Source organism: Arachis ipaensis, chromosome B9 (assembly GCF_059453495.1).
Source record: "Arachis ipaensis isolate K30076 ecotype BB chromosome B9, ASM5945349v1, whole genome shotgun sequence".
NCBI classification, from domain to species: Eukaryota; Viridiplantae; Streptophyta; class Magnoliopsida; order Fabales; family Fabaceae; genus Arachis; species Arachis ipaensis.
In genome coordinates this window covers 82,955,740-83,027,828 of record NC_142444.1, presented here as the reverse complement: position 1 = coordinate 83,027,828, position 72,089 = coordinate 82,955,740, and the positions used below count along the sequence as shown (strand labels likewise).

The 72,089-nt window shown below is 37.8% G+C and overlaps 2 protein-coding genes and 2 non-coding genes across 4 annotated transcripts; all 4 read right to left on the bottom strand.

Moving 5' to 3' along the window:
• Nucleotides 1–10,779: 10,779 nt before the first annotated feature.
• LOC107617110 (pro-hevein-like) lies at nucleotides 10,780–11,662 on the bottom strand. The gene is made up of 2 exons (XM_016318904.3): nucleotides 11,483–11,662; nucleotides 10,780–10,959 (listed from the first exon to the last, which is right to left on the bottom strand). The coding sequence occupies exons 1-2, from the start codon at nucleotides 11,660–11,662 to the stop codon at nucleotides 10,780–10,782; spliced, it is 360 nt and encodes a 119-aa protein (XP_016174390.2).
• A 30,438-nt stretch (nucleotides 11,663–42,100) lies between these two features.
• LOC148545243 (pathogenesis-related protein PR-4-like) lies at nucleotides 42,101–43,034 on the bottom strand. Its single transcript, XM_088499050.1, has 2 exons — nucleotides 42,804–43,034; nucleotides 42,101–42,280 (listed from the first exon to the last, which is right to left on the bottom strand). The coding sequence occupies exons 1-2, from the start codon at nucleotides 43,023–43,025 to the stop codon at nucleotides 42,101–42,103; spliced, it is 402 nt and encodes a 133-aa protein (XP_088355176.1). The 5' UTR covers nucleotides 43,026–43,034.
• A 5,500-nt stretch (nucleotides 43,035–48,534) lies between these two features.
• Nucleotides 48,535–48,638, bottom strand: LOC148545242 (small nucleolar RNA R71). The gene has a single exon (XR_015901183.1). It is a non-coding gene; the product is annotated as a small nucleolar RNA R71 (small nucleolar RNA).
• Nucleotides 48,639–58,214: 9,576 nt separating this feature from the next.
• On the bottom strand, nucleotides 58,215–58,318 carry LOC148545241 (small nucleolar RNA R71). The gene has a single exon (XR_015900609.1). It is a non-coding gene; the product is annotated as a small nucleolar RNA R71 (small nucleolar RNA).
• Nucleotides 58,319–72,089: the final 13,771 nt, after the last annotated feature.

Here is a 72,089-nt window from a genome sequence, read left to right as displayed (position 1 = left end):
TTCTGTAAAATTTTTTATGTTTGGGGCATAGACTTCATGGGTCCATTCCCAAATTCTAATGGTTATTTTTATATATTGTTAGCTGTGGATTACGTTTCCAAATGGGCGGAAGCAATTCCTACCCACACTGATGATGCTAACACTATTGTTTTCTTTGTGAGAAACCACATTATTTGTCGCTTTGGATCACCATGAGCAATCGTGAGCGATCAAGGCACCCATTTTTGTAACAGGAGACTAACAGGATTAATGAAGAAGAATGGGATAATTCATAAGGTTGCAACAGCCTACTATCCTCAAACTAATGGACAAGCCGAGGTGTCAAACAGAGAGATAAAGCGTATCTTGTAGAAGATAATCAAACCTCATAGAAGAGACTGGAGCACCAGGCTACAAGATGCACTCTGGGCATACAGAACAGCATACAAAACACCCATTGGGATGAGTCCTTTCCAGTTACTTTATGGAAAAGCTTGTCATCTCCCTGTTGAAGTAGAGCACAAAGCCTTTTGGGCAGTAAAGGAGTGCAACATGGGAATTGAAAAAGCCGGAGCTGAAAGGAAGTTGCAACTGCAAGAACTGGAAAGCCTTCGCCTAGAAGCTTTTGAGAACTCAAGACTATACAAGGAGAAGATGAAGGCTGTACATGATTAGCACATCAAGAGAAAAGAGTTCCAACCTGGGGATTTAGTCCTCCTTTACAAATCTCGACTGAGGCTCATGCCAAGCAACTTGAGACAAGTTGGGATGGTCCATACAGAGTAGAGAAGGCCGAACCATACGGAGTTTATCACCTAAGCCATCCTTCAAGCTCTGAGCTTATCAAAGTTAATGGACATCGTTTAAAGCTGTACCATGGCGAGAAGCTGAAGAAAAACAAGAAGCTCGAGATCTTCCTCTTGGAAGATCCCCACTAGCCGAAGCCTGAGCTAGTGGAGCGTCCAACTTACGGATGTTAAAGCAAAGTGCTAGGTGGGAGACAACCCACCATGGTATGATCGTTCTTTTCTTTATTCTTAGTTTTCCCTATTCAATAACTCTTCTCTTTATTAGTGCATTTTGTGCATCTGTATTTACATATTTTATTTAAAAAAAATAAAAATTTTCACGCGACGCGACCGCCTCATTGACGCGTCCGCATCGCAGGAGATGGAAGAAAATAATAAAACGAACAGAGAGTCCCGCAAGAGCGTGGCTGGAGGCGTGCCAGTAGCACAAATCGCCCCACGTGACCGCGTCGCCGACGCGTCTGCGTCAAATGGGAACATTGGCCTCCCACGCGACCGCTTCACTCACGCGGCCGCGTGCCTTGGAATTCAACGTAAAAATGGTGCACAACCGAAAGTTGTGCTAGAGTGGTGCTGGATTGGTGCTGAATGCACAATTCTTCCCACGCGGCCACGTGACCGACGCGACCGCGTCATATCCTTCTAATGGCCACTCACGTGATCGCATGCCCCACGTGAACGCGTCACCCCAGATTTGGCAAAAATAAAATTTCGAACTGAGAGTTGTGCGAGCGCGAGGCTGCCATCGCGCCAGTAGCATGAAACGGGTCACGCGACCGCGTGACCGACGCTACTGCGTCAATTATTATAAGCGCAATTTACGCGACCGTGTGCCCTACGCGGCCGCGTCCCCTGCGCCGCACAGCTTCTCTGATTTGCCAATTATCTTATCTTTTTTTTCCCCAAATCCTATTTTCTCTTTTCCCTCCTTATTTCTTCTTTCTCCCTTCTTCCTTCTTTCTCCCTTTCTACTCTCTCTCCCTCTCTCATTCCCATTAACAAGGTTTTCTTTTCTTCTTTCTCCCCCTTACTTTTCTATTATTCTTCTTATTTTCAGATGTCACCTTCTTTTCTTTTCTTTTTACTTTCATTATCCATATTTTCTTTTTTCTTTCTTTTTCCTTTTTACTTGGTGTTGGAAATTTAATTGAGTCATTATTTCTCATTATATGCTTGTGGATCGTTGTAAAATTGTTTGGCAATTATATATTACCTTTTTAAAGGGTTGCTTGCATGTTTACTTTAATACTTTCTATACCTTATTTACCATGCGTGCTATGTGTTTGTGAAAAGGCCAATATAGCATTATGCATTTTTCTACATTATTTTATTCTACTATTAAATGGTTGTTTTTCACAAAACCCCTTTTATATTTTATTCATTGAAAATAATTGTCAATACAAATGTGATGGTTTGTTACAAGTGATGCTTGACCTATGCTACTCATGCCTTTGCCAGCATGCCAAGAAACATCTTGCATCTAATTACCCAAACATGCACTTGCTTTATTCCCTTTGATGAACTTTTCACATGTAGTCATGACCATGTGTTTACTTCATTCATCTTTAATGTGCATTGATTGCCACCCATACCATCATATTCATTGCTTTATCCCTTGACAATTTGACATACTTCCTCTTTTCTCCCTTTCAGGATGGCCACCAAGAAAGGAAAAGAGAAAGCTACTCCCAAACCACCAGTAAGAAGAGGAACAAAAAGAGCATTAGTGGCAGAGCCCTCTTCAACTGCGGTTAAACCCTCAACAAAAAGAACTAATAGGATTATAAAGGTTGATGATAAATAAATAGCCTTCCCAACAAAGGACACTGCGCGATTTCCCAATCGCTACTGTGAGCAGATGTTCTCCATCCTGCAGAAAGGAGTTACAACAACGAATACCTTCTTCTCCTCCCAAACCATATTGCTACCTTTGTTGAGCCGCAAATTGCACAAAGACAATGGGGTTTCCTACAGAGACAGCCGAGGCAGGTCAATCTTTCTTGGGTAATCGAGTTCTACTCCAACTTTCACCTGCCAACCCTGCAGTCTGTCTTTGTCCGTCAGAAGCAAGTCCCCATTACAGAAGAGGCCATTCAAAGAGCTCTAGGTCTTCCCCCTATTCCAGAAGGATTGGACGCCTTTCAAGAAGCCGCACTTAAGCGCCAGATGTACCAATTTGACTGGGATGCCGTTCTCAGAGTTATCGTACTACCTGGCAGCCGTTGGATCTACGGATACCATCGTACCCGTCCTAAGGGAATATTGGCTTCAGTACTTACCTTGGAGGCTCACGTATGGGCACAGATCATGTCCCATTACGTCTTTCCGAGCACTCACGAGTCCTCCTTCACTGCGGACATGGCCGTTCTACTATGGTGCATCCTTACAGACCAACCTCTGAACCTACCAAGACACATCCGGAATTCCATAGGACACGTACAAATTGCGGGCAACTTACCTTTTCCCGCCTTGGTCTCAGATCTTGTCTCCGCAGCCGGAGTCTCCTACAGAGCTGGGGACACCAAAGCCATGCTCCCACGGGATGATCAGTATGTCCCTAACGGGAAATACATCAGACCTCCACCAGCCGCCACAAGCCATCCTACTGAACCGGTTGAAGATATTCCTTCTTCAACACCACAAGCACCTACAACAGACCAACTGCTCCATCAGATACTCGAAAGGTTGGATCGGCAGGAACACAAAGCTAAGATGAGAGAGCGCCGTAACAAGCGCCGATTCACATACCTCAAGGAGTTGATTATGGGAAAATTCAAGGACTCAGACACCCCGGATTCCACTTCCTTTACCAGCACAAGAAGCCATGATGGCCCCGACTGTGGAGATACTGCTACCAGCCCACCTTTGTTTTTGACAGATGGCACCGAGGACGGTGCAAAGCCTTAAGTGTGGGGAGGTCAGTCAGTAACTTACTTTCGGAGGTAATTTTTCTTCCCTAAACACCAATAAATTAGGATATTTAGTTAGTTTTTCTTTTGTAGAATAGGATAAATTGCATAGTAATAGATTAGTTGAATGCATGTTCTACTTGATTGAAAAGACAATAAGTTTCTTCTAAGACTCTATTTTTGGAACAAAATTTTACTAATTTTAATTAAAACTTTTATGTTAAATTTGCTTGAAGTTGTATTTGGAACATGATTTTTGAGCTAAAGAACACACAACCTGTGAGATTTGAGCCTTTATGCATGGTTACACTATTTAACCATAATTATTTTATTCTTGTGTGTTTACTTCTCTATGATTGTAATCTATATTTTGTTCCATCCTATATGTCCAATGTTTATTATATTTGTATGCTTGCATATGATTGAGGTCATTATTTGTTTAAACTCACTTATCCAAATTAAACCTACCCTTTCAATTACCTTTATTAGCCACTTTGAGCCTTTAAATCCCATTTGTTCTATATTTTACCACATTACTAGCCTTAAGCAAAAAAACAATTATATATCCCAAACTGAATCTTTGGTTAGCTTAAGATAGAATTGTGTATGCTAATTAAGTATGGGAAATTGTGGGAACAAAAGATAATAAGGGAATGTGTCATGATAATATAATGGGAATTTGGACACCTACTCATGTGAAACTATAAGAATTAAAAATCTATGTGCATTGATAAGCTATGTTTAATTTTATGTTTATGTTAAAAAAAAACCAAAAATATTCAATAAATAAATAAGGGGACAAAATTACCCCAATGCTAAGTTAAGAATTCAAAGATCAATGCATGTATGATAAAATTAAAATAAAAAGTTGATACACGAGTATGGAATGTAAATGGGAAATTCTGGGTAGCTAGGTATAAATTCTAAAGTTATATAGAATATATATAGGTTATGTTAAAGCTTGGGTTAATTAAAGATTCAGTTTATAAGCTCAGTTAGCCATATATGTATCCTTACCATTACCTTGGCCCCATTACAACTTTGAGAAGACCTCATGATGTTTGCATTGGTATATTAAATATTTTAAAATTACCCATTTTTAACTTTTCACCTTTAAAATTTACTTTTTACCACCCGTAACTTTTAATATTTCTACTTTAACCACCCTAACTTTTGGAAATTACCAAAATAACCCCTCAAACACCAAAATAATTACAACTTGCCCTTTTTAAGATCTAAAAGGTGTTCAATGTTCTTCATCACACTCAAAGTGTTCTTCGTGTTCTTCATAAATTTTTCAGATTCTTTCTCTATTTTTACCCGTTTTTCAATCTTTTCAGCAACCAATTTTTACCATAATTCAAAATAAAATTGCAGCCAACAAAGCCCCTTATTTCCGACTGGACTTCAACACCAATTCAACCCCAATTTGAGTCCTAGGGTTCGAAACTCTAGCAGCTACAAGAACATGCATTCATAGCTTGAATGTCATCAAATTTCATCAAATTTTCACCAAAATTTCAACAAGAATCACTCATATAAACAATAAATTTCAAGCATAACCAAACCATATCATAATCACACAACTCAAACATAATTAATCAAGATTAATTTTACCAAACCCTACCTTGATTTGCTGCCTCAAATCCGGTTACTCTTTGAAGTGTTCTTAAAGTACTTTTTCCTCCTAAAACACATCAAGAACAACTTTGAATCCATAAAACCTCAACTAACCAAACCTTAATCAACATGTTAGGAAGGGATTCCTCACTTTAAACGTGCTGGGAATTAAAGATTCTTGGCTCACAAGTCAAGCTAAGCAAGAGATCTAAGGAAGAACATCAAGAAAACACATGTTTTCAGCATACTTCCTTGAAAACAAAATTCAAAGGGGAAAGGGACAGCCATCTAACCTTATTTATAGCCTTGATAAGTTACATGGTTATGTAGAGGAAGAAGAGAGGATCAATTTGGTGAAATCAGAGTTTTGATTTTAGTTTTAGTTCAGAAGAAATCAAGCTTTGAAGATTTAACTGTCATGAAAGTTTCTCTCTTTTCTCTCGTGTAATTTTTGGCCAAAATGAAGAAATGAGATAGCCTTGGAGGTCTTGGGGTTGTAAGGGGAGTTGTGATTGGTTGTCTTGGAGGTGGATTTAAGTAATATTAAAATATCTCAGGTGTATAACTACTAAAACTAGATGTATCGGAACACTTGTAAAAATATCTCAAAAAATTCTTTCCTGAGCTACTAGAATAAATGACACTAGTAACATATTTAATATCAGAATATAACATGTATGATGAAGCATTAGCATTGCTAAAGTCATCAAAGAGTGCTGGTGCTAAGCTGCACCAGTAAAGTTTGAACCTGGTTAAATCGATTTCCTATTTTTAACTAAAACAGACCAGGTAACCTTATAATATCATTCAAGCATCTTCTAATACTAATATAATGATAGTATTATACTATTATCTCTCTTCTCTCATGAATCGTGTCCGGTTTGTCAAACAGATACTATTTACGAAAACTAGTATCAAAATTCCTAACCGATACGGTTCAAAAGCTAGGTTCTTCGCGACTGTGTTGTCGAACTTGCCCCAAAAGAGGTTCTAGCTTAAAAATGACATAATGCCACAAGGGTTGATGGATTGAGCAACTTCAGTGAGGTGATTTGCCTAGTCAAGCGAATATTGAAAGGTTTTGGTGAAATTTAACGAGCAGAAAGTAAATCCACAATGAAAATAGAACAACAAAATGTAGGGTACTAGAAATGTAAATGCTGAAAAGTAAAGGACAGAAACTTAAATGGCATGAAATGTAAGGAACTGGAATTTAGAGAGAAGAAATTAAAAGCAGGAATGTAAATGACAACGGAAAGTAAATTGCATGAAATGTAAAGGGCTTTGGGTGCTGGGAATTAAAGGAAGCAATAAATTCAAGGCAATTAAATGAACCTCAAGCAAATCAAAGTGAAGAATAACAAAGAGAAAGATTCATTAGGGATTGGAGATATCATAATCCATCATGAATCAATGGGTCTCAACTTCATTCTCAATCATATGAAGTAGATCTATGGCGGATTGAAATTAATTGAGTCCCAATTCCTTGCAACTCAATTTCTCTAATCACAATCAATTTGCTAATTCCTTGATCTAATTGTCATGAGAAGAGGTTAAGTGCATATCTCTTATCCATGAGCCACACAAACTCTCAAGATCTCAATTCCTCTCGAATAGTGATGATCAAGAGAGTTGTCAGAGATAGAGCTTCAATCTAATTTTCATGATTCTCCTTCTGAGGCTCACATAGAAATTCAGGGATCTAAAACCCCCTTCGGGTGTGAATCGATCAAAATGAAAATAGACGTTATCTCTTAGCTACAATAAGCGGATTGAGAAGAAGAAGAATTTCATTTAATCATGTGAATTACAATAGAGCTCCTCCCCCTAATGATGTGGGGTTTAGTTCATCATTGCTCAACAAAATCAAAAGGAAAAGAAAAGTACATGAAAGTAAAAGAAAGTACAAAGAAAATGATTCAGGGTTTCCCAATTAGGGTCCCTGCTTCCCAGCCTTCTTTCTAACTTCAAAATCTATCCTATTTATACACTTTCCAAATCAATCTTCAAGTCTTCAGATGTGGGCTTTGGCCTTAGTTGAAGCAAGTTAGGAGTGGCTCTTTCTGACGTTGACATAGGCGTTAGCTCACTAACGTTCATAAGTTTGCATGGGTGCCATTGAAACTGGAATTGGAATTGGAATTGGCATTGGCATTAGTCACGAACGTTAGTGCACTAACGGTGGCACTAACATTGCATGCATAAGCCCCTTTGGGCATTGCCACTGGTGTTGGTCACCAATGTTGGTGCACCAACGTTCTTCCTTGTGCGTACGCATCATGCCATGTGCGTGCGCACACTTGCAAATTTTCCCTTTGTGCGTGTGCACAATGCCTCATGCGTACGCACACTAGCAATTTTTTCAGCTCCAACTTGAAGATTTGTCGAAGACATTACTGTGCTAACTTTAAGTAACGTTAGCACACTAACATTGGCATCATATCTTGCTAGTAACGTTGGCACCATATATTGCTAGTAACGTGGGTAAGCCATCTTTGGGCCACCAACGTTGCTTCTTATGCTTGGCACGTTAGTGGGCAATGTTAGTGAGCCAACTTAGGCCACTAACATTGCTCACTCTCTTCCTTAGCAACGTTGATAGGCAACATTGGTGAGCCATCTTTGGCAACCAATGTTGCTTCTTATGCTTGGCACGTTAGTGGGCAACGTTAGTGAGCCAACTTAGGCCACTAACGTTGCTCACTATCTTCCTTAACAATGTTGATAGGCAACGTTGGTGAGCCATCTTTGGCCACCAACGTTGCTTCCCCTTCCTAGTGCCAACGTTGATGGGCAACGTTGGTGAGCCAACTTTGGCCACCAACTTTGCCTTCTCTTTCTCTGCTAACATTGATGGGCAACATTGGTTAGCCTACTTTGGCCACCAACATTGCCTCCTCCTTCTTTGCAACGTTAGCTATAGCGTTAGTGCACTAACTTTGGCAACTAACGCTATGGCCTCTGCTTCTTCTCTACCATTCCTTTGCTTCTCCTCACCTATCATCAACCAAGCAAATGCATCAAAACCTTGCCATAATCACAAGATATTGCATCATTCATAGCATCAAGTAAATCTTGCATTAATCTTATGAAAATGCTCATAAATAACAATGTTTAATTGAATAAAGACATGCATACATTTCTCATCCAAATGCTTACTTATTGCCTAAGAAAGTGTATGAAAGCAAGTAAAAACTAATGAAAAAGGCTTGTGAAACTAGCCTAAGATGCCTAGGCATCACCAGACGGGTGTTTAAAAGCTCAACCTAGAGCAAGCGGAATAACCACTACTGCTGCAACTACCCAGGCGTCACAATCACTGACCTGGAGCAAGCGGGACGAACCACAATCCTTGCTACTGCCCAGGATCTCAAACATACATTCATTCAGTCCAAATCAATCATCATTATCATTATCATATACATCATCAATCATCTCTATCAAACACAACATCAACACCATAGCCAATATGGCACAACAATAACCTCAAACTCACTAATCCTTATGCATATCAATCCATCACAATCATCAATAACACAATAATTCAATGCTTATCCTACGGTCAACTAACCTAAGTTCTCACGACATATTATATTTTAGTTACAAGAAACCGAAACCATACATTGGCCGATTCTCTGTTAATCCCGAAACATCGCAATTGACCACCGTTCCACAAAATCCAAGGCTCCAAACCTCTCAAATGAAAATTCAGCTTCCAAGGTTCACTCCCAAGCATTCAATTTCAACAATCCAATCTCCAATTTAACGTACACAATTTTAATCTAATACATACAATTCCATTCATAACCACAAATCAATAACTAAACATTACAAAATCAAAGTATTCACAAGGGATATGAGTTTCTTACCTTACTCACAGATGACATGGGCAAAACCCAGTGATTATCTATCACTAGAGTACTCCTAAACCATTAAAATCACAAAATCTCTCAAATTCTAAAACTCAAATCACGAAACTAAAAAGTGGAGGACTGGACACGAAATCAGAATTTTCTTACTAAATTGTTGGGTGAATTTTGTGGAGAATTTTGAGACAAATGCATGGCCGCTGACGGCTCGTCAATCGGAGCTCCGGATCGAAAGTTATGTGAGTTTGAATAGGAGGTTAGAGTTTGAAGCTTCTTCTTCTCCTCCTCTTTCTGTTCAACGTGTTTTCCCTGATTTGGGAAGGAAGAAGAGCTGTGCTCTTCACTTATATGTTGATTTGGTTGGGCTTTGGGTCCAATACAGGTCCGATTCGCTTGGTTCGGCCGGTTCGACCTAATTTTGGGCCAAATTCTTTAAAGTTAGTGACAAAATTCTTATTTTAATTAACTCTATCTCATTAAACTATGAAATTCTATTTTCTAATTTCTTTGATTAATAATTAATTTATTAAATAATTATTTACTAATTTTACGGATTTTACAGATATATTAGTCATCGTTTTTCCCTCGCTTTTGTCATTATGATTTGTAAGAGGGATAGGAGTTGTAATGAAATGTATGTATATAATATTTGTAAGTTGCTTGTGTAAGAAGTTATATATATATATATGTTTGTAAAGTGAAAAAGAACTTTCGTTTTTTAAAGAAAACAACGATACCGTTTCGAGTTAAAGGTTCATATTTTATTATTAAGTATATAGAAGTCATCGTAATATCTTCGTTATGATCAGAGTGATGCAACCAAAAGCGTAACATTCTGATAGTAAGAATATAACAATTTACCTAAATTTTATCCATTTAAAAAAATCTCATTTTTATTCACTTGTGATATTAGTGAAGGTCTCAATACTTTGTACTTCACTGTACCATCATCTCATATTTTTAGTTCTTGTGTTATTTAATTGCTAATAATAAAAATATTTTTTTTAAAAATTTATCCATCTTTAATCTATTCTCTTAATTTTTTTTACAGAATTTCTTTTCATAAAACTTTACCCGAATCAAAAGCGTATATTTTGAGACAAATAAAAGTATTTTATAGAATATAAAGTCTATTTTTTAGATCCAATCGTTGTAAATCGTTGGATATTCATTGGTTGAAATTTAAGGCTAGTCTTTAATCCTTTCAGAGTTTACCGTTTAATTAGTATGAATCTCGTGCTGATCAAATGCAGGACATGATGCTTAAAGAACCTAGCAACTATACCACTTATATTATACCTCATCACTGTTATTGAACAAAATCTGTTTAAATCCTTTTAGAGAAAAACTCAAAACAACCTCTGACAATTACTTCGAAAGGACAATGAGGTCCCTGTACCAAAAAAAGTTAATATTTTTTTTTGGCACAAGGGCTAATCAGTCCCAAAAAGAAAAAAGATCAGGAGCCAAATTGGATGTTTTTTTTTTTCTTGGGATCCTTGTTGTCCTTTCGAGATAATTGTCAGAGATCGGGTGGAGTATTCACTCAATGTTTTATTGCAGAATAATAATTTCTCCGGGAAAAGGTTGTCCTTAATAGTAGTGATCTCGACAATCGACAAAGTGGTAGTCAACGTTAAGGTGACCCTTCTTGTATCCAACCCCATCGGTGTCGATCTCTCTAAACACATTTACGTCCAAGTTGATGCCTCCATGGCCGCACTTATCCACTATTCTCACTGTTTTTGTATCTCCTGTTGCAGTGTTTGTTACCTGCATAACAATGTTATTAGCAATTATTATATTCTAGTATACGAGTATGTGTGAGTGCGTGGAAATTTAAATGGATGGCATAATATATATGTAAATTTGAAAGTTGGTATTTTCTCCGTACATGCAAATACATAGAGGAATAATGTTATACTTCAATTTCAGGTAGTTAAATACGTCTTGGTTATTAATATTAAAAAAAATGTTATTTGCCTTCATTTTTTTATATAATATTTTCTGTTTTTTCCCGAAAAATGGGTTTCCATATTTTTATTTAAAATATTCAGTTTAGAAAGATAAGAGTACTGCTTAAAAACAAATATTAAAAGAAAATTGATGTGGATTTAGAAAACTTATGTGAAGCTAATGACTCTTAATTTTTGAAGAAATCAATATAATTTGTCTAAGTTAATGTATATTTTATATTATAATACGTATTTTATACGAATAGCGGATTTCGATATCATAATTATATTAAAAAAAGATATGAAATTGTTTAAGTTGGATATATATATTGAAAACATACACAAAGACATTTGCCACAAGAAGGTTTGCCATGAGTGCCAACAGGTCCGCAGAAGGTGGCCCAGCCGTATTTACTGCGCCATGTGAGGGGCATGTTGGCGTACCAAGTAGAGCAGTAGCCCTTTGCAGCCGGCAAGTCCCAACCAATAAGATGAGGGTGGTACATATGGTAGGTTGCCATTACGTTGCGCGTACTTTGTCCGCGCACCACCATTACTGCCACCGCGCACCACAACAATGCAAAAATCAAGTGCCTTTCCATAATTTTTTGATCCATTCTTTGATGTGCCCTATTTTGAAATTTTGTTCTTGTTTTATGTGCTTTGAGTTGAAAATGTTACGTTGTGCTCACGTGCTGCTTCTATTTATAGCCAAAAACACAAAGCAAATTAAAAATACAAGTATGCTAGTAAACTTTAGTTTATAATTTTTAATTTGCCTCTTGGAATATGTGTATGTTAAGTGTGAACGATTCTAACCTTATATATTAAAGTAAACTAGCTATAGGTAGTATTGATCATCACCATGCCCACAAGGTGATATAAAAGCGCAAAAGGCAAAAGAAACTGCAATATAGAAATAATCAAATTGACAATGGACATCTCTTATAATGTGGTAAGTGATAACTTAATGTTACTTTATCATATCATCTTCAATAGCTAGAACAAATTGTTAGTGTTTATATATATATATATATATATATATATATATATATATATATATATCTTCAATTTCACATACATTATTATTATTATTATTATTATTATTATTATTATTATTATTATTATTATTATTATTATTATTATTATTATTATTAGGCGACGTACACTTTTTATCTTCCGGTAATGCTAGGTAAACAAAAAAAAAACAGCGAGAATTTACTTTATTTAGCATTAATTAATTATCGCAACAATTAATGAATGCTAAATAAGGTAAGTTATGGCTGTTTTTGGCTGATTTTCTTTGGTTACCAAACATTTCCGTTATCTAAAACATGAATCATTTAGAAATTAATGACAATGTATGTATAGATTCGATTGTTAGAAGATTATTATAATATAATTTTATTGTGATCTAATCCTAATTACTGATAAATTATTAATGATTTGTATGTAATAATATATTTAATAGTAAAGTATCGTTTTTGTCCCCAACGTTTGGGGTAAATCCTATTTGTGTCTCTAACGTTTAAATCGTCTTATTTGTATCCCTAACGTTTGTAAAAGTGATTCAATGTTATCCTGCCATCAATTACACATCATGAGTGCTTTAGTTTGAGTTTTAAAAATCTCTTCTTGAAGTTAGAATACAAATGTTTGGCATAGAATCGATGATCTACTCCGAAAAATAGCTCATCAAATGTTGAAACTAATTCCTACAATATTTACATAATTCACTTTTCTAGGGACATAATTGAATCTAAACACAAATAGTGGGTATAATATTAAAATCGACCACATTCAAGTGAGACCTAATTGAGAATGATTACATCCAAATGAGAATAATTGAAAAATATGATCTGATTTGTTAGTATAATTGATAGTAGGATAACATTGAATCACTTTTATAAACGTTAAGGATACAAATAGGACGATTTAAATGTTAGGGACACAAATAAGACTTACCCCAAATGTTGGGGATAAAAATGATACTTTACTCTTAAATATATTATTACATATAAATTTTGGATACAAGTATTTGGCTTATTATAATTATTATGATTATAAATTTTGATTACCTAATTAATTAATCATCATATAATATTTTTTATAAATTATAAAAATTACAAGACATCAAAATTTCTTAAAACTCTCTTGATAAATTATAAGGAGAACGGATTACATGTACATATATAATACTATAGAAAAATTGAAGGGGTTAAAAGAAAAAGAAATAGGAGACTATAGTAGTACAAGATTTTCGCTACTTTGTGACATTTTTTTTTCTATTTTGTTGCAATTTAAAATCCAATGAAAATATTTTTGGGAATTTTACAAATCTCCAAAATTTGAAATGTGACAAACTTATTTTTGGCGATTTTATAAAACTTTTAGAATCTTTTTTGGTATCGGTTTAAAACCCCCTAAAATATCATATTCAATTTTAAAAAAAAATGCTACAAACTGAACAACAAACCCGTGTGCTGAATTAGAAAACCATGCCACACAATTCTATCATCATTTAAATTTAAGTTGACACCAATTAAAGCACTAAAATACATAATTAGACAATAGTTATCTGTTTCAAGCAAACCATATTCAAGTGGAAAGATAAAGATAAAAGCTAAGGATTTTACCCACTTGAAGTTTGTATTGGGTGGTAATGGCCTTGGGATAGGTGTTTCCAGTGGTTTTGCAAGCTCTACTCCCTTGTATTCTTCTTTGAATTCTTCCACTTCTTTACAAACTTCTTTGACTTTGTATCCTCTTCGTATTCACTTGGGGAAGATTCTTCAATCTCAAAGAATTCACTTGCGGATGCAAGTTCATTACTAGGAGAGCTTAATTCATGATGATCATTACCAAGGGAACTTGCTTCTTGACCTTTTCCGTCTAGTTCTTCATAAGATATATGCTTCGGGGGTTGCGCACTATCCTCCTTAGCATCAACTGAAAGCTGCTTGGCAGAATTTTCCACAATTCTTAGTTCCCATGGAGGTTCAGCATCTCCTAAATCTTAAACCAATTCTTCTTCTTCGATAATTACGGCTTCCTCCAATTGTTCCAATACAATGTCATGCTCCTCACTGTCCACCGGAGTTTCTAGTGTCTCCTTCATGCTACGTTCTTCATTAAATTCTCCACATGAAGCCATGGGAGTTCCTTGAGTGTCCGAACATCGAAAAGCTAATCGATTGATCGCTTGATCCAATTGGTGAAGGATTGCATGAAATTTATTCACTGTTTCCTTGAGACGTTCCTGTGATTCTCAGGTTGATGGATATGGACATGGTGTATATGGAAGTGGTGGTTCTTGGGGGTAATTGGATTATAATTGGAGTGGGTAAGGGTTAGGGTCATATGGATGTGAATGGTGGTGGTTGGCTTGTGAGTGTGGTGGTTCATAGCTATGTTGAGGAGGTGGGTTATAGGCATATGATGGGGCTTGTTGGTAACCCCAAGGGGGTCTACCATATCTATCATATTGGTACGCACCTTGGAATGGCTCTTGACCATAGTAAACTGGTGGAGGTCGGTTGTCACGAGAAGGTCCACCGTAACTATTGTCTTGGCATGCATTGTAGAATGGTCGTTGTCCATAGTATCTTGGAAGGTGTTGTTCCCGAAAGGGTTGATCAGATCCTCGGGGCTCCTTCCATCTTTGATTGTTTCGACCTTGATGCATGTTCCTGTTATAGCTCCCATTTCTTGCAACAATATTAGAACCAAACTCAAAGCGACGGGGGTGAGAACTCATAGTAACTAATAAAAATTAAAAACAAAAATAAAAAGAAATAAACAAGCAAAATAAAATATTTACAATAACCAATATTAAGGCACACGTTTGCAATTCCCCGGCAACGGCGCCATTTTTTGACGATTAGATTCTTGCTAGTAAAGAAATTCATAAAAATATAATCACGTTGCAAGTATAGTTTCTAAACCAACAGAGAATCCTTTCGTACAAAAGTTTGGTTGTCACTTAAGCGAACACAATCATATTTATAACCGAAGTATTTAAACCTCGGGTCGTCTCTCAAGGAATTGCAGGGAAGTATGATTTATTATTGGTTATGGAAAAAGGTGTATTTTTGGGTTTTTGAAATAAGGAACAAATAATTTAAATGGCAAGAAAAATAAATTAATAATTATAAAAACTCTTGGCAAGGTATAAGAACTGGAAATCCCATCCTAGTTATCCTTATCAGGTGTGATGAGAATTGTTTATCACTCCCACTTAGTTAACCCTTACTAAATAAAGGAAAGTCAAGTGGACCAATCAATTTGATCCTCAAGTCCTAGTCAATTCCTGTGGAAAGACTAGCTTTAGAGCGATCCAAATCAATCAGCGAAAATTCCAATTTTCAATCAATTGCTGAGTTTGATAACTCAAGTGTCACCAATTACTTAACCAGAGCCAAAAGGAGAAAAATATAAATTATTTTGAAAGCATCATAAATAGAATAAAACAATCATAAATCTGAAATACCTCAAATTATATTAAATAGAATATTCAAATCTAACATGAAAAGAATCATAAGCCAATTTGGCAACATAAGTAATTAACAAGTAAAAGCATTAGAGTAACTAAAAGTAGAAAAGAAACATAAAATTAAAGTTGGAAACATTGAACCTAGAATGGAGTAATAACCTTAAAGTAAAAGAAATCCTAATCCTAAATCCTATGAGAGAGGAGAGAGGCTCTCTCTCTCTCTAAAACTACATCTAAAACCTAATAATTGTCTATTCTGAATGTTGTATGAATTGTTGTTATTGATTCCCCCATTCTCTGGCTTCTATTCTGTGTTTCTGGACTTGGATTTGGGCCGAAAAAGGGTCCAGAAATCGCTGGGGGCAACTTCTGCAATTTTCTGCACGTGGCGTCCGTCACGCGTGCGCGAGGGTCATGCGTTCGCGTCATTTGGAGTTTTTCCTTGTCACGCGTACGCGTCAGTCATGCGTACACATCGCTTGCGTTTTTCTCTAGGCACGCGTCCGCGTCGTCCACGCATACGCGTCACTGCCATTTCGCGCTAGGCACGCGTCCGCGTCTTCCACGTGTACGCGTCGCTGCCTTTTTCTTCAAAACTCCATTTTTGTGCTTTCCTTCCATTTTTGTACGTTTCCTTTCTGTCCTCTAAGCTATTCCTGCCCTTTGAAGCCTGAAAATACTTAACTCACAAATCATGGCATCGAATGGTAATAAAGGATAATTAAAATTAATATTTTTAAAGCATAGGAAACATGTTTCGACATATATCATAAAATAAGGAAGAAATAGTAAAACCATGCAATTCATATGAATAAGTGGTTGAAGAATTGATAAAAACACTCAATTGAGCATAAGATGAATCATAAAATAAGGGTTTATCACTTTGGCGTGCCATGCCCAGCTCTTGGCGTGCCACGCCTATGTAAAGGCTTTGGGTGTCCTCTTTTGAAAAACTATGCTGGCGTGCCACGCCCATGTAAAATTTTCAAACATGCTTCTCTGGAAATCATAACTGTCGTGCCATGCCCAGTTTCTGGCGTGCCACGCCCATATAGAGGACTTGAGGATCCTTTCTGGAATTCAATACTGGCATGCCACGCCCAGCTCCTGGTGTGCCACGCCCATTCATTTTTGTGGCATTTGTTCCACGTGGCACGCCAGTTTCTCACGCCCAGCTTGTTTTATTGTTTTCTTCCCTTTTTGTTGCTCTTTTCCACTTGAAATTCAGCACAACCCCATTTCAAAGCAATGTACCATAATATTCATCATTTAACTCATGAATTGAAATGATCAAATGAGATTATGCTCTTTTATGGTCCTTTTTATGCAAGAAAAATGGATAAATGATGCAAGTCATCACAACACCAAACTTAAGCTTTGCTTGTCCCAAGCAAATCAATGTGAGTAGTTCTTAGATAAATTGAGACTTGACCTTGAATGGATGCAAAACATTACTAAGGATGAGGTTAAGTGTTTAACACATGAATATTTTTGTTTCAATGTCACAAGGAACTTCTAGATCCTTGAAGGTTCTTCCATGTATAAGCTTCAGGGGCCCTTTTTATTGATTGTCACCTTGAAGTAGCAAGAGTTATTTCATTCTCTTTTGGTTGTTCTTTCCTTTTCACTTTTTCTTTTTCATTGACCACGACTTTAAATGTTTTGTCTCAAGACAACCCTTTAGGTAGGCTTTCAATTAGCACTCCCAAACCAGTTGGCTTTAGGGTACTAAGTGTTGAAACACCCCTAAGAATTTACTTACCTAGGTCTCTTCTTGACACATCTTCACCATAAGCATATACTAGGTTTTCTAACTCTTTTGAGCTATTTCGTGTTTCTTTCCATCCTAGTAGTTGATGCTCAGAGCCTTGGGTCTTTATTGCTTACTACTTCTTGGTTCTATGGATAGTCAAGAAGCACCCTTTTGCCTCTACTTGTCATACCTTTCAAGCCTAGTTGATTCAGTTCATTCAACGTTCTACACTTAGTTTCTTATCTCTTAGTTTTTGAACAGTCCCACTTAGTCTTAGTCTCTTTTGTTCTCGTTTTTGTAACAACTCACAACAACTCTTATAGAAACAAACTATGCTTTTATTGATGTTGATGAAACTTGAACTAACATTGCAGTTTCTTTCTTGTAATTCAAAGGACTCATAAAAGACTTCAGGACATAAGACTAAGCATTAAAACATAAACTATCCTAACACTGTAACTTATTATTAAGCAGAAATTAAAAAATAAAGAAACTAAACAGAAATTCAGTAATTTGAGAGTGTCAACCATGGAACTCAACAACCTTGAGCAGCTATAGTTCATTGGCCCTTTTCCTTTGTCTTTTTTTTTGGAAGGGGAGGAGTCATCACCATCCTTCTTGGAGGATTCTTCTTGTGCCTTTTTATCCTTGGGCTTCCAAAATCCTAGCCTCCTCATGTAATTTCTTTCATCTTCCTTGTGCTTGGCCAGAATTTCCTCTTGTCTTGCACTCAACTCCTCCGTTCCTTGCATGAATGTTGGGTATCCAAGGTTTAAGGCAGCCACAGCATTACACAAGTGATTCAGCTTCGCTTTTGTGTTGATATCATATTGCCTCCTTGAAATAGTTCTGGCATCATAAAGATTCCTGAACTCAGTAAGGTTCCTCTGCTGCCATTTATTTTTCTCCACTATCTTGTTGAGTACGCTTTGCATCTCTCTCCAGTCGAACTGTTCTTGCTGCACCTTCCTCATGTGCCCCAAACTCCTTTGGAGTTGTTGTATGTTCTCATTCACTTGGTCCCATTTCTTTTGTTGATCCTTAAGTTGGTTGACATCCTCTCTCAAATGGTGTATGTCTCCTTTCATTTGGTGTATATCTTGCTGCAATTGCTCCCAGTTGAGACCTTCAAGAAATTGTTGGTATTATTGGTATAGTGGTGGTTGAAGTTCTAGGTAGTGTGGTTGCTCTTCTTGTTGTGGTTGCCCTTGTGGCACATGAGAATGAGCTCTATACTCCCTTCTTCTCTCAAGTGGGTTGACAGCCACCACTTTGGCCATCTTCTTGGCAGTTATGAGCTTGTCTTGTTCTACCAGCACCTCATCAATAATCTTCTTAACCCCTGCTTCATCACATAGCCTTTGGATAATGCTGGGGAAGGCCAACCTTGTGCTATCCTTAGTGCTTTTTAGCACCCTATTGATGTTGTTGGCAATCATCTCCCCAACATTCATATTTTCCCCTTTCATGATGCGGTATATGAGCACAGTCCTTTCCACTGTCACCTCAGAAGTGTTGGAAGTAGGATTGAGAGATCTTCTCATAAATCCAGCCACCCTCTAGCTTGGGGGCTCAAATCCCTTCTTCTCAGCTGGTTGGGTCTCCCATCTTTGTCATTTATCCATTGCACATTTAACACACAAATCTCATTGAGGATTTCATCAAATCTTGGGTCTTCTTACTTCATTCTTTCTTCATAGCTCCAAGTGGAGCTTGTTTTCTTCACCATGAGCATCCTGTCTATGTTAGAGGGGCTGTAGTCAATGGTTCTCCCCCTAACATAGCTAAGATATTGCCCTAGCTGAGGCACAGCATTGGCGTAGAATTCTCTAACCAAGCTTTCCACCACTGTCCTAGGTGGGTTGCACAAGAGTGCCCACCCTCTGTTGTTGATTTTTCTATTGATCTCAGGGTGTTCATTCCTTCCCAATTGGAAGCCAACCTCTGGAATAATTTGCCTCTCACTTACTTAACCATAAAATTAGTTTTGGTTGAATGAAGAGAGGAACTTGTGTTCATCGTAGCTTGAGGATCCTGAGGTTGGTTCCTTGGTCTTTTTTTTCTTTGATGATGAGGCTCTTGGTGGTGCCATTGGGATGAAGAATGAGTGTTTGAAAGGTTAAAGAGAGTTGAAGAAAGTTGCAAGAGAACAAGCAAAATACAGTTTTGGTCCATCACCAAACTTAGGACATGATTTTCCCTAATCAAGTAGAAGAGGAAAGGTAAGGAAAAAAGGAAGGAGATGAGAAGAAAGAAGGAATTGTGTGGGTTCTTTTCATGTGTGAAGTTGGGGTTTGAAGTGTGAGGAGAGGTGGGAAAGTAGGGGGTTTTTATAGGGGTGGAGAGTGTGGTCTGAATGGTGGGAAGTGAAAGCAATTCAATGTTTTCCCACTTAGGGAGTGGCGCCTAGCGTGGGAAGAGGCGCCAATCCTTATCCTTCTTTGCTTCCTACATGTGTTGAGTTCTAAAGTGCAAGTACACTTTGACTTCTTGCTTTATGAGCTATCAATCATGTGGGCCCGATTCTCTCTCTTGAAAATAAAACCGAAACCCCATCAGTAATGACAAAAGAACCCCTCACATTCCTTGTAGTGTTAATGAAATTGCAACTGATGAGTGTCCCTTGAGACACCAAACTTTAATTCCATTGCATCTAATAAATTGTGTTCATCATTGGGTTTTTAATGTGTTCATAAGGATGAATTAACTTTAATCCTTTCACATTCTTTTGCTTCTAACCCCTTCCGAACTCATTTAGAACCAAATTTCATGCATTTACCAATTTATTAAATGCTTTCAACTTGAATGGTATTAGGCTTGCTAGGTGATCTTCGTATGGTGGTGGCCACATCAAACTTAATCTCTGGGCTTACTTTCAACTTTAATTTGTTCAAATGGTTGTAAGCCTAGATTAAGTGGATTGGTGGCCACACCAAACTTAGCTTTTTAGCTAGTTCTTAGCCCGATTACTCATCATCAGTGAATCTATTCATAAAATTGCACTTTTAGAGAAAAAGAAAATAAATTGAAGATTTCCTAACTACCAAAACTGATATTTAAACTTCATAATCTACCACCTTCAATCTACCTTTAGGAAGCAATGAAACAATAATATTAAACTGAAACTTAAACTACCTAAGTTGACAATTTTAAGCTATTTCTAAGAAAGCAATAAATCAAAAGGACATAAAGTGTTGGGGTGCCTCCCAACTAGCGCTTCTTTATCGTCACTAGCTTGACGTTCTTCCTTCCTTAGCTGAGGTTGTAGCTCACTCTCTTCTCATCCAGTGAGTCTCCCAAGTAATGCTTGAGTCTATGGCCATTCACAGTGAAAGTTCTTTGTGTTTTGTCCTCCATGAGCTCTATATGACCATAAGGTGATACCTTGAGGATGGTGAAGGGTCCAGACCATTGAGACTTAAGCTTCCCTGGAAAGAACATGAGTCTTGAATTATACTGCAGCACTCTCTAACCTTCTATGAACTTTCTCCTTGCTATCCTTTGATCATGCCACCTCTTTGTGTTTTCCTTGTAAATCTTTGCATTCTCATATGCTTGATTCCTAAACTCTTCCAACTTATTGAGTTGCATTAGCCTCCTTTCTCCAGCAGCTTGATCATCAAAATTCAGCATTTTTAGAGCCCAGAATGTTTTATGTTCAAGCTCAACTGGTAAGTGACAAGCCTTACCAAACACCAATTGGTATGGAGACATCCCAATGGGTGTTTTGAAGGCTATCCTATAGGCCCATAAGGCATCATCCAGCTTTTTAGACCAATCCTTTCTTGAACTTTCAACAATTTTTTCAAGAATTCTTTTGAGCTCCCTGTTTGAAATCTCAGCTTGCCCGTTGGTCTGTGGACGGTGTGGAGTTGCCACTTTGTGCTTCACTCCATATTTAGAGAGGAGTGCTTCAAGTTGCTTGTTGCAGAAGTGTGTTCCTCCATCACTAATGAGGGCTCTAGGAACTCCAAATCGGCTAAAGATATTCTTTCTCAAGAAGTTCATCACAACCTTGTTGTCATTTGTTGCTGTGGCTATGGCTTCTACCCACTTAGACACATAATCTACAGCCACCAATATATAATTGTTTGAGTAGGAAGATAGGAAAGGTCCCATAAAATCAATTCCCCACACATCAAACAATTCTAATTCCAGTATAAACCTCTGTGGCATCTCATTTTTCTTGGGTAGATTGCCAGCCACTTGGCATTCATCACACCTTGATACTAATTCCTTTGCATCCTTGAACATGGTTGGCCAATAGAACCCACATTGTAGCACCTTGGCTGCAGTTCTTTCCCCATTAAAATGGCCTCCATATGCAGATCCATGGCACTGCTAAAGCACTTCCTGCCCTTCATCTTGTGAAATATACCTTCTCAAGATACCATCAGCATACTTTTTAAACAAATAGGGCTCATCCCAAGTATAGTGTTTATCATCTTTGATTAGATTTCTCCTCATGTGTCTGTTGATGTTAGTTGGTAGTTCCCCAATAGCCTTGAAATTGGCTATGTCTACAAACCAAGGGGCTTCTTGTATCATCATCAACTGCTCATTAAGGAAGCTTCCATTCACTGCAAATTGATGTGCATCATCTTCTTTTTGTGGAATCCTTGAAATGTGGTCAGCCACTTTCTTTTCTGCTCTACTCCTATATTTAATTTCAATGTCGAACTCTTGGAGTAGCAGGATCCACCTTATTAGTCTTGACTTGGACACTTGTTTGGTAAGCAAATATTTGAGTGCTGCATGATTAGTGAATACAATTACTTTAGAGCCAATAAGATATGATCTAAACTTATCAAAAGCAAAGACAATGGCAAGTAATTCCTTCTCTGTAGTGGTAGAGTTCCTTTGATTCTCATTGAGGACTTTGCTGGCATAATAAATAACATGCACCAACTTGTCTCTCCTCTATCCTAAAACAGCACCAACAGCAAAGTCAGATGCATCACACATCAGCTCAAAGGGGAGATCCCAGTAGGGTGGTGCCATGATAGGTGCAGAGGAGAGTTTGTTTTTAAGTTCTTCAAAGGCTAGAATGCACTCTTTATCAAAAACAAAAGGTACATTAGAGACAAGCAGGTTGCTCAAAGGTTTGGCAACCTTTGAGAAATCTCTAATGAACCGCCTATAGAAGCCAGCATGTCCTACAAAACTTCTAACTGCTTTGATTGCAAGGTGAGGGTAACTTTTCAATCACCTCCACCTTAGCCTTATCCACCTCTATGCCTCTTTTTGAGATCTTGTGGCTAAGAACCCCCCCTCTGTAACCATAAAGTGGCCAAGAACCATAAGGTTGGTTTCTTGGCATCTCTTTAGCACCATGGCTAAGTGGTGCACGCAGTTAGAATATGAATCACCAAACACAGAGAAGTCATCTATAAACACTTCAATAAATCTTTCAATTATGTATGAAAATATGGAGAGCATGCACCTTTGGAATGTTACAGGTGCATTGCACAATCCAAAGGACATTCTCCTATAAGCAAAAACACCATAGGGACAGGTAAATGAGGTATTTTCTTGATCCTTAGGGATATGAATTTTACCCACTTGAATGTTGTTAAGGATGATGGTGACTTAGGCGGAGAGGTCTCCAACACCTTTGGCAAGCTGATTTCAAGCTCCACTCCATTGTGCTCTTCTTTGATAACTTCTACCTCTTTGCAAGCTTCTTCAGTTTTAACCTCGTCCTCTTGGTAGCTTTCCTCCAATTCAATCTCTTCTTTATTGCTCACCAAGGGCATGGGAGGTTGTGCTTCTTCTTCTTTAATCTCCATCTCTTGATCAACCTCTTCCAAGTCTTCAACCACTTCTTCCTCTTTAATAATTGCTGCTTTGTCCAGTTGTTTTAGTATAAAATCATACTCATCCTTGATGATTTCCTTTCCATGACAGCTCCTTTCAACTATTCCTTCATCTTCAAGGGTCTCTCTTACCTTCACCCTTTGGTCCTCCTCTTGCTCTAAGACAAGATCAGGCTCCTCCTTGTTGTTTTCCTTCACTAATTCTTCAACCACTCCTTCGACTTCAAGGGTTTCTACTACCTTCATCTGTATGGCCTCCTCTAGCTTCTTATGAAGTATGGATTCGCGAAGATGATTCCGTCTTTCTTGTTCCATATCACTAGCATAACTGGGATCATCTTGCTCTTGGATTGATGGATGTGGGTGCTCTTCCATGGAGGGTGGTGATGGGATGGGAAGATTATTATGTGGTTGAAAAGGAAGCGCACCGAAGCTTGAGGGTTGAATATTGGAGGTAGAGGGTTGATCCATGCGGGATATAAGATTTTGGAGTGTAGAGGTGAGACCAATGATATTAGAGATGAGTGTGTTGTTATCCAATGGAGATGGTGAATATTGAGGTGGTGGTTTTGGGTGTGGTTCATATGGTGGTTGGTGTGGTTGATGTGGGTTAGGGTCACGTGGGGTGTTTGGTGGTAAGGTGCTTGTGAGTATGGTGGTTCAAAGGTATGTTGGGGAGGCGGTTCATAAGCATAAGGCAGGGCTTGTTGGTAAGGGGTCCACCATAACTATTATCTTGGTATGCATCACAGAATGGTTGTTGGTTGTAGCTCATTGGAGGGGGTTGTTGCCAAGAAGGTTGATCAAATCCTTGTGGCTCCTCCCATCTTTGATTCTTCCAACATTGATGCCTATTTTCATTATAGTTTCCATTCCTTACAACAACATTAGAACCAAACTCAAAGCGACGGGGGTGAGAACTCATAGTAATTAATAAAAATTAAAAACAAAAACAAATAAACAAGGAAAAGAAAATAAAATAAAATAAAATAAAATAAGAGAAAATGTTTGAAAAAGATTTGATTTTAAGATTAGAAAAGATAAGATAAGTTAGGTAAAAGAAGATAAGTTTTTAAATTAAAAGGTTTTGAAATTTAAATTTTTGAATTTGAAAATTAAATTTTGAATTTTAACTTTTGAAATTCGAATTTTTGAAAAAGTCAACAATATAAGATAAAGATTTGAAAAAGATTTAAATTTTGAAAATGTTTGATTTTTAAAATTTAAAATTTAAATTTTGAATTTTGAATTTTGAATTTTGGAATTTAAATATTGAAATTTGAAATTTGATTTTTAAAATAAGATAAGATAAGATTTTGAAAAAGATATGATTTTTGAAAAAGATTTGAATTTTGAAATTTAAAACTAAGATAAGATAAGATAAAAAATTTTAAAATAAAAATCTGAATTTTTTTTTTCGAAAAAATCAATTTAGAAGTAAATATTTACAATAACCAATAATAAGGCACACGTTTGCAATTCCCCGGCAACGGCGCCATTTTGAAGAACGAAACTCTCGCGCGATCTAGAATTTTCACAAATAAATTCCTGTTGTAAGTATAGCTTCTAAATCGACAAGAATTCCTTTCTTACAAAAGTTTGGTTGTCACAAGTAACAAAACCCAATAAAAATAATAACCAAAGTATTTAAACCTCGGGTCGGTCTTCTCAAGGAATTGCAGGGAGGTATGATTTATTATTGGTTATGCAAAAATGATATGTTTTTGGGTTTTTTAAAATAAGGAACAAGTAATTTAAATGACAAGAAAAATAAATTAATAATAATAAAATCTCTTGGCAAGGTATAAGAATTTGAAGTCCTATCCTAGTTATCTTTATCAGGTGTGAAGAAAATTGGATTTTGCTCCCACTTTTAATTAACCCTTACTAAATAAAGGAAAGTCAAGTGGACAAATTAATTTGATCCTCAGGTCCTAGTCAACTCCTATGGAGAGACTAGAGTTATTGGAGTGCAAATTAACCAGTAAAGAATTCCAATTTTATTCAATAGCTGAGTTGATAACTCAAGTGTTATAAATTACTTAACCAAGGCCAAAAGGGGAAAATAAATCTAATTTGAATTGAAATCATTCATAAATAAATTAAAGCAAAACAAAATATGAAATACCTCAAAATATATTAATTAAGAAAATCATAACAGGAATGGTTCATAAGCCAAATTGAAAAGTTAAATGACAATTAAAGTAGTGGAATAAAAAAAAGTAGAAAATAAATTAAAGGAATATTGAACCTGTGACTGAAGAGATCATAGCTTAAACATAATAAAAATCCTAAATCCTAATCCTAAGAGAGAGGAGAGAACATCTCTCTAAAACTACATCTAAAACCTAAAATTATGAATTATGAATGTTGTATCAATGAATGGATGCATTCTCCCACTTTATAGCCTCTAATCTGTATTTTTTGGGCCGAAAACGGGGCCAGAAACAGCCCAAAAATCGCTGGAGAAGAAATCTGCCACGCTGGTTTTTCGTCACTGTGACGTGTCCGCGTGGAGCACGCGTTCGCGTCGCCTATATGTACGGCCACTATAGTAAATTATATATCAAATCGAAGCCCCGGACGTTAGCTTTCCAACGCAACTAGAACCGCATCATTTGGACCTCTGTAGCTCAAGTTATGACCATTTGAATGCAAGGAGGTCAGGCTGGACAGCTTTGCAATTCCTTCAACTTCTTGTATTCCTTCCACTTTTGCATGCTTCCTTTCCATCCTCTAAGCCGTTCCTGCCCTATAATCTCTGAAAAAACTTAACACACATATCAAGGCATCGAATGGTAATAAGAGAGGATTAATAATAAGTAATTTAAAGGCCAAAGAAGCATGTTTTCAATCATAGCACAAAATCAGGAAGGAAAACGTAAAACATGCGAATAGTATGAATAAGTGGGTAAAGAGTTGATGATAAAAACCACTCAATTAAGCACAAGATAAACCATGAAATAGTGGTTTATCAAACATCATTAAAAGGTGGAACATCATCTACTACTCCTCTGCACGATTAGACATTACCATATGACGTCTTTCTGGTACCTCATCAAGTAGCCACATAACAGGAGTCTAGTACACAGGATTTAGGTTAAAGTTTGCATACAAATGGGGAGCAAACGTTGGCTGGTCTCACAGTATATACATATAAACAAAAAATGAATCTCGCTCTAGACTCAGAAGACTACCCAGAGCAGAACCCTTTTGCAGAACGATCATCAATGGTCTACAGAAGGATACTCTTGCTTCCATCAGGAGGGGGAAGGGGGAGAGAAGGGGTAAGAACTGAGGAGTTCTTAGTAGGGCCGGGGTTATTAGTTAAGTTCATTAATTATGTGTTGTTTCACAGATGAATAGCAGAATACAGTGAAGTAGTAAATAGAAGATACAGATAAATAGAGAAAATAGAGAAAATAGAAAGCATAACACAAACAAAAGAATACAAGAAAATAAAACACAAATATAAAGAATAGAATAAAAAACAAAGAAAACATACATTCATACAACAGTCATAACAGAGGAAATGCACAACCAAGAGTGAGACATGTCTAGCCCTAGTGCAGGTAATGAGCTCATTTGCCGGTTATAACCCGCTCCCGACATTACCCAGCAACTTTTATCTGGATAAGGCTTTTCTGTTGGCAATATCCATTGCAAGCACCTTTTCTCTTGCGGGGTACCATTACAAGCACCCTTTTTGTTGCAGGGTGGCATTTTTTAGCCTTTATATGCCCAACATACTCACTATAAGCAACCTTTGTCTTACAGGAGTACAACACACTCACTGTAAGCAACCTCTGTCTTACATGAGTACAGAACACTCACTGTAAGCACCCTTTGTCTTACAGCAAAGTATTATAGCAAGGTATCCCAAGAAAGCATTCTCAGTGGTCATACCACCGTCTATTTGACTACCTCAATACAGCAGATGAGCACACAAATATCCCTGGAGTTGTTTTAATGCAACGAATGACCTTTCAACAGGCCCTCTACTTGTTCTCTAATCTCTTTATCATATTACTTTGTTCTCTTTCAATCTTTACACTGCTCTGATTACTCTTTTCTATTTTTTATCTTTTTACCCTTCTCTGGTTTCTCTGTTTAACATATGTATTTATAGCTTATGTAAATTTCAGTATGAATAGTTAGCCTGTCCCAAGTATATGTTCATTAAGTCTATACTAAAATAGTTTAACTTTTCATATTATACCTGACCCTAGGCGCAACTCAAGAACTCACTATGTTGCTCCTAGTTCATTCACTAATCTCTGTTTGTTTCTGTCATAAAAACTTTACAGACTTTTTATTCGATTTTCATTTCTTATTTAACTTTTTATCTTTCCTTTGTCTTTGCCTTGCTAATATGTTATTACCACTCCCTTTTTTAAGAAGGTAATCATGAGATTCTGAGCTTAAAGTTGTCTTTCTAAAGTTTTTATGAAAAATTGTCTTTTCTGTATAATTTTATTATTTTATCATTAAATATTTTAAAATTACCCATTTTTAACTTTTCACCTTTAAAATTTACTTTTTACCACCCGTAACTTTTAATATTTCTACTTTAACCATCCTAACTTTTGGAAATTACCAAAATAACCCCTCAAACACCAAAATAATTACAACTTGCCCTTTTAAGATCTAAAAGGTGTTCAATGTTCTTCATCACACTCAAAGTGTTCTTCGTGTTCTTCATAAATTTTTCAGATTCTTTCTCTGTTTTTACCCGTTTTTCAATCTTTTCAGCAACCAATTTTTACCATAATTCAAACTAAAATTGCAGCCAACAAAGCCCCTTATTTCCTACTAGACTTCAACACCAATTCAACCCCAATTTGAGTCCTAGGGTTCGAAACTCTAGCAGCTACAAGAACATGCATTCATAGCTTGAATGTCATCAAATTTCATCAAATTTTCACCAAAATTTCAACAAGAATCACTCATATAAACAATAAATTTCAAGCATAACCAAACCATATCATAATCACACAACTCAAACATAATTAATCAAGATTAATTTTACCAAACCCTACCTTGATTTGCTGCCTCAAATCCGGTTACTCTTTGAAGTGTTCTTAAAGTACTTTTTCCTCCTAAAACACATCAAGAACAACTTTGAATCCATAAAACCTCGACTGACCAAACCTTAATCAACATGTTAGAAAGGGATTCCTCACCTTAAACGTGCTGGGAATTAAAGATTCTTGGCTCACAAGTCAAGCTAAGCAAGAGATCTAAGGAAGAACATCAAGAAAACACATGTTTTAAGCATACTTCCTTGAAAACAAAATTCAAAGGGGAAAGGGACAGCCATCTAACCTTATTTATAGCCTTGATAAGTTACATGGTTATGTAGAGGAAGAAGAGAGGATCAATTTGGTGAAATCAGAGTTTTGATTTTAGTTTTAGTTCAGTAGAAATCAAGCTTTGAAGATTTAACTGTCATGAAAGTTTCTCTCTTTTCTCTCGTGTAATTTTTGGCCAAAATGAAGAAATGAGATAGCCTTGGAGGTGATGACAAGTCATCTTAGCCTAGTTTCACTAGTCTTTTTTACTTGTTTTCAATTGATTTTATGCACTTTCTTAAGCCATAAGTAAGCCAATTGGGTGAAATTTCATATTTCCTTTGATTCAATCAACCATGGATGAATTAATGCAATTTCATGAGATTTTATGCTATAATTGTCATATATTATGAAAGAATAACAAACTCATGATTTTGAACATAGCTTTGATGTGTTTGGTTGATTGATGATAGGTGAAAAGAGTTTTGAAGAAGGTTGAAGAAAAAAGGAATGGCTAGGAGCAAGAGAGAACAAAAAGCTTGAGCCAAAGTTTGCCTCAAACTTTAGCTCAAACTTTTGGAAGAATTGAAAACACCCCAGAGGAAAAAAGCTTGAGCCAAAGTTTGCCTCAAACTTTAGCTCAAACTTTTGGGAAAAAAGCTTGAGCCAACGTTTGCCTCAAACTTTTTGGCAAACGTTGGCATCACAAAACCTACACCCTGGAGGAGAAAAGCTTGTGCCAACGTTTGCCTCAAACTTTTTGGCAAACGTTGGCGCCACACTTGCACACCCTGGAGGAGAAAAGCTTGCGCCAACGTTTGCCTCAAGCTTTTTGGCAAACGTTGGCGTCACACATATACACAAGGGGACCAACGTTTGAGCAAAAGTTTGACCTCAAACTTTAGCCCAAACGTTGGTAGCAGCAAGTAAAGCCATCTGGTATAAAAAGTTTGAGTAAAAATTTGCCTCAAACTTTTACTCAAACTTTTATGATTCTTGACCCGGTTCACAATGGGTTTCTCTCCAACTCTAAGAGCAATCAACAGAGACTCTTATCAACCCAATTCCATCAAGAGCAAAGGCCCAATTCAAGACTTGAAGACCATTTGAAGAAAGTGTATAAATAGCTTAGGATTTAAGTTTTAAAGAGAGCTTTTTCGGAGAGAATTTGGAGAACACTTACAGTGGAGAGCACCTTGACATTTTTGCATTGTTGTTTTTAGAATTCAAGAGAATTAGGGAGGAGAATTGATCTCTCTTCTTCCTTGTTCTTGTTTGAGCACTTTTTACTTTTCTTGTTTCGGATCTTGGGTGGAGAATTGAAGAACTTCTGTTTCAATCTCACCTTGAGATCTCGTTTAAATTTTTGCATAATTGAATTTCCATTTCAGTTAACTGCTTCGGCTTCTACTCTTCTGCAATTTACATTTCTTTATTTCCTTTGCAATTGTTCTTGCTGGATCTAGGAAGGCAGTGAGATCTAGACTTGGCTATCTAGTCTCTTGAGTCCTGAGATCTATAGCTTTCAATTTCAATTTCCCTGTTTCGTTGTCACACCAAGCTTATTCTCATTTTCATTTAAGATCCGGTTTAATTGAATCCATCTTTTACATTCCTGTTTGTTGAATTTTTCTTTTCTTTGTTTAATTTCTGCAAATCCAATTCCCAATTCCCTTTACAATTCAAGCCATTTACATTTCTTTCACTTTAAGATTCTGCAATTTACATTTCTTGCGTTCTAAGTTTCTGCCATTTAATTTCTTGTTCTTTAAGATTCAGCACTTTATTTCCTGTTCTCTTTAATTTCATGCAATTTACCCATTCCCTTTACTTTCCATGCAATTTAAATTCTGTTAATTACAAATCACTCAACCAAATCTTGATTCGCTTGACTAAATCAACCACTAAACTGAAATTGCTCAATCCTTCAATCTCTGTGGGATCGACCTCACTCACGTGAGTTATTATTACTTGATACGACCCGGTGCACTTGCCGGTTAGTTTTGTGTGTTTGGAATTCGTTTTCCGAAAATACACATCAAGTTTTTGGTGCCGTTGCCGTGGATTGAAATAGATTGACAATGATTAAGTGAAGTGGAGATCTAGATCAAGCACTTTTTCTTTTCTGTTTCTTTAACTTTTGACTAACACGCTAACTGTTTGAATTTTTGTCTAAGCTAACTAATATTTCACTTCAGCCATGGATTGAAGTGTTATTGCTTTTCTGGTATTGTGTGATTCTTGTGTTTTGCTTGTATGTCAGATGCAAGAAGAGAGATCCCTACCTTTCATGAAACTGACGAAAGAATCCTCCGAAGGCTAAGAAGAGAAGCAAGAGAAAAAATGTTGCTGGAGAGGAAGAATCAGATGAAGAATATCATAAATTGGAGGAACACTCAACAAATCCAACAAATCCACCAGTGAGAATGGCCAACAACAATGGTCAACCCCAGAGGAGAGTCTTGGCTTCATATACATTTGCTAATCCAAGGCATTGTGGGAGTAGCATCCTTACCCCAAATGTCGATGCAAATAACTTTGAATTGAAGCCCCAACTCATCACCTTGGTGCAGAACAACTGTTCTTATGGAGGAGGCCCCTTGGAAGATCCAAACCAGCACCTATCCACCTTCCTGAGGATATGTAACACAGTGAAGACCAATGGTGTACATCCTGACAGTTACAAATTGTTGTTGTTTCCATTTTCCCTGAGGGACAAAGCTACTCAATGGTTGGAGTCATTTCCAAGAGAAAGCATCAACAATTGGGAGGATCTAGTGAGCAAGTTCTTAGCAAAGTTTTATCCTCCTCAAAGGATCATCAGGCTCAAAACAGAGGTTCAAACATTTACTCAAATGGATGGAGAGTCATTGTATGAAGCATGGGAGAGATACAAAGCTTTACTCAGGAAGTGTTCACCAGAGATGTTTAATGAATGGGATAAACTCCAAAATTTCTATGAAGGACTGACAATGAAAGCTCAAGAGGCACTTGACTATTCAGCAGGAGGCTCAATGCAACTCATGAAGACAGCTGAAGAGGCCCAAAACCTCATTGATATGGTGGCAAACAATCAATATTTCTTTGCTCATTAGAGACAACGCCAGCCATCACAAAGGAAAGGAGTGTTAGAAATGGAAGGGGTTGACACCCTCCTAGCTCAAAAGAAGATAATGCAGGAGCAGATTCAATAACAATTTGAGCAGATGGCTAAAAAGATTGATAGCTTGCAAGTTGCAGCAGTGAATACAAGCCAACCATCAACCAAATGGGGGCAAAATGAAGAAAACCAAGAAGATCAGCAGCAGGAACAACCTCAATATGTGCATAACCAAAGCTCCGGCCAAAATGAAGTCTATGGTGACACCTACAATCCATCCTGGAAGAACCATCCAAACATAAGATGGGGAGATAACCACACTCAAAACCAGCAACCATGGCAACAAAATTCAAACCAAAACAACTCAAGAAACAACCAAAACCACAACCAGCAAAACACTAACCCCAATCCATATAGAAAACTGATGCCAAGGCATCTTAGGCTAGTTTCACTAGCCTTTTTCTTTTATTTTTAGTTGTTTTATGCATTTTCTTGAGCCTTAAGTAATCATTTTGGGCCAAATAGTCATGCTTGTCTTAAATCATTCAAACATGAAGATTTTTATGCAAATTCCATGAGTTTTTAGTTATATTCCTTGAATGCTATGAATGGAAGAATTCTCATGAATTTTAGCAAGACTTTGATGCAACTGTTTGGATGATTTCAGGGAAGAAGAGGCTAGGCAAGGAAGCAACAAAATCAATAAAGGAAGCTTGAATATCACATGTGGAGTTTAAGTTCCAGTTTAAGCCTAAACTGGAGCTTAAACGCCAAAAATCATGAAGGATAAGAAATGCTGGAAATGAAGTTTAACCTCCAGTTCGACCTCAAACTGGAGGTTAAACGCCAGAATGGAAGGTCTCACTAAAGAAGCATTCCACGTTTAACCTCCAGTTTGACCTCAAACTGGAGGTTAAACGCCAGAATGAGTATGCCACCCAGGGAGGAGTTCCACGTTTAACCTCCAGTTTGACCTCAAACTGGAGGTTAAACGCCAGAACCAGGAAGAGTACCAGGGAGCCATTCCACGTTTAAGCTCCAGTTTGACCTCAAACTGGAGCTTAAACGTGTTCGACAGCTTTTCTACTCCAGGGTTGCTCTCTCCATTTCCACGTTTAACCTCCAGTTTGACCTCAAACTGGAGGTTAAACGTGTTCGACACCTCCAGGGCTACCATTCTAAGCTTCCACGTTTAACCTCCAGTTTGACCTCAAACTGGAGGTTAAACGTGTTCGACCTCCAGGGCTACCTTTTCCATTTCCACGTTTAAGCTTCAGTTTAACCTTAAACTGAAGCTTAAACGTGTTATATGGAACAGCTTGACCATGCCTTCTTCAAACATAAATAACTTGAGCTACAAAACTCCAAATGAGGTGATTCAAAATGCATTGGAAAGAAGACATCTAGAGCTTTCCAAGCATATATGGAATGCATGGTGGATACTAAAAATTGAGGGAGAAAACAGCCCCGTAATGTGCATAGAAGAGCATAGTACCAACATGCAATCAGGCCAGCTGACCTCTTCACCTTCCATGGAGTATAACTCGAGTTGTAGAGATCCAATTGAGGTGCTTCCAGTTGCGTTAGAAAGCTGACATCCATAGCTTTCCAACGAGGTATAATAGTCTATATTTGGCATCAAATTGGCAAGGTTGACAAGAGAACAAAGTGACGACTCAAGAAAGGGGGTGCAACATTTGAGTGTAGTTTAATGGATCATTATCCTTTTTGGATCAATTATGTCACTCAGCCCTTCAAGCAAGCAAGGCCCATCAACAACACCAAATCAAGGCCACAAGAATCATCTAGAATAGTTTATTTTCATTTGATTGTAATTTGCTTTGAATTTCATTTTCATTTTGTAATTTAGGGAGCCTATTTAAAGGCCTTAGTTCTGCATTTGAGAGAGGGGGGATTGAAGGGGAATCCAGCCCCTGATGGGGACCTTAGACTTTTACTTTCACTTTTAGCTAGTTTTCCTTTTCTTTGTAATTGAATTCAGAGCTATGACTCACTAAACCCCCTTCCATTGGGTTAGGGAGCTCTATTGTAATTCAATGAATCAATAATAGTTTATCTTCTTCTTCAATCTTTTCTCTTGAATTTTGTTAGAAAGCTTCTCGATCTAATTCCATTGAGTAGTTGTCTTGGGAAAGAAACTACTCATACTTGGAATCCTTCGGAGCCTTGGGAAAGGAATGGAGGATTCATGCTAGAGAAGCTTTCTCACAGTGGATTGGATTGGGGTTTGGATGGATATTGTGACATGTAATCCTACCAAATTGTGGTTCATGAAATTGTGTGGTATAATCAGTGATCAAGCATCATCTCTTCTTATGAACATTTAAACCAAGGGATTGGGAATTTGTTTGTTTTTAGAGAGCATTGGTGAGCCAAGGAATTGGGATCCAATCATATAAGATTGCCAAGCAAAATTCAATGAATGCATTGGTTGAGGAAGAGATATACATGTTTTGATTCGGAGATTTCAATATCTCCTAAACCCAATGAATTCCCCATTTCTGATTTCCACTTTCTCTTTACATTCTGCAATTCAATTCTTGCAATCATCCCCATTCCCTTTTAATTTCAGCAATTTACATTCTGCTCTTTAATTCATGCAATTTAAGATTCAGCCATTTAATTTTCTTGTCATTTACTTTTCCCGCCAATTTTACATTCCGCAATTCTCATCTCAAATCTTGATTCCGCTCAACTAGAACACACTTCTAATCCGAATTGCTCACTCAACCAATCCTTGTGGGATTCGACCTCACTCTATTGTGAGTTTTTACTTGACGACGATAACCGGTGCACTTGCCGGAAGGAATTTTGCCGATCGTGCAATTTCCTAAATCGTAGCATAACACGTTTATGCGCATCAAGTTTATGGCGCCGTTGCCGGGGATTGGTTTTCGATTGACAATTCTCAAATTGGAAGTTAACTAGATTGAGCAATTTTTCTTTTCTTTTGTTAATAGTTTTTGTTTCAGTTTATTACTGCTAATTTCTGCAGATTTTAATTTGTTTTCTTTGCTTATTCACTTGTTAGCATACTAACCACTAGCTGTTTGTGATATTGCCTCACTATGGGATTTCCACTATCTTTGGATGAGTATTGTTTGAGACTGGGCACATTGCAAAAAAGAAAGGAGTATCCATCATCTTTTGGTCAATCAAAATCCATGAGAAACTCTCCACCACCACAGAATGATTCATGTTATTATGCTCATGGTGGGTGGGAGTATCAGGAACAGGAAACGGGGTACTTCCCAGAGCCACAAAATGGTCCATGTTTTGGTAAATGTGATCACTACTCAAGTTGTGGCTGGGAAGATCAAAACCAAGGAGATTTCACTTATTCACACCCCATTCATCAAGAGCCATCACCTCTGAATTATCCAACCTCACCTCCTAGTTTTACATATCCAAATTCTTCATCACTTGAGCATTTCTCAGCACAAAATTCCTTCTCAAATTCATACAATTCATTTCACTATCCACAAGACTCATTCCACTACACACAAGAGTCATACCACTACCAACACGCCAACCAAAGACTCTATCAGCCCACACAAAACACATACTCCCAGCCACCATATCACAGCCAAGATAATCAACCTCATCAACCTAATCCGAACCAACAATTTCAAGATCAATTAAACAGGATAGAAGGAATGCTTGCAACCATGAGTCAAGACATAACCGATTTGAAAGGCTTTAAGGAAGAATTGATATCCAACTTACAAAATCAGGGTGCTGCCATTCAAAAGCTAGAAGCACAAATTGGATATCTATCAAAGCAAATCCCTACCCACAATTCTTCTAGTGATACCATGGCAAACCCAAGGGAGGAATCAGAAGAACAAGAAATGGAGAAGGTTAATCAAGGGAGATCACACTCCAATGAAACAGAGAGTTGCAAAGAGGAAGGGTTCATTGAACCACAAATTCAGGAAGATTTTGATGAACAGGATACTCCAACTGTCCAACAACAACCAAGTTCTGAGATCAAGGATGTGAAGGCAGTAGAAACAAGCACCAAAATGAGGATTGTGACCGAGAAACAAAGGACCATATCCATGAAGAAGAGAAGGTCGAAGAACAATCCAACTCCTGAGCCAACAAGCAAGTTCACTCAAGCCAATCACAAGGGAAAGCTTGCTGGAAAGAAGCATTCACAACAAGGGGCACTAACTAGCTCCTTTATCCACTTGAAGTCATTCCTCTTAACAAACTGGAGGAAGAGGAAGAAAGTCAGGAACAACATGTCAAGCTAATGACGTTAAAGAAGCGCTTGTTGGGAGGCAACCCAACTAAAGGTAGTTTTTCTTTTCTAGTTATTTTAATAAAAGAGTTAAGTAGATTTATCTGTATTGCAAGGAGCTAAGTTTGGTGTTGCACACCAAAACAATTCAAGGGTAAATGTGAGATTCTAAGTTTGGTGTTCCACCAAAAACTTCATTAAAAGCACATTTCTACCTCAGCATGACTAGTCACTAGCTCCAACCAATCAGGGAAACTACTTAAACAATAGTTTAATTTCTAGTTCATAGTTTCTTTTTCTAGTTCATAGTTATTTTCTTAATAAAAGCACATGAGGTTTTCTGCATATGATCCAAATTGCTGCATATGGCAAGGAACTAAGTTTGGTGTTCACACACCAATCTAAGTTCAGAGGCCTACAAACATACATGCATGCTAACCAATTCTCAAAGTGCTTGGGGAACAAGCAACTTCTAATAGCTTCGCAGGAAGACAATCAATCTCATGGAAGGAATATACATCATCATCAAAGAGAACACCAAGGCTAGGAAGGATGATGAACAACAAAGAAGATGCTAAAAGGTTGTATTGTCACTTAATTGCTTGTACTTTGAATTGCTGATATTGGAAGTTTGCATGCACCCCTGCTTTAAGTTTGAGTCATTGCAGTTTTTGTTTGTCTGTTTGTTTAATTTCCAAATAAGTGATAGTCTAAGTGTCTGGATAAACTTCACTTGCTTAAATGTATGCTTGCCATGCTTGTTCTGTTTCCATAAAATAAAAGAAATGTTTGAACAAAAGTAACTCAATTCCATTTGGTAAGAAATCAAATAAGATTAAGTGGTGGTATGCATGTTTGATTGAATAGTCAGCTCACTAAGAAATAAAGTTAGAATTGTCACTTTTAGTGGAAATTAGGATGCTGTCTATGGATCTTGATGAATAAATGTCTTTGGCCATGAAAAAGAAAGAAAAAGAAGAAGAAAAAGCCACTGAAAAAGGGCAACCAAAAAGCAAAAAAATTGAGAAAATAAGCTAGGCACCAATGGTTTGAACTTCTGAGACAAATGCCTGTGGTGTTTATGTATTAAGGATATGCTTGGATGAATAGGTTCTGAGGAGTGTTTCAACACTTGGTAACTTGGGTTAACTAACCCGGGATTATCAACCAAAAGTCCATTATCAAGAGCAACCTAAATACAAAACATTTAGTCACACAAAGAGGTGCTGGGCACCAATGTCTCAAGAAGAAATGTGAACTAAAATGCCTGTAGTGGATATGTGTAGCGCACTAATAAGAAAAAGAGAATGCCAAAGGCTTGAGCAACACATGACACTGAGCAACAAGGAGCAAATAAGCTCAAAGAAAAAGAAAAACAAAGAAAAGAAACTTGCCAAGGATATGTGAATAACAAGAGGCCATAAGCAGTGTTTTAGTGGAAACATAAAAAGTGACATTCTTACCTAAGAAACAATAAAGTGATGCTGCAACAACTTTCTGCATGAACACCCCATTAATCAATGTCAATTACTTACTGATATGGCTAATGAATTTACTTTCTGTTTCATTCTTTCTTCTCAATAATTCAGAACTTGCTTGGGGACAAGCAAGGATTAAGTTTGGTGTTGTGATGCCAAGGCATCTTAGGCTAGTTTCACTAGCCTTTTTCTTTTATTTTTAGTTGTTTTATGCATTTTCTTGAGCCTTAAGTAATCATTTTGGGCCAAATAGTCATGCTTGTCTTAAATCATTCAAACATGAAGATTTTTATGCAAATTCCATGAGTTTTTAGTTATATTCCTTGAATGCTATGAATGGAAGAATTCTCATGAATTTTAGCAAGACTTTGATGCAACTGTTTGGATGATTTCAGGGAAGAAGAGGCTAGGCAAGGAAGCAACAAAATCAATAAAGGAAGCTTGAATATCACATGTGGAGTTTAAGTTCCAGTTTAAGCCTAAACTGGAGCTTAAACGCCAAAAATCATGAAGGATAAGAAATGCTGGAAATGAAGTTTAACCTCCAGTTCGACCTCAAACTGGAGGTTAAACGCCAGAATGGAAGGTCTCACTAAAGAAGCATTCCACGTTTAACCTCCAGTTTGACCTCAAACTGGAGGTTAAACGCCAGAATGAGTATGCCACCCAGGGAGGAGTTCCACGTTTAACCTCCAGTTTGACCTCAAACTGGAGGTTAAACGCCAGAACCAGGAAGAGTACCAGGGAGCCATTCCACGTTTAAGCTCCAGTTTGACCTCAAACTGGAGCTTAAACGTGTTCGACAGCTTTTCTACTCCAGGGTTGCTCTCTCCATTTCCACGTTTAACCTCCAGTTTGACCTCAAACTGGAGGTTAAACGTGTTCGACACCTCCAGGGCTACCATTCTAAGCTTCCACGTTTAACCTCCAGTTTGACCTCAAACTGGAGGTTAAACGTGTTCGACCTCCAGGGCTACCTTTTCCATTTCCACGTTTAAGCTTCAGTTTAACCTTAAACTGAAGCTTAAACGTGTTATATGGAACAGCTTGACCATGCCTTCTTCAAACATAAATAACTTGAGCTACAAAACTCCAAATGAGGTGATTCAAAATGCATTGGAAAGAAGACATCTAGAGCTTTCCAAGCATATATGGCATGCATGGTGGATACTAAAAATTGAGGGAGAAAACAGCCCCGTAATGTGCATAGAAGAGCATAGTACCAACATGCAATCAGGCCAGCTGACCTCTTCACCTTCCATGGAGTATAACTCGGGTTGTAGAGATCCAATTGAGGTGCTTCCAGTTGCGTTAGAAAGCTGACATCCATAGCTTTCCAACGAGGTATAATAGTCTATATTTGGCATCAAATTGGCAAGGTTGACAAGAGAACAAAGTGACGACTCAAGAAAGGGGGTGCAACATTTGAGTGTAGTTTAATGGATCATTATCCTTTTTGGATCAATTATGTCACTCAGCCCTTCAAGCAAGCAAGGCCCATCAACAACACCAAATCAAGGCCACAAGAATCATCTAGAATAGTTTATTTTCATTTGATTGTAATTTGCTTTGAATTTCATTTTCATTTTGTAATTTAGGGAGCCTATTTAAAGGCCTTAGTTCTGCATTTGAGAGAGGGGGGATTGAAGGGGAATCCAGCCCCTGATGGGGACCTTAGACTTTTACTTTCACTTTTAGCTAGTTTTCCTTTTCTTTGTAATTGAATTCAGAGCTATGACTCACTAAACCCCCTTCCATTGGGTTAGGGAGCTCTATTGTAATTCAATGAATCAATAATAGTTTATCTTCTTCTTCAATCTTTTCTCTTGAATTTTGTTAGAAAGCTTCTCGATCTAATTCCATTGAGTAGTTGTCTTGGGAAAGAAACTACTCATACTTGGAATCCTTCGGAGCCTTGGGAAAGGAATGGAGGATTCATGCTAGAGAAGCTTTCTCACAGTGGATTGGATTGGGGTTTGGATGGATATTGTGACATGTAATCCTACCAAATTGTGGTTCATGAAATTGTGTGGTATAATCAGTGATCAAGCATCATCTCTTCTTATGAACATTTAAACCAAGGGATTGGGAATTTGTTTGTTTTTAGAGAGCATTGGTGAGCCAAGGAATTGGGATCCAATCATATAAGATTGCCAAGCAAAATTCAATGAATGCATTGGTTGAGGAAGAGATATACATGTTTTGATTCGGAGATTTCAATATCTCCTAAACCCAATGAATTCCCCATTTCTGATTTCCACTTTCTCTTTACATTCTGCAATTCAATTCTTGCAATCATCCCCATTCCCTTTTAATTTCAGCAATTTACATTCTGCTTTTTAATTCATGCAATTTAAGATTCAGCCATTTAATTTTCTTGTCATTTACTTTTCCCGCCAATTTTACATTCCGCAATTCTCATCTCAAATCTTGATTCCGCTCAACTAGAACACACTTCTAATCCGAATTGCTCACTCAACCAATCCTTGTGGGATTCGACCTCACTCTATTGTGAGTTTTTACTTGACGACGATAACCGGTGCACTTGCCGGAAGGAATTTTGCCGATCGTGCAATTTCCTAAATCGTAGCATAACACGTTTATGCGCATCAAAAACCCCAAAATAACCACCCAAATTCTAGCTACTGTCCACCCAATAACCAAACCACTAACCAAAACACCTACCATCAGCCTTCAACACCCCACAACCAGCCACAAACATCACAAGACACTCAAAGGATCTCCAACTTGGAGATATTGATGGAAAAGATGATGAAGCACCAAGAGACAATGATGGAGAAACTCATGAAAAATTAAGAGATGGCAAGACAAGATCAAGAAGCAGCAAGAAAAGATCAAGCCACAACAAGCAAAAGCCAAGAAGCTTCAATCAGAAATCTCGAGAGGCATATGGAACAAATGGCTAAACGAATTACAGATGCATCCCCTAGTGCCACTCAAGACCACCCAAGGGACAAAGGAAAAGCTACAAAGTGGGAGGAGTGCAAAGCAATCATAGTGGAAAGTGAGAAGAAAGCCATCAATCAGGAAGAACACAACAGAGAAGTTCCACAAGAAGAGACAGAAGAGAGAAGTGAAGAGGATCAGAAAATCAAGAATGCAAAAAGCTCAAAGAGAGATAAGGACATCCTTGAAACACAACTACAAGAGAAGAAGAAAAGGGTGAAGCCACATATCCCCAAACTTCCATACCCTCAGAGGTTCAAAAAAGAGAATGAGGATAAGCAATACTCAAAGTTCCTGGACATATTCAAGACCCTCAGCATCAATATTCCTTTCTTAGAAGCACTTGAACAGATGCCAGTGTATGCCAAATTTATGAAGGAAGTGCTGACAAAGAAAAAGTCCCTAAAAGAAGGACAAATTGTTGAGATGACAATGGAATGTAGTGCTATTCTCCAAAGAGAGCTACCAGAGAAGAAAGATGATCCTGGGAGTTTTTATATACCTTGCACCATAGGAGACATAACAATTGAAAAGTCATTCTGTGACCTTGGTGCAAGCATAAACTTGATGCCTTTGTCTCTAATGAGAAAACTTCGAATTTGTGAGCTGAAATCCACACGAATACTCCTTCAAATGGCTGACAAATCCATCCAGCAAGCAGTTGGAGTTGTAGAGAATGTACTGGTAAAAGTGGGAAAATTCCTTCTTCCAGCTGATTTTGTCATCCTGGATATGGAGGAGGACCCTAACACTCCCATCATTCTGGGGAGGCCTTTCCTGGCTACGGGCAGAGCATTGATAGATGTTGAGAAAGGGGAATTATTGCTAAGAGTGCATGATGAGCACCTAGCATTCCATGTTTTTAAAACCTTGCATGAGCCAATTCAAGAAAAAGATTCTATGAAGGATAAGGCCACAGATCAAAGTTTGAAAACAGCGATACCGTTTCGAGTTAAAGGTTCATATTTTATTATTAAGTATATAGAAGTCATCATAATATCTTCGTTATGATCAGAGTGATGCAGCCAAAAGCGTAACACTCTGATAGTAAGAATATAACAATTTACCTAAATTTTATCCATTTAAAAAAATCTCATTTTTATTCACTTGTGATATTAGTGAAGGTCTCAATACTTTGTACTTCACTGTACCATCATCTCATATTTTTAGTTCTTGTGTTATTTAATTGCCAATAATAAAAATAATTTTTTTAAAAATTTATCCATCTTTAATCTATTCTCTTAATTTTTTTTACATAATTTCTTTTCATAAAACTTTACCCGAATCAAAAGCGTATATTTTGAGACAAATAAAAGTATTTCATAGAATATAAAGTCTATTTTTTAGATCCAATCATCGTAAATCCTTGGATATTCATTGGTTGAAATTTAAGGCTAGTCTTTAATCCTGTCGGAGTTTACCGTTTAATTAGTATGAATCTCGTGCTGATCAAATGCAGGACATGATGCTTAAAGAACCTAGCAACTATACCACTTATATTAAACCTCATCACTGTTATTGAACACAATCTGTTTAAATCCTTTTAGAGAAAAACTCAAAACAACCTCTGACAATTACTTCGAAAGGACAACGAGGTCCCTGTACCAAAAAAAGTTAATATTTTTTTTGGCACAAGGGCTAATCAGTCCCAAAAAGAAAAAAGATCAGGAGCCGAATTGGATGTTTTTTTTCATGGGATCCTTGTTGTCCTTTTGAGATAATTGTCAGGGATCGGGTGGAGTATTCACTCAATGTTTTATTGCAGAATAATAATTTCTCCGGGAAAAGGTTGTCCTTAATAGTAGTGATCTCGACAATCGACAAAGTGGTAGTCAACGTTAAGGTGACCCTTCTTGTATCCAACCCCATCGGTGTCGATCTCTCTAAACACATTTACGTCCAAGTTGATGCCTCCATGGCCGCACTTATCCACTATTCTCACTGTTTTTGTATCTCCTGTTGCAGTGTTTGTTACCTGCATAACAATGTTGTTAGCAATTATTATATTCTAGTATACGAGTATGTGTGAGTGCGTGGAAATTTAAATGGATGGCATAATATATATGTAAATTTGAAAGTTGGTATTTTCTCCGTACATGCAAATACATAGAGGAATAATGTTATACTTCAATTTCAGGTAGTTAAATACGTCTTGGTTATTAATATTAAAAAAATGTTATTTGCCTTCATTTTTTTTATATAATATTTTCTGTTTTTTCCCGAAAAATGGGTTTCCATATTTTTATTTAAAATATTCAGTTTAGAAAGATAAGAGTACTGCTTAAAAACAAATATTAAAAGAAAATTGATGTGGATTTAGAAAACTTATGTGAAGCTAATGACTCTTAATTTTTGAAGAAATCAATATAATTTATCTGAGTTAATGTATATTTTATATTATAATACGTATTTTATACGAATAGCAGATTTCGATATCATAATTATATTAAAAAAAGATATGAAATTGTTTAAGTTGGATATATATATTGAAAACATACACAAAGACATTTGCCACAAGAAGGTTTGCCATGAGTGCCAACAGGTCCGCAGAAGGCGGCCCAGCCGTATTTACTGCGCCATGTGAGGGGCATGTTGGCGTACCAAGTAGAGCAGTAGCCCTTTGCAGCCGGCAAGTCCCAACCAATAAGATGAGGGTGGTACATATGGTAGGTTGCCATTACGTTGCGCGCACTTTGTCCGCGCACCACCATTGCTGCCATCGCGCACCACAACAATGCAAAAATCAAGTGCCTTTTCGTAATTTTTCGATCCATTCTTTGATGTGCCCTATTTTGAAATTTTGTTCTTGTTTTATGTGCTTTGAGTTGAAAATGTTACGTTGTGCTCACGTGCTGCTTCTATTTATAGCCAAAAACACAAAGCAAATTAAAAATACAAGCATGCTAGTAATCTTTAGTTTATAATTTTTAATTTGCCTTTTGGAATATGTGTATGTTAAGTGTGAACGATTCTAACCTTATATATTAAAGTAAACTAGCTATAGGTAGTATTGATCATCACCATGCCCACAAGATGATATAAAAGGGCAAAAGGCAAAAGAAACTGCAACATAGAAATAATCAAATTGACAATGGACATCTCTTATAATGTGGTAAGTGACAACTTAATGTTACTTTATCATATCATCTTCAATAGCTAGAACAAATTGTTAATATATATATATATTATTATTATTATTATTATTATTATTATTACTATTATTATTAGGCGACGTACATTTTTTATCTTCCAGTAATGCTAGGTAAACAAAAAAACAGCCAGAATTTACTTTATTTAGCATTAATTAATTGTTGCAACAATTAATGAATGCTAAATAAGGTAAGTTATAGCTGTTTTTGGCTGATTTTCTTTGGTTACCAAACATTTCCGTTATCTAAAACATGAATCATTTAGAAATTAATGACAATGTATGTATAGATTCGATTGTTAGAAGATTATTATAATATAATTTTATTGTGATCTAATCCTAATTACTGATAAATTATTAATGATTTATATGTAATAATATATTTAAGAGTAAAGTATCGTTTTTGTCCCCAACGTTTGGGGTAAATCCTATTTGTGTCTCTAACATTTAAATCGTCTTATTTGTATCCCTAACATTTGTAAAAGTGATTCAATGTTATCCTGCCGTCAATTACACATCATGAGTGCTTTAGTTTGAGTTTTAAAAATCTCTTCTTGAAGTTAGAATACAAATGTCTGGCATAGAATCGATGATCTACTCCGAAAAAATAGCTCATTAAATGTTGAAACTAATTCCTACAATATTTACATAATTCACTTTTCTAGGGACATAATTGAATCTAAACACAAATAGTGGGTATAATATTAAAATCGACCACATCCAAGTGAGACCTAATTGAGAATGATTACATCCAAATGAGAATAATTGAAAAATATGATCTGATTTGTTAGTATAATTGATAGTAGGATAACATTGAATCACTTTTATAAACGTTAAGGATACAAATAGGACGATTTAAACGTTAGGGACACAAATAAGACTTACCCCAAATGTTGGGGACAAAAACGATACTTTACTCTTAAATATATTATTACATATAAATTTTGGATACAAGTATTTGGCTTATTATAATTATTATGATTATAAATTTTGATTACCTAATTAATTAATCATCATATAATATTTTTTATAAATTATAAAAATTACAAGACATCAAAATTTCTTAAAACTCTCTTGATAAATTATAAGGAGAACGGATTACATGTACATATATAATACTATAGAAAAATTGAAGGGGTTAAAAGAAAAAGAAATAGGAGACTATAGTAGTACAAGATTTTCGCTACTTTGTGACCTGTTTTTTTTCTATTTTGTTGCAATTTAAAATCCAATGAAAAGATTTTTGGGAATTTTACAAATCTCCAAAATTTGAAATGTGACAAACTTATTTTTGGCGATTTTATAAAACTTTTAGAATCTTTTTTGGTATCGGTTTAAAACCCCCTAAAATATCATATTCAATTTTAAAAAAAAATGCTACAAACTGAACAACAAACCCGTGTGCTGAATTAGAAAACCATGCCACACAATTCTGTCATCATTTAAATTTAAGTTGACACCAATTAAAGCACTAAAATACATAATTAGACAATAGTTATCTGTTTCAAGCAAACCATATTCAAGTGGAAAGATAAAGATAAAAGCTAAGGATTTTACCCACTTAAAGTTTGTATTGGGTGGTAATGGCCTTGGGATAGGTGTTTCCAGTGGTTTTGCAAGCTCTACTCCCTTGTATTCTTCTTTGAATTCTTCCACTTCTTTACAAACTTCTTTGACTTTGTATCCTCTTCGTATTCACTTGGGGAAGATTCTTCAATCTCAAAGAATTCACTTACGGATGCAAGTTCATTACTAGGAGAGCTTAATTCATGATGATCATTACCAAGGGAACTTGCTTCTTGACCTTTTCCATCTAGTTCTTCATAAGATACTGATGCCAAGGCATCTTAGGCTAGTTTCACTAGCATTTTTTTTGTTAGTTTTAGTTGTTTTATGCATTTTCTTGAGCTTAAAGTAACCAAGAATGGTTAAAAGAATAACAAAGCAATGAACCATCCAAACAGTATGATTTTGATGCAAATTCCATGAGTTTTAGTTATATTACTTGAATGCTATGAATGGAAGATTTCTCATGAAATTTTGCAAGACTTTGATGCAATTGTTTGGATGATTTCAGGGAAGAAGAGGCTAGGCAAGGAAGCAACAAAATCAATAAAGGAAGCTTGAATATCACATGTGGAGTTTAAGTTCCAGTTTAAGCCTAAACTGGAGCTTAAACGCCAGAATCATGAAGGCTAAGAAATGCTGAAACTGAAGTTTAACCTCCAGTTTAACCTTAAACTGGAGGTTAAACGCCAGAATGAAAGTCTCACCAAAGAAGCATTTCCACGTTTAACCTCCAGTTTAACCTTAAACTGGAGGTTAAACGCCAGAATGAGAATGTCACTCAGGAAGCATTTCCACGTTTAACCTCCAGTTTAACCTTAAACTGGAGGTTAAACGCCAGAAATGGGAAATGCACCAGGGAGCTATTTCCACGTTTAAGCTCCAGTTTAACCTTAAACTGGAGCTTAAACGTGTTCGACCAAGTTTTCTCCCTCCAGGGTTGCTTTCTCCATTTCCACGTTTAAGCTCCAGTTTAACCTTAAACTGGAGCTTAAACGTGTTCGACACCTCCAGGGCTACCTTTCTCAGCTTCCACGTTTAAGCTCCAGTTTAACCTTAAACTGGAGCTTAAACGTGTTCGACCTCCAGGATGGCTTTCTCTATTTCCACGTTTAAGCTCCAGTTTAACCTTAAACTGGAGCTTAAACGTGTTCGACCTCCAGGGCTGCCTTTTCTATCTCCACGTTTAAGCTTCAGTTTAACCTTAAACTGAAGCTTAAACGTGTTCGACTAAGTTACCCTCCAGGGCTGCCTTCTTCCATTTCCACGTTTAAGCTTCAGTTTAACCTTAAACTGAAGCTTAAACGTGCTTCCACAAAAGGCATCACTGGAAGTGTCTGGCGTTTAAGCTGCAGTTTAAGCTTAAACTGCAACTTAAACGCCACTCTTGGAAAAGGTTTCTGGGCCAAAAATATTGCGGTTTAAGTTAGTATTTGAGCACAAACATTAACTTAAACTTTGGTATGAAACCCAATTGAATATCATGGTTTATGGGATTGGGCCTGAAGGATTGATGAGTCTGAAATTTCAATTTATTGAGTCATGTGTCATTATTTGATTATCACTAAGTTGGCTCAATGAATGTTACAGAATTTGGATCAACAGCCTCATCAAGATTATGGATCATAAACCCAAGGCAAAAGGAAAGCAGGGAGAGGCCTCAAAGCCCAAGAAACACAACAGAAGCTCAATATAGAAAGTGTATAAATAGGATAGAATTTAAGTTAGGAAGGACTTTTTACCTTTTCATTTTGGCTAGTTTTCATATCTTTGTAATTGAATTCAGAGCTATGACTCACTAAACCCCTTTTCATTGGGTTAGGGAGCTCTATTGTAATTCAATGAATCAATAATAGTTTATCTTCTTCTTCAATCTTTTCTCTTGAATTTTGTTAGAAAGCTTCTCGATCTAATTCCATTGGGTAGTTGTCTTGGGAGAGAAACTACCCATAATTGGAATCCTTCGGAACCTTGGGAAAGGAATGGAGGATTCATGCTAGAGAAGCTTTCTCACAGTGAATTGGATTGGGGTTTGGATGGATATTGTGACATGTAATCCTACCAAATTGTGGTTCATGAAACTGTGTGGTAAAATCAGTGATCGAGCATCATCTCTTCTTATGAACATTTAAACCAAGGGATTGGGAATTTATTTGTTTTTAGAGAGAATTGGTGAGCCAAGGGATTGGGATCCAATCATATAAGATTGCCAAGCAAAATTCAATGAACGCATTGGTTGAGGAAGAGATAAACATGTTTTGATTCGGAGATCTCAATATCTCCTATAACCCAATGAATTCCCCATTTCTGATTTCCACTTTCTCTTTACATTCTGCAACTCAATTCATGCTTAATTTCAGCAATTTAGTTTCTGCTCTTTAATTCATGCAATTTAAGATTCCGCCATTTAAATTTCTTGTCATTTACGTTTCCCGCCAATTTTACATTCCGCAATTCTCATCTAAATCTTGATTCCGCTCAACTAGAACACACTTCTAATCCGAATTGCTCACTCAACCAATCCTTGTGGGATTCGACCTCACTCTATTGTGAGTTTTTACTTGACGATAACCGGTGCACTTGCCGGAAGGAATTTTGCCGATCGTGCAATTTCCTAAATCGTAGCATAACAAGTTTATGCGCATCAAGTTTATGGCGCCGTTGCCGGGGATTGGTTTTCGATTGACAATTCTCAAATTGGAAGTTAACTAGATTGAGCATTTTTTTTGTTTTGATTAATTCAGTACAAGTTACTTGTTGAATTTTAATTTCTGCACTCTGTTACATGCTTTCTTTCTTTATGCCTTTAAATTCAAGCAACTAACTCACTGACTCACTAACTGTTTGAATTAATTCCTCAACTGCTCTAACCATACTCTTCCATTAACCAAGAGTATTTCACTTGTTTGTTGCCTGTGCTGTGTTCTTGTATGACAGGTAGGAGAGGAGAGACATCAACTCCTCCATATACCGAACCAGAGAGGACCCTTCATAGACTTAGAAGGGAAGCAAGAGGGAAGAGAGTACTGGGAGAAGAGGAATCTGAAGGAGAATCTGAGGACAATTTTGAGGAAGCTTTAGATCTCAACATGGATAGAGAAGTTCACCACCATGAGAGAGCTGATGGAAACAATGCCATTCCTGAGAGGAGGGTTCTTAGTTCATACATAAACCCAACCTCTGGGAATTGTGGTAGCAGCATCCAGAAACCACCCATTCAGGCCAACAATTTTGAGCTCAAACCACAGCTAATATCACTTGTGGAGAATCATTGTTCATTTGGTGGGAGTGCTAATGAAGACCCAAACCAACATCTCACAAAATTCCTGAGAATTTGCGACACTGTGAAGTCCAATGGAGTTCAGGAAGATGCCTATAAACTGCTTTTGTTCCCATTTTCACTTAGGGACAAGGCAGCTAAGTGGTTGGAATCATTCCCAAGGGGGAGCCTAACAACATGGGACGAGGTGGAAAGCAAATTTCTGGCACATTTCTACCCCCCACAAAAGGTCAATAGGCTTCGATCTGAGGTTCAGACTTTTAGACAACAAGATGGTGAAACTCTCTACGAGGCATGGGAGAGATTCAAGGATTTGTCAAGGAAATGCCCACCAGACATGTTCCATGACTGGGTGCAATTGCATATTTTCTATGATGGACTGTCTTATGAATCAAGGAAGGCTGTAGACCATTCATCAGGAGGTTCATTGAACAGGAAAAAGACTGTGGAAGAAGCCATTGAAGTGATTGAGACAGTGGCTGAGAATGAGTACTACTATGCATCAGAGAGACACAACACTAAGGGAGTCATGGAGCTGAACCATGTTGATACAATTCTAGCCCAAAACAAGGTGTTTGCCAAGCAACTAGCAGAGCTCACTAGGAAATTAGAAACAAAACAAGTGGCTGCAATACACACACAAGATCAAGAGGAAGAAAGTACTGAAGGAGGTGATTGGGAAGAGGCCAATTATGTAGGAAATCAACAAAGGCAACCATATGATCCACATTCCAACACTTACAACCCAGGCTGGAAAAACCACCCAAACTTTGGGTGGGGAAACCAGCAAAACCAACATAACAAGTCCACATACCAAAACTCCAACCAAAGATCATACCAAGCCACACAAAACACTTACTCTCAACCACCATATCATAGCCAAAATAATCAACCTGCTCAACCTAATCCGAACCAACAATTTCAAGATCAATTAAACAGGATAGAAGGAATGCTTGCAACCATGAGTCAAGACATAACCGAATTGAAAGCTTTTAAGGAAGAAGTAAATTCTAACCTGCAAAACCAAGGAGCTGCCATCCAGAAGCTAGAAAATCAAATTGCGTATTTGTCTAAGCAAACCCCTGGGACAAGCGTTTCTCATGCTGCCAAGGCTATTGCAAGGAAGAATGTAAGGCCATAACCCTCAGAAGCGGAAAGAATCTAAAGGAGATCTCAAAGGAAACCACAGAGGATGAAGCAAAGGAAAATGTGAGAGATAAGGAACAAGGACAATCTTTTACATCGTCTGCAACAAAAGAAAAAGAAAAAGAGGTCCTGAAGCCTTATACACCTAAAGCACCATATCCTCAACGTTTGATGAAAAGTGAAAAGGATGGCCAATTCTCCAGGTTCTTGGAGATTTTCAAGAAGCTTCAAATCAACATTCCGTTTGCTGAGGCAATAGAGCAAATGCCACTCTATGCAAAATTCTTAAAGGAATTAATGACCAAGAAAAGAAGCTGGAGAAACGAGGAAACTGTGTTGTTAACTGAAGAATGCAGTGCCATCATCCAGCACAAATTGCCTCAGAAATTGAAGGATCCAGGCAGTTTCCAAATCCCCTGCATCATAAGAGAAGTCATGGTGGAGAAGGCCTTGTGTGACTTAGGGGCCAGTATCAATTTGATGTCTCTAACAATGATGAGAAGAATGAAGATTGAGGAAGCCAAACCAACAAGAATGGCCCTCCAATTGGCAGATCGAACTTTTAAATTCCCTCATGGGATAGTTGAGGATTTGTTGGTGAAGGTGGGAGATTTTATATTTCCTGCTGATTTTGTGGTGTTAGATATGGAGGAAGAAGCCAAAGCTTCAATAATTCTGGGAAGACCCTTCCTGGCTACTGCTGGAGCCATCATAGATGTACAAAAGGGTGAACTCACTCTTAGACTACATGATGAGAAATTGGTGTTTAACGTATTCAAGGCAATGAGCTATCCATCAGAATCACCAAGGGAATGCATGAGGGTGGATGTAGTGGACATTGCAGTACAAGAAACCTTTGAGGAAACAACAAAGGAAGTGGCAGAGGAGGAGTTCACCAAGGACATAGAAGTTAGTGACATCAAGGCTGCTGAAACAACCATGCCAAACATGCCAGAGATAGTGAAAGAAGAGAAGGAAGCACCAAAACCTGAGCTCAAAGCATTTCCCCCTAATCTCAAGTATGCATACTTGGGTAGTGATGAGAGTCATCCTGTTATCATTAGCTCTGCCCTGAGTCAAGAACAGGAAGAAGAATTGATCAAGGTGCTACAAACTCATCAAGATGCCATTGGATGGACCCTAGCTGATTTGAAGGGGATAAGTTCATCCATATGCATGCATAAAATCTTGTTAGAAGAGGATGCTAGACCCTCCATCCAAGCTCAGAGAAGATTGAATCCCGTCATGAAAGAAGTGGTACAAAAGGAGGTCATGAAGTTATGGCAGGCAGGGGTAATCTACCCCATTTCTGATAGCCCATGGGTTAGTCCCATCCATGTAGTTCCCAAGAAAGGTGGCATAACTGTGGTGCCAAATGAGAGGAACGAACTCATACCCACAAGAACTGTCACTGGGTGGAGGATGTGCATAGACTACAGGAAGCTCAATGAAGCCACCAGAAAAGATCATTTCCCACTCCCATTCATGGATCAGATGCTTGAAAGGCTTGCAGGACATGCTTACTATTGCTTTTTGGATGGATACTCAGGCTATAATCAGATAGTAGTTGATCCTAGAGATCAAGAGAAAACATCATTTGTTTGTCCATATGGAGTTTTTGCTTATAGACGCATGCCCTTTGGATTGTGCAATGCACCTGCCACTTTCCAAAGATGCATGCTGTCCATCTTTTCGGACATGATTGAAAAATTTATTGAGGTCTTCATGGATGATTTTTCTGTGTTTGGAGATTCTTTTCCTAGCTGCCTACACCACCTTGCCTTGGTGCTTAAGAGGTGCCAAGAGACTAACCTAGTATTAAACTGGGAAAAATGTCATTTCATGGTCACAGAAGGAATAGTCCTTGGCCACAAAATCTCTAATAGAGGCATTGAGGTGGACAGAGCTAAGGTGGAACTCATTGAAAAACTACCTCCACCAAGTAATGTCAAGGCAGTTAGGAGTTTTTTGGGACACGCTGGTTTTTACAGAAGGTTTATTAGAGACTTTTCTAAAATAGCCAAACCTTTGAGTAACTTGCTTGTCTCTGATACACCCTTTGTATTTGATAAAAATTGCATGCTAGCCTATGAACTTTTGAAGCAAAAACTTTCCTCTGCACCTATCATTGCCCCACCTGATTGGAACTTACCTTTTGAACTGATGTGTGATGCATCAGACCTTGCTATTGGGGCAGTGTTAGGACAAAGGAAAGACAATTTGGTACATGTGATTTATTATGCCAGTAAAGTCTTGAATGATAACCAAAGGAATTACACAACCACTGAAAAAGAACTCTTGGCAATAGTCTTTGCATTTGACAAATTTAGATCCTATCTCATTGGATCTAAAGTCATTGTCTTCACTGATCATTCAGCTTTAAAATACTTACTTGCTAAACAAGAATCCAAACCAAGACTTATTAGATGGGTTCTTTTGTTGCAGGAATTTGACATTGAAATCAAAGACAAGAAGGGTGTAGAGAACAAGGTGGCAGACCATTTATCAAGGATACCATGTGAAGAAGGAAGCGCACAAAGCACACATATAAATGAGTGCTTTGCTGATGAACAACTCATGGTAATTCACAAAGCACCCTGGTTTGCAGACATAGCAAACTTCAAGGCCACTGGGAGTTTGCCGTTGGAATTTAACAAGCATCAAAGGAAGAAATTGGTAAATGATGCCAAATACTTCATCTGGGACGAACCATACTTGTTCAAAAAATGTTCCGATGGCATACTCAGAAGATGCATATCAGAGGAAGAAGGAAGGGAAGTCTTATAGGACTGCCATGGCTCCACTTATGGAGGACATTTTGCAGGAGAAAGAACAGCAGCTAAGGTGTTGCAGTGTGGTTTTTATTGGCCCACTATCTTCAAAGATGCAAAGGAACTAGTGAAGCACTGCCATGAATGCCAGAAAGCGGGGAACCTGCCAAGAAGAAATGAAATGCCACAACAATTCATTCTGGAACTTGAATTGTTTGATGTATGGGGGATAGATTTCATGGGACCCTTTCCCTCCTCATACTCAAATAATTACATTCTTGTGGCAGTAGACTATGTCTCCAAATGGGTTGAAGCAATAGCAACTCCAACCAATGATAATAAGGTAGTCATGAACTTCCTCAGAAAACACATTTTTTGCCGTTTTGGGGTTCCAAGAGCAATCATCAGTGATGGAGGAAGCCACTTCTGCAACAAACCATTAGAGGCATTGCTTCTAAAATATGGAGTCAAACACAAGGTAGCCACACCATACCATCCACAAACAAGTGGGCAAGCCGAAATATCTAACAGAGAACTCAAAAGGATCCTGGAAAAGACTGTGGGAACTTCAAGGAAGGACTGGTCGATTAAGCTAGATGATGCTCTTTGGGCATATAGGACAGCTTTCAAAACACCAATTGGAATGTCTCCTTACCAACTAGTATACGGAAAAGCTTGCCATTTGCCACTGGAGTTGGAGCACAAGGCATACTGGGCCTTGAAACTTTTGAACTTGGACAGCAAAGCTGCTAGAGAAAGAAGGATGTTGCAAATTCAAGAGTTGGAAGAATTCAGAGCTGAAGCTTATGAGAATGCCAAAATTTACAAAGAAAGAGCAAAGAAGAAGCATGACAGCAACATCGCCCCAAGGAAATTTGAAGAAGGACAAAAAGTATTGCTCTACAATTCTAGGCTGAAGCTATTTCCAGGGAAGCTAAAATCAAGGTGGTCTGGACCATTCCTTGTCACCAAGATCTCCAAATATGGACAAGTAGAAATCATGGAAGAAAAGTCACAACGAACCTTCATTGTGAACGGTCAAAGACTCAAACATTACTTGGGAGATGTGGAGGAGAAGGACAAGGTTAAATATCACCTCAACTGAGGAAGCTGACCGTCAAGCTAATGACGTTAAAGAAGCGCTTGTTGGGAGGCAACCCAACCTGAGGTAATACCCTTTTGCTGTTTCTTTTATTTGTTTCAATAAAAAGGGTGAAGTAGTTTCTGTGCATTGCAAAGAATTAAGTTTGGTGTTTCACACCAAACAATGAATTCGTGGATCAATAATTCAAAGGGGAATGTGTGACTCTAAGTTTGGTGTTCCACCATAAAGATCAACTGAACACAACAACCTTTGAATTATATGAAAGGAACAACCATTCTAAGCAGTCACAGAAATGCTTAAAACCCTTAGCAGCAACTTCATTCCAAAGAGAACTCAAGGATTCAAAGAACAGAGAAGTAAGTGGGAGACTAAGTTTGGTGTTCACACACCAACTTAAGACTCAGATACTTACCCACACATAGTTGAGCTAACCACTCAAGTGCTTGAGAAGCAAGCAACTTCATCACTCTTTGCAGGAAAGGAAACAAGGATCTTAAAGCATGAAGCAACAATTAGGAGAAGAAGGAGAAATCAAATTGTTTCCTGGCAACAAAGAGAAAACAAGGAATTTCACAAGGTGGTATTGTTCCTTGATAATTCTTTAAAAAGGGCAAACAAAAGCATGCTTGTTCTGGTTTAAACTGTAAATGTTGAATCTTTCTGGAATGTGAAGTTTTTAGTATATTTGTCTGTTTATTGCTTTGAATAAAGTGAATGCCTAGATGTTTGGATATAACTTCACCTTCTTAAACAAGTGCTTGCCATGCTTGTTCTGTTTCCAAAAATAAAAGAAAAGTTTGAACAAAAGTAACTTGGCTCAATTAGTGACAAATCAAGTAGAATTAAGTGGTGGTATGCATGCTTGATTGTTTAGTCAGATCACTGGAAATAGAGTGTAGAATTATCATTTTTTGTGTAGAAATTGAAAACTGTCTATGGATCTTGATGAATAAATGTCTTTGGCCATGAAAAAGAAAGAAAAAGAAGAAGAAAAAGCCACTGAAAAAGGGCAACCAAAAAGCAAAAAAAAAAATTGAGAAAATAAGCTAGGCACCAATGGTTTGAACTTCTGAGACAAATGCCTGTGGTGTTTATGTATTAAGGATATGCTTGGATGAATAGGTTCTGAGGAGTGTTTCAACACTTGGTAACTTGGGTTAACTAACCCGGGATTATCAACCAAAATTCCATTATCAAGAGCAACCTAAATACAAAACATTTAGTCACACAAAGAGGTGCTGGGCACCAATGTCTCAAGAAGAAATGTGAACTAAAATGCCTGAAGTGGATATGTGTAGTGCACTGATAAGAAAAAGAAAATGCCAAAGGCTTGTGCAACACATGACACCAAGCAAACAAGGAGCAAAGGAGCTCTAAGAAAAAGAAAAGAAAAACAAAGAAGAGAAAAGTGCCAAGGACATAAGAATAACAAGAGGCCATAGCAGTGTTTGATGGATGCAATGAAAAAGTGATAATCTTACCTGATAAGAATGAAAAAGTGATGCTGCAACTTTCTGCATAAAACCCTTCTGATGAACTTCAAATGCTTGCTAATATAGCCAATGTAATTGCTTTCTGTTTCATACTTTCTTCTCAAATAACTCAGGACTTGCTTAGGGACAAGCAAGTATTAAGTTTGGTGTTGTGATGCCAAGGCATCTTAGGCTAGTTTCACTAGCATTTTTTTTGTTAGTTTTAGTTGTTTTATGCATTTTCTTGAGCTTAAAGTAACCAAGAATGCTTAAAAGAATAACAAAGCAATGAACCATCCAAACAGTATGATTTTGATGCAAATTCCATGAGTTTTAGTTATATTACTTGAATGCTATGAATGGAAGATTTCTCATGAAATTTTGCAAGACTTTGATGCAATTGTTTGGATGATTTCAGGGAAGAAGAGGCTAGGCAAGGAAGCAACAAAATCAATAAAGGAAGCTTGAATATCACATGTGGAGTTTAAGTTCCAGTTTAAGCCTAAACTGGAGCTTAAACGCCAGAATCATGAAGGCTAAGAAATGCTGAAACTGAAGTTTAACCTCCAGTTTAACCTTAAACTGGAGGTTAAACGCCAGAATGAAAGTCTCACCAAAGAAGCATTTCCACGTTTAACCTCCAGTTTAACCTTAAACTGGAGGTTAAACGCCAGAATGAGAATGCCACTCAGGAAGCATTTCCACGTTTAACCTCCAGTTTAACCTTAAACTGGAGGTTAAACCCCAGAAATGGGAAATGCACCAGGGAGCTATTTCCACGTTTAAGCTCCAGTTTAACCTTAAACTGGAGCTTAAACGTGTTCGACCAAGTTTTCTCCCTCCAGGGTTGCTTTCTCCATTTCCACGTTTAAGCTCCAGTTTAACCTTAAACTGGAGCTTAAACGTGTTCGACACCTCCAGGGCTACCTTTCTCAGCTTCCACGTTTAAGCTCCAGTTTAACCTTAAACTGGAGCTTAAACGTGTTCGACCTCCAGGATGGCTTTCTCTATTTCCACGTTTAAGCTCCAGTTTAACCTTAAACTGGAGCTTAAACGTGTTCGACCTCCAGGGCTGCCTTTTCTATCTCCACGTTTAAGCTTCAGTTTAACCTTAAACTGAAGCTTAAACGTGTTCGACTAAGTTACCCTCCAGGGCTGCCTTCTTCCATTTCCACGTTTAAGCTTCAGTTTAACCTTAAACTGAAGCTTAAACGTGCTTCCACAAAAGGCATCACTGGAAGTGTCTGGCGTTTAAGCTGCAGTTTAAGCTTAAACTGCAACTTAAACGCCACTCTTGGAAAAGGTTTCTGGGCCAAAAATATTGCGGTTTAAGTTAGTATTTGAGCACAAACATTAACTTAAACTTTGGTATGAAACCCAATTGAATATCATGGTTTATGGGATTGGGCCTGAAGGATTGATGAGTCTGAAATTTCAATTTATTGAGTCATGTGTCATTATTTGATTATCACTAAGTTGGCTCAATGAATGTTACAGAATTTGGATCAACAGCCTCATCAAGATTATGGATCATAAACCCAAGGCAAAAGGAAAGCAGGGAGAGGCGTCAAAGCCCAAGAAACACAACAGAAGCTCAATATAGAAAGTGTATAAATAGGATAGAATTTAAGTTAGGAAGGACTTTTTACCTTTTCATTTTGGCTAGTTTTCATATCTTTGTAATTGAATTCAGAGCTATGACTCACTAAACCCCTTTTCATTGGGTTAGGGAGCTCTATTGTAATTCAATGAATCAATAATAGTTTATCTTCTTCTTCAATCTTTTCTCTTGAATTTTGTTAGAAAGCTTCTCGATCTAATTCCATTGGGTAGTTGTCTTGGGAGAGAAACTACCCATAATTGGAATCCTTCGGAACCTTGGGAACGGAATGGAGGATTCATGCTAGAGAAGCTTTCTCACATTGAATTGGATTGGGGTTTGGATGGATATTGTGACATGTAATCCTACCAAATTGTGGTTCATGAAACTGTGTGGTAAAATCAGTGATCGAGCATCATCTCTTCTTATGAACATTTAAACCAAGGGATTGGGAATTTGTTTGTTTTTAGAGAGAATTGGTGAGCCAAGGGATTGGGATCCAATCATATAAGATTGCCAAGCAAAATTCAATGAACGCATTGGTTGAGGAAGAGATAAACATGTTTTGATTCGGAGATCTCAATATCTCCTATAACCCAATGAATTCCCCATTTCTGATTTCCACTTTCTCTTTACATTCTGCAACTCAATTCATGCTTAATTTCAGCAATTTAGCTTCTGCTCTTTAATTCATGCAATTTAAGATTCCGCCATTTAAATTTCTTGTCATTTACGTTTCCCGCCAATTTTACATTCCGCAATTCTCATCTAAATCTTGATTCCGCTCAACTAGAACACACTTCTAATCCGAATTGCTCACTCAACCAATCCTTGTGGGATTCGACCTCACTCTATTGTGAGTTTTTACTTGACGATAACCGGTGCACTTGCCGGAAGGAATTTTGCCGATCGTGCAATTTCCTAAATCGTAGCATAACAAGTTTATGCGCATCAAGTTTATGGCGCCGTTGCCGGGGATTGGTTTTCGATTGACAATTCTCAAATTGGAAGTTAACTAGATTGAGCATTTTTTTGTTTTGATTAATTCAGTACAAGTTACTTGTTGAATTTTAATTTCTGCACTCTGTTACATGCTTTCTTTCTTTATGCCTTTAAATTCAAGCAACTAACTCACTGACTCACTAACTGTTTGAATTAATTCCTCAACTGCTCTAACCATACTCTTCCATTAACCAAGAGTATTTCACTTGTTTGTTGACTGTGCTGTGTTCTTGTATGACAGGTAGGAGAGGAGAGACATCAACTCCTCCATATACCGAACCAGAGAGGACCCTTCATAGACTTAGAAGGGAAGCAAGAGGGAAGAGAGTACTGGGAGAAGAGGAATCTGAAGGAGAATCTGAGGACAATTTTGAGGAAGCTTTAGATCTCAACATGGATAGAGAAGTTCACCACCATGAGAGAGCTGATGGAAACAATGCCATTCCTGAGAGGAGGGTTCTTAGTTCATACATAAACCCAACCTCTGGGAATTGTGGTAGCAGCATCCAGAAACCACCCATTCAGGCCAACAATTTTGAGCTCAAACCACAGCTAATATCACTTGTGGAGAATCATTGTTCATTTGGTGGGAGTGCTAATGAAGACCCAAACCAACATCTCACAAAATTCCTGAGAATTTGCGACACTGTGAAGTCCAATGGAGTCCAGGAAGATGCCTATAAACTGCTTTTGTTCCCATTTTCACTTAGGGACAAGGCAGCTAAGTGGCTGGAATCATTCCCAAGGGGGAGCCTAACAACATGGGACGAGGTGGAAAGCAAATTTCTGGCACGTTTCTACCCCCCACAAAAGGTCAATAGGCTTCGATCTGAGGTTCAGACTTTTAGACAACAAGATGGTGAAACTCTCTACGAGGCATGGGAGAGATTCAAGGATTTGACAAGGAAATGCCCACCAGACATGTTCCATGACTGGGTGCAATTGCATATTTTCTATGATGGACTGTCTTATGAATCAAGGAAGGCTGTAGACCATTCATCAGGAGGTTCATTGAATAGGAAAAAGACTGTGGAAGAAGCCATTGAAGTGATTGAGACAGTGGCTGAGAATGAGTACTACTATGCATCAGAGAGACACAACACTAAGGGAGTCATGGAGCTGAACCATGTTGATACAATTCTAGCCCAAAACAAGGTGTTTGCCAAGCAACTAGCAGAGCTCACTAGGAAATTAGAAACAAAACAAGTGGCTGCAATACACACACAAGATCAAGAGGAAGAAAGTACTGAAGGAGGTGATTGGGAAGAGGCCAATTATGTAGGAAATCAACAAAGACAACCATATGATCCACATTCCAACACTTACAACCCAGGCTGGAAAAACCACCCAAACTTTGGGTGGGGAAACCAGCAAAACCAACATAACAAGTCCACATACCAAAACTCCAACCAAAGATCATACCAAGCCACACAAAACACTTACTCTCAACCACCATATCATAGCCAAAATAATCAACCTGCTCAACCTAATCCGAACCAACAATTTCAAGATCAATTAAACAGGATAGAAAGAATGCTTGCAACCATGAGTCAAGACATAACCGAATTGAAAGCTTTTAAGGAAGAAGTAAATTCTAACCTGCAAAACCAAGGAGCTGCCATCCAGAAGCTAGAAAATCAAATTGCGTATTTGTCTAAGCAAACCCCTGGGACAAGCGTTTCTCATGCTGCCAAGGCTATTGCAAGGGAAGAATGTAAGGCCATAACCCTCAGAAGCGGAAAGAATCTAAAGGAGATCTCAAAGGAAACCACAGAGGATGAAGCAAAGGAAAATGTGAGAGATAAGGAACAAGGACAATCTTTTACATCGTCTGCAACAAAAGAAAAAGAAAAAGAGGTCCTGAAGCCTTATACACCTAAAGCACCATATCCTCAACGTTTGATGAAAAGTGAAAAGGATGGCCAATTCTCCAGGTTCTTGGAGATTTTCAAGAAGCTTCAAATCAACATTCCGTTTGCTGAGGCAATAGAGCAAATGCCACTCTATGCAAAATTCTTAAAGGAATTAATGACCAAGAAAAGAAGCTGGAGAAACGAGGAAACTGTGTTGTTAACTGAAGAATGCAGTGCCATCATCCAGCACAAATTGCCTCAGAAATTGAAGGATCCAGGCAGTTTCCAAATCCCCTGCATCATAGGAGAAGTCATGGTGGAGAAGGCCTTGTGTGACTTAGGGGCCAGTATCAATTTGATGTCTCTAACAATGATGAGAAGAATGAAGATTGAGGAAGCCAAACCAACAAGAATGGCCCTCCAATTGGCAGATCGAACTTTTAAATTCCCTCATGGGATAGTTGAGGATTTGTTGGTGAAGGTGGGAGATTTTATATTTCCTGCTGATTTTGTGGTGTTAGATATGGAGGAAGAAGCCAAAGCTTCAATAATTCTGGGAAGACCCTTCCTGGCTACTGCTGTAGCCATCATAGATGTACAAAAGGGTGAACTCACTCTTAGACTACATGATGAGAAATTGGTGTTTAACGTATTCAAGGCAATGAGCTATCCATCAGAATCACCAAGGGAATGCATGAGGGTGGATGTAGTGGACATTGCAGTACAAGAAACCTTTGAGGAAACAACAAAGGAAGTGGCAGAGGAGGAGTTCACCAAGGACATAGAAGTTAGTGACATCAAGGCTGCTGAAACAACCATGCCAAACATGCCAGAGATAGTGAAAGAAGAGAAGGAAGCACCAAAACCTGAGCTCAAAGCATTTCCCCCTAATCTCAAGTATGCATACTTGGGTAGTGATGAGAGTCATCCTGTTATCATTAGCTCTGCCCTGAGTCAAGAACAGGAAGAAGAATTGATCAAGGTGCTACAAACTCATCAAGATGCCATTGGATGGACCCTAGCTGATTTGAAGGGGATAAGTTCATCCATATGCATGCATAAAATCTTGTTAGAAGAGGATGCTAGACCCTCCATCCAAGCTCAGAGAAGATTGAATCCCGTCATGAAAGAAGTGGTACAAAAGGAGGTCATGAAGTTATGGCAGGCAGGGGTAATCTACCCCATTTCTGATAGCCCATGGGTTAGTCCCATCCATGTAGTTCCCAAGAAAGGTGGCATAACTGTGGTGCCAAATGAGAGGAACGAACTCATACCCACAAGAACTGTCACTGGGTGGAGGATGTGCATAGACTACAGGAAGCTCAATGAAGCCACCAGAAAAGATCATTTCCCACTCCCATTCATGGATCAGATGCTTGAAAGGCTTGCAGGACATGCTTACTATTGCTTTTTGGATGGATACTCAGGCTATAATCAGATAGTAGTTGATCCTAGAGATCAAGAGAAAACATCATTTGTTTGTCCATATGGAGTTTTTGCTTATAGACGCATGCCCTTTGGATTGTGCAATGCACCTGCCACTTTCCAAAGATGCATGCTGTCCATCTTTTCGGACATGATTGAAAAATTTATTGAGGTCTTCATGGATGATTTTTCTGTGTTTGGAGATTCTTTTCCTAGCTGCCTACACCACCTTGCCTTGGTGCTTAAGAGGTGCCAAGAGACTAACCTAGTATTAAACTGGGAAAAATGTCATTTCATGGTCACAGAAGGAATAGTCCTTGGCCACAAAATCTCTAATAGAGGCATTGAGGTGGACAGAGCTAAGGTGGAACTCATTGAAAAACTACCTCCACCAAGTAATGTCAAGGCAGTTAGGAGTTTTTTGGGACACGCTGGTTTTTACAGAAGGTTTATTAGAGACTTTTCTAAAATAGCCAAACCTTTGAGTAACTTGCTTGTCTCTGATACACCCTTTGTATTTGATAAAAATTGCATGCTAGCCTATGAACGTTTGAAGCAAAAACTTTCCTCTGCACCTATCATTGCCCCACCTGATTGGAACTTACCTTTTGAACTGATGTGTGATGCATCAGACCTTGCTATTGGGGCAGTGTTAGGACAAAGGAAAGACAATTTGGTACATGTGATTTATTATGCCAGTAAAGTCTTGAATGATAACCAAAGGAATTACACAACCACTGAAAAAGAACTCTTGGCAATAGTCTTTGCATTTGACAAATTTAGATCCTATCTCATTGGATCTAAAGTCATTGTCTTCACTGATCATTCAGCTTTAAAATACTTACTTGCTAAACAAGAATCCAAACCAAGACTTATTAGATGGGTTCTTTTGTTGCAGGAATTTGACATTGAAATCAAAGACAAGAAGGGTGTAGAGAACAAGGTGGCAGACCATTTATCAAGGATACCATGTGAAGAAGGAAGCGCACAAAGCACACATATAAATGAGTGCTTTCCTGATGAACAACTCATGGTAATTCACAAAGCACCCTGGTTTGCAGACATAGCAAACTTCAAGGCCACTGGGAGTTTGCCGTTGGAATTTAACAAGCATCAAAGGAAGAAATTGGTAAATGATGCCAAATACTTCATCTGGGATGAACCATACTTGTTCAAAAAATGTTCCGATGGCATACTCAGAAGATGCATATCAGAGGAAGAAGGAAGGGAAGTCTTATGGGACTGCCATGGCTCCACTTATGGAGGATATTTTGCAGGAGAAAGAATAGCAGCTAAGGTGTTGCAGTGTGGTTTTTATTGGCCCACTATCTTCAAAGATGCAAAGGAACTAGTGAAGCACTGCCATGAATGCCAGAAAGCGGGGAACCTGCCAAGAAGAAATGAAATGCCACAACAATTCATTCTGGAACTTGAATTGTTTGATGTATGGGGGATAGATTTCATGGGACCCTTTCCCTCCTCATACTCAAATAATTACATTCTTGTGGCAGTAGACTATGTCTCCAAATGGGTTGAAGCAATAGCAACTCCAACCAATGATAATAAGGTAGTCATGAACTTCCTCAGAAAACACATTTTTTGCCGTTTTGGGGTTCCAAGAGCAATCATCAGTGATGGAGGAAGCCACTTCTGCAACAAACCATTAGAGGCATTGCTTCTAAAATATGAAGTCAAACACAAGGTAGCCACACCATACCATCCACAAACAAGCGGGCAAGCCGAAATATCTAACAGAGAACTCAAAAGGATCCTGGAAAAGACTGTGGGAACTTCAAGGAAGGACTGGTCGATTAAGCTAGATGATGCTCTTTGGGCATATAGGACAGCTTTCAAAACACCAATTGGAATGTCTCCTTACCAACTAGTATACGGAAAAGCTTGCCATTTGCCACTGGAGTTGGAGCACAAGGCATACTGGGCCTTGAAACTTTTGAACTTGGACAGCAAAGCTGCTGGAGAAAGAAGGATGTTGCAAATTCAAGAGTTGGAAGAATTCAGAGCTGAAGCTTATGAGAATGCCAAAATTTACAAAGAAAGAGCAAAGAAGAAGCATGACAGCAACATCGCCCCAAGGAAATTTGAAGAAGGACAAAAAGTATTGCTCTACAATTCTAGGCTGAAGCTATTTCCAGGGAAGCTAAAATCAAGGTGGTCTGGACCATTCCTTGTCACCAAGGTCTCCAAATATGGACAAGTAGAAATCATGGAAGAAAAGTCACAACGAACCTTCATTGTGAACGATCAAAGACTCAAACATTACTTGGGAGATGTGGAGGAGAAGGACAAGGTTAAATATCACCTCAACTGAGGAAGCTGACCGTCAAGCTAATGACGTTAAAGAAGCGCTTGTTGGGAGGCAACCCAACCTGAGGTAATACCCTTTTGCTGTTTCTTTTATTTGTTTCAATAAAAAGGGTGAAGTAGTTTCTGTGTATTGCAAAGAATTAAGTTTGGTGTTTCACACCAAACAATGAATTCGTGGATCAATAATTCAAAGGGGAATGTGTGACTCTAAGTTTGGTGTTCCACCATAAAGATCAACTGAACACAACAACCTTTGAATTATATGAAAGGAACAACCATTCTAAGCAGTCACAGAAATGCTTAAAACCCTTAGCAGCAACTTCATTCCAAAGAGAACTCAAGGATTCAAAGAACAGAGAAGTAAGTGGGAGACTAAGTTTGGTGTTCACACACCAACTTAAGACTCAGATACTTACCCACACATAGTTGAGCTAACCACTCAAGTGCTTGAGAAGCAAGCAACTTCATCACTCTTTGCAGGAAAGGAAACAAGGATCTTAAAGCATGAAGCAACAATTAGGAGAAGAAGGAGAAATCAAATTGTTTCCTGGCAACAAAGAGAAAACAAGGAATTTCACAAGGTGGTATTGTTCCTTGATAATTCTTTAAAAAGGGCAAACAAAAGCATGCTTGTTCTGGTTTAAACTGTAAATGTTGAATCTTTCTGGAATGTGAAGTTTTTAGTATATTTGTCTGTTTATTGCTTTGAATAAAGTGAATGCCTAGATGTTTGGATATAACTTCACCTTCTTAAACAAGTGCTTGCCATGCTTGTTCTGTTTCCAAAAATAAAAGAAAAGTTTGAACAAAAGTAACTTGGCTCAATTAGTGACAAATCAAGTAGAATTAAGTGGTGGTATGCATGCTTGATTGTTTAGTCAGATCACTGGAAATAGAGTGTAGAATTATCATTTTTTGTGTAGAAATTGAAAACTGTCTATGGATCTTGATGAATAAATGTCTTTTGCCATGAAAAAGAAAGAAAAAGAAGAAGAAAAAGCCACTGAAAAAGGGCAACCAAAAAGCAAAAAAAAAAAAATTGAGAAAATAAGCTAGGCACCAATGGTTTGAACTTCTGAGACAAATGCCTGTGGTGTTTATGTATTAAGGATATGCTTGGATGAATAGGTTCTGAGGAGTGTTTCAACACTTGGTAACTTGGGTTAACTAACCCGGGATTATCAACCAAAAGTCCATTATCAAGAGCAACCTAAATACAAAACATTTAGTCACACAAAGAGGTGTTGGGCACCAATGTCTCAAGAAGAAATGTGAACTAAAATGCCTGAAGTGGATATGTGTAGTGCACTGATAAGAAAAAGAAAATGCCAAAGGCTTGTGCAACACATGACACCAAGCAAACAAGGAGCAAATGAGCTCTAAGAAAAAGAAAAGAAAAACAAAGAAGAGAAAAGTGCCAAGGACATAAGAATAACAAGAGGCCATAGCAGTGTTTGATGGATGCAATGAAAAAGTGATAATCTTACCTGATAAGAATGAAAAAGTGATGCTGCAACTTTCTGCTTAAAACCCTTCTGATGAACTTCAAATGCTTGCTAATATAGCCAATGTAATTGCTTTCTGTTTCATACTTTCTTCTCAAATAACTCAGGACTTGCTTAGGGACAAGCAAGTATTAAGTTTGGTGTTGTGATGCCAAGGCATCTTAGGCTAGTTTCACTAGCATTTTTTTTGTTAGTTTTAGTTGTTTTATGCATTTTCTTGAGCTTAAAGTAACCAAGAATGGTTAAAAGAATAACAAAGCAATGAACCATCCAAACAGTATGATTTTGATGCAAATTCCATGAGTTTTAGTTATATTACTTGAATGCTATGAATGGAAGATTTCTCATGAAATTTTGAAGACTTTGATGCAATTGTTTGGATGATTTCAGGGAAGAAGAGGCTAGGCAAGGAAGCAACAAAATCAATAAAGGAAGCTTGAATATCACATGTGGAGTTTAAGTTCCAGTTTAAGCCTAAACTGGAGCTTAAACGCCAGAATCATGAAGGCTAAGAAATGCTGAAACTGAAGTTTAACCTCCAGTTTAACCTTAAACTGGAGGTTAAACGCCAGAATGAAAGTCTCACCAAAGAAGCATTTCCACGTTTAACCTCCAGTTTAACCTTAAACTGGAGGTTAAACGCCAGAATGAGAATGCCACTCAGGAAGCATTTCCACGTTTAACCTCCAGTTTAACCTTAAACTGGAGGTTAAACGCCAGAAATGGGAAATGCACCAGGGAGCTATTTCCACGTTTAAGCTCCAGTTTAACCTTAAACTGGAGCTTAAACGTGTTCGACCAAGTTTTCTCCCTCCAGAGTTGCTTTCTCCATTTCCACGTTTAAGCTCCAGTTTAACCTTAAACTGGAGCTTAAACGTGTTCGACACCTCCAGGGCTACCTTTCTCAGCTTCCACGTTTAAGCTCCAGTTTAACCTTAAACTGGAGCTTAAACGTGTTCGACCTCCAGGATGGCTTTCTCTATTTCCACGTTTAAGCTCCAGTTTAACCTTAAACTGGAGCTTAAACGTGTTCGACCTCCAGGGCTGCCTTTTCTATCTCCACGTTTAAGCTTCAGTTTAACCTTAAACTGAAGCTTAAACGTGTTCGACTAAGTTACCCTCCAGGGCTGCCTTCTTCCATTTCCACGTTTAAGCTTCAGTTTAACTTTAAACTGAAGCTTAAACGTGCTTCCACAAAAGGCATCACTGGAAGTGTCTGGCGTTTAAGCTGCAGTTTAAGCTTAAACTGCAACTTAAACGCCACTCTTGGAAAAGGTTTCTGGGCCAAAAATATTGCGGTTTAAGTTAGTATTTGAGCACAAACATTAACTTAAACTTTGGTATGAAACCCAATTGAATATCATGGTTTATGGGATTGGGCCTGAAGGATTGATGAGTCTGAAATTTCAATTTATTGAGTCATGTGTCATTATTTGATTATCACTAAGTTGGCTCAATGAATGTTACAGAATTTGGATCAACAGCCTCATCAAGATTATGGATCATAAACCCAAGGCAAAAGGAAAGCAGGGAGAGGCCTCAAAGCCTAAGAAACACAACAGAAGCTCAATATAGAAAGTGTATAAATAGGATAGAATTTAAGTTAGGAAGGACTTTTTACCTTTTCATTTTGGCTAGTTTTCATATCTTTGTAATTGAATTCAGAGCTATGACTCACTAAACCCCTTTTCATTGGGTTAGGGAGCTCTATTGTAATTCAATGAATCAATAATAGTTTATCTTCTTCTTCAATCTTTTCTCTTGAATTTTGTTAGAAAGCTTCTCGATCTAATTCCATTGGGTAGTTGTCTTGGGAGAGAAACTACCCATAATTGGAATCCTTCGGAACCTTGGGAAAGGAATGGAGGATTCATGCTAGAGAAGCTTTCTCACAATGAATTGGATTGGGGTTTGGATGGATATTGTGACATGTAATCCTACCAAATTGTGGTTCATGAAACTGTGTGGTAAAATCAGTGATCGAGCATCATCTCTTCTTATGAACATTTAAACCAAGGGATTGGGAATTTGTTTGTTTTTAGAGAGAATTGGTGAGCCAAGGGATTGGGATCCAATCATATAAGATTGCCAAGCAAAATTCAATGAACGCATTGGTTGAGGAAGAGATAAACATGTTTTGATTCGGAGATCTCAATATCTCCTATAACCCAATGAATTCCCCATTTCTGATTTCCACTTTCTCTTTACATTCTGCAACTCAATTCATGCTTAATTTCAGCAATTTAGCTTCTGCTCTTTAATTCATGCAATTTAAGATTCCGCCATTTAAATTTCTTGTCATTTACGTTTCCCGCCAATTTTACATTCCGCAATTCTCATCTAAATCTTGATTCCGCTCAACTAGAACACACTTCTAATCCGAATTGCTCACTCAACCAATCCTTGTGGGATTCGACCTCACTCTATTGTGAGTTTTTACTTGACGATAACCGGTGCACTTGCCGGAAGGAATTTTGCCGATCGTGCAATTTCCTAAATCGTAGCATAACAAGTTTATGCGCATCAAGTTTATGGCGCCGTTGCCGGGGATTGGTTTTCGATTGACAATTCTCAAATTGGAAGTTAACTAGATTGAGCATTTTTTTTGTTTTGATTAATTCAGTACAAGTTACTTGTTGAATTTTAATTTCTGCACTCTGTTACATGCTTTCTTTCTTTATGCCTTTAAATTCAAGCAACTAACTCACTGACTCACTAACTGTTTGAATTAATTCCTCAACTGCTCTAACCATACTCTTCCATTAACCAAGAGTATTTCACTTGTTTGTTGCCTGTGCTGTGTTCTTGTATGACAGGTAGGAGAGGAGAGACATCAACTCCTCCATATACCGAACCAGAGAGGACCCTTCATAGACTTAGAAGGGAAGCAAGAGGAAAGAGAGTACTGGGAGAAGAGGAATCTGAAGGAGAATCTGAGGACAATTTTGAGGAAGCTTTAGATCTCAACATGGATAGAGAAGTTCACCACCATGAGAGAGCTGATGGAAACAATGCCATTCCTGAGAGGAGGGTTCTTAGTTCATACATAAACCCAACCTCTGGGAATTGTGGTAGCAGCATCCAGAAACCACCCATTCAGGCCAACAATTTTGAGCTCAAACCACAGCTAATATCACTTGTGGAGAATCATTGTTCATTTGGTGGGAGTGCTAATGAAGACCCAAACCAACATCTCACAAAATTCCTGAGAATTTGCGACACTGTGAAGGACTGCATGAAATTTATTCACTGTTTCCTTGAGACGTTCCTGTGATTCTCAGGTTGATGGATATGGACATGGTGCATATGGAAGTGGTAGTTCTTGGGGGTAATTGGATTATAATTGGGGTGGGTAAGGGTTAGGGTCATATGGATGTGAATGGTGGTGGTTGGCTTGTGAGTGTGGTGGTTCATAGCTATATTGAGGAGGTGGGTTATAGGCATATGATGGGGCTTGTTGGTAACCACAAGGGGGTCCACCATATCTATCATATTGGTACGCACCTTGGAATGGCTCTTGACCATAGTAAACTGGAGGAGGTCGGTTGTCACGAGAAGGTCCACCGTAACTATTGTCTTGGCATGCATTGTAGAATGGTCGTTGTCCATAGTATCTTGGAAGGTGTTGTTCCCGAAAGGGTTGACCAGATCCTCGTGGCTCCTTCCATCTTTGATTGTTTCGACCTTGATGCATGTTCCTGTTATAGCTCCCATTCCTTACAACAATATTAGAACCAAACTCAAAGCGATGGGGGTGAGAACTCATAGTAACTAATAAAAATTAAAAACAAAAATAAAAATAAATAAACAAGCAAAATAAAATATTTACAATAACCAATATTAAGGCACACGTTTGCAATTCCCCGGCAACGGCGCCATTTTTTGACGATTAAATTCTTGCTAGTAAAGAAATTCATAAAAATATAATAACGTTGCAAGTATAGTTTCTAAACCAACAGAGAATCCTTTTGTACAAAAGTTTGGTTGTCACTTAAGCAAACACAATCATATTTATAACCGAAGTATTTAAACCTCGGGTCGTCTCTCAAGGAATTGCAGGGAAGTATGATTTATTATTGGTGATGGAAAAAGGTGTATTTTTTGGTTTTTGAAATAAAGAACAAATAATTTAAATGGCAAGAAAAATAAATTAATAATTATAAAAACTCTTGGCAAGGTATAAGAACTGGAAATTCCATCCTAGTTATCCTTATCAGGTGTGATGAGAATTGCTTATCACTCCCACTTAGTTAACCCTTACTAAATAAAGGAAAGTCAAGTGGACCAATCAATTTGATCCTTAAGTCCTAGTCAATTCCTGTGGAAAGACTAGCTTTAGAGCGATCCAAATCAATCAGCGAAAATTCCAATTTTCAATCAACTGCTAATTTTGATAACTCAAATGTCACCAATTACTTAACCAGAGCCAAAAGGAGAAAAATATAAATTATATTGAAAGCATCATAAATAGAATAAAACAATCATAAATCTGAAATATCGCAAATTATATTAAATAGAATATTCAAATCTAACATGAAAAGAATCATAAGCCAATTTGGCAACATAAGTAATTAACAAGTAAAAGCATTAGAGTAACTAAAAGTAGAAAAGAAACATAAAATTAAAGTTGGAAACATTGAACCTGGAATGGAGTAATAACCTTAAAGTAAAAGAAATCCTAATCATAAAACCTATGAGAGAGGAGAGAGGCTCTCTCTCTCTCTAAAACTACATCTAAAACCTAATAACTGTCTATTCTGAATGTTGTATGAATTGTTGTTATTGATTCCTCCATTCTCTGGCTTCTATTCTGTGTTTCTGGACTTGGATTTGGGCCAAAAAAGGGTCCAGAAATCGCTGGGGGCAACTTCTGCAATTTTCTGCACGTGGCGTCCGTCACGCGTGCACGAGGGTCATACGTTCGCGTCATTTGGAGTTTTTCCTTGTCACGCGTACGCGTCAGTCACACGTACGCATCGCTTGCGTTTTTCTCTAGGCACGCGTCCGCGTCGTCCGCGCGTACGCGTCACTGCGATTTCGCGCTAGGCACGTGTCCGCGTCGTCCACGCGTACTGATGTGTGGAAAACGATCCAACACAAAACTAACCGGCAAGTGCACCGGGTCGCATCAAGTAATAATAACTCACGGGAGTGAGGTCGATCCCACAGGGATTGAAGGATTGAGCAATTTTAGTTTAGTGGTTGATTTAGTCAAGCGAATCAAGATTTGGTTGAGAGATTTGTGATTTGCAGAATTTAAATTGCATAGAAAGTAAAGGAAATGGGTGAATTGCATGAAATTAAAGAGAACTGGAATTTAAAATGCTGAATCTTAAAGAGCAAGAAATTAAATGGCAGAAACTTAGAACGCAAGAAATGTAAATTGCAGATTCTTAAAGTGCAAGAAATGTAAATGGCTTGAATTGTAAAGGGAATTGGGAGTTGGATTTGCAGAAATTAAACAAGGAAAATTAAATTGCAACAAACAGAGAAGCAAAGGATGTCTTGAATTGAACCGGATCTTAAACAGAAAAGTAAATGAGCATGAAAAGCAGTAAACAGAGGATGTAAAATTGGAATTTAGATCTCAGGACCCAAGAGACTAGAAAACCATGTCTAGATCTCAATGCCTTCCTAGATCCAACAAGAACAATTGCAAAGAAATTAAAGAAGTGTAAAGTGCAGAAAGAGTAGAAACAGAAGCAATTAATAGAAATGGAAATTCAATTGTGCAGTAAAATGAAATAGAGAGATCTTAGGATGAGAATTAAACAGAATTCCTTCAATTCTCCAACCCAAGATCCAAGACGATTGTAACTGAAATTGAAAGCAAGAAAACTAAGAGGAAGGGAATTCAATTCTCCTTCCCCGAGACTTAGAAATTAAAATTTACTCCACACCAAAAGCTCTTCGAAAACTCTCTATGAAAACTAAAAGGAAAAGCTCTCTGAAAACTTAAATTCTAATCTATTTATACACTTTCTTCAAACGGTCTTCAAGCCTTCAATTGGGCCGTTGCTCTTGATGGAATTGGGTTGATGGAGGCCTTGATTGATTACTCTTGGAGTTTGGAGAAGAACCGAATTGAACTGGGTTTGAAATCATGAAAGCTTGAGTAAAAGTTGGAGTAAAAGTTGGAGGCTAACTTTTACTCCAACTTTTCACATCAGCACCCTTCTTTGCTGATACCAACGTTGGGGCAAAAGTTAGGGGTCTAACTTTTGCTCCAACGTTGGCCTCCCCTTGCATACTCATGGCGCCAACGTTAGCCAAAAAGTTAGGGGCTAACGTTGGCGCAAACTTTTGCTCTCCAGGGTGTGTTTTTCATGCGCCAACGTTAGCCAAAAAGTTAGGGGCTAACGTTGGCGCAAACTTTTGCTCTCCAGGGTGTGTTTTGTGATGCCAAAAGTTAGCCAAAAAGTTTGAGGCTAACTTTTGCTCCAGCTTTTGCCTAAAAGTTAGCCAAAAAGTTTGAGGCTAACTTTTGGTCCAGCTTTTTGCTTCCTCGTTCATTTTCAATTAATCCAAAAGTTTGAGCTAAAGTTTGAGGCAAACTTTTGCTCAATCTTTTTGTCCTCTCTTCCTCCTAACCATTCCTTCTTGCTTCAACCTTTCTCTAAGCTTTCTTCACCTATCATTAATCAACCAAACACATCAAAGCTATGCTCAAAATCATGAGATATTCATTCTTTCATAATATGTGACAATTATAGCATAAAACCTCATGAAATTGCATTAATTCACACATGGTTGATTAAATCAAAGGAAACATGAAAATCTACCCAATTGGCTTGCTTATGGCTCAAGAAAGTGCATAATTCAATTGGAAACAAAAGAAAAAGGCTAGTGAAACTAGGCTAAGATGACTTGTCATCACAACACCAAACTTAAAGCTTGCTTGTCCCCAAGCAAGAAATGATTTATTAAGAAGAAAGAATGAAATGGAGGAGGATGTTCATGCTAGTAGAGTGTTATTGGTAGTTCATGGGGTTTTATGTGGATATGTAAACACTCACCTCTTATTGATTCTTAAGCCTAGAAAGCCTCCTTCAAGCTTCAAGTGACATACTGCTATGACCTCTCATTATTTCTCTATCCTTGGCTATTGTTTTGTTCATAAGCTTTATTTGAGTGTCATGTGTAGCAAGTTTATTTCCTTTTCTTTATACTTGACACATTATTCACTATAGACACTTGGCTTACATTCCTTCTTAGAACATTGATGCCCAACACCTCTTTGGGCTACTAAATGCCTTGTAGTTAGGTTGCTCTTGATAGTGGACTTTCAGCTGATGATCCCGGGTTAGTTAACCCAAGTCATCAAGTGTTGATGCACTCCAAAGAGCTTAATAATCCAAGCAGATCCTAATACAAAGACACCACATGCATATATTCTAAGGTTCAAGCTATTGGTGTACAGCTTTGTTTCTTTTTGTTTTTCTTTTGTTCTGCCACTTTTTGGCTATTTCTTTTTCTCCCCTTTTTTTTCTTTCTTTTTGTGTTTTCTTTCTAACCAAGGATTTTTATTTGATTGAGATTCATAGATAGTAGGCCACTTTATACTTAGAAGGAGACATCCTAGTTCT

Bases quoted from the DNA above. Each gene is read 5' to 3' on its own strand.
- LOC107617110 (XM_016318904.3), bottom strand. From the start codon at position 11,662: ATGGCAACCTACCATATGTACCACCCTCATCTTATTGGTTGGGACTTG. The intron at 10,960-11,482 runs GTATGTTTTCAA...ATTGTTATGCAG, and splicing joins CTTGTGGCAAATGTCTTTGT to GTAACAAACACTGCAACAGG.
- LOC148545243 (XM_088499050.1), bottom strand. From the start codon at position 43,025: ATGGCAGCAATGGTGGTGCGCGGACAAAGTGCGCGCAACGTAATGGCA. The intron at 42,281-42,803 runs GTATGTTTTCAA...ATTGTTATGCAG, and splicing joins CTTGTGGCAAATGTCTTTGT to GTAACAAACACTGCAACAGG.